Source organism: Zingiber officinale, chromosome 3A, assembly GCF_018446385.1.
Source record: "Zingiber officinale cultivar Zhangliang chromosome 3A, Zo_v1.1, whole genome shotgun sequence".
Taxonomy (NCBI): domain Eukaryota; kingdom Viridiplantae; phylum Streptophyta; class Magnoliopsida; order Zingiberales; family Zingiberaceae; genus Zingiber; species Zingiber officinale.
This window is the reverse complement of record NC_055990.1, coordinates 697,947-748,412: the sequence shown is the minus strand read 5'-3', so window position 1 is coordinate 748,412 and position 50,466 is coordinate 697,947. Positions and strand designations below refer to the sequence as shown.

Genomic DNA, 50,466 nt, shown 5'->3' with positions numbered 1-50,466 from the left:
CCGTTCGGCTATGAACACAGAATGCCTTGGGAATAATTTGTTTCCTGCGATAAAAAGGAGTACAGCTATTTTGAATTTACACAAATAGAGCAAAAGTGCACCTCTCACCCAGCTCTATATGGCTGAAGGTGATTTGCACTCCATGGCCGATCCAGCATCCGACCTGCCGCATCCTTGAGGTAATAAGCGCCTGAACAGAGCTTCTCGACCACTTCAAAGGGTCCTGCCCAGGGAGCTTCCAACTTGCCGACATCTCCGACTGGCTTGACTTTCTTCCAAACTAGGTCGCCTACCTGAAAGGCTCTGGGGATCACGCGCCGGTTGTAGTTCTGTTTCATACGTTGCCGGTACGCCATCAGCCGGACGGACGCTTTAGCTCTTTCCTCTTCGACGAAGTCTAGCTCCATGTTCCTCCGTTCGGCGTTATTTTCATCATAATTTTGTACCCGAACGGACTCCACCCCAACTTCAATCGGGATGACTGCTTCGCCTCCATATACCAAGTGAAATGGGGTGACACCCGTTCCCTCCTTTGGTGTCGTGCGGAGAGCCCATAGGACGCCCGGCAGCTCGTCTACCCAGCTGCCTCCTTCATGGTCGAGCTGAGCCCGTAAAATTCTGAGAATCTCTCGGTTGGTTACTTCGGCTTGACCGTTACTTTGAGGGTATGCCACCGATGTGAAGTGCTGCTCGATGCCATAACTTTCGCACCACTTCCCGAGCAGCTTCCCAGTGAATTGACGTCCGTTGTCGGAGACGAGTCGTCTTAGGATGCCAAAGCGGCAGATGATATTTTGCCATATGAACTTTTTAACCATCTGCTCGGATATTTTTGCAAGTGGCTCAGCTTCTACCCATTTTGAGAAGTAGTCGACCGCCACCAATAAGAACTTCCGCTGCCCGGTAGTCATGGGGAAGGGTCCCACGATGTCCATCCCCCATTGGTCGAACGGGCAGGCCACAGTTGATGCTTTCATCTCATCTGCCGGTCGGTGGGACATGCTGTGATACTTCTGACAGGATAGACAATTTGCAATGGTCCGGGCAGCATCCTTTTGAAGGGTTGGCCAAAAATACCCGGCTAGCAAAATCTTCCTGGTTAACGACCGTCCGCCTGGATGCCCACCGCACGAACCTTGGTACACTTCTCGAAGGATGTACTCGGCATCTTCCCAGCTGACGCATTTTAGGAGCGGACGGGAGAAGGCCTTCTTGTAGAGTTGATCTCCCACGAGGGTGAACCGACTAGCCCTTCTCTTCAATAAATGAGCTTCTTCCCGGTCGGATGGGGTAGCTCCCGAGCGCAAAAACTCCACAATAGTTGTCCTCCAGTCGCTCGGGTATGTGATGTCTTCCATCCGATCGACATGTGCTACTAAAGATACTTGCTCGATCGGCTTCTGAGAGCCGACCGGGGATAACGCGCTTGCCAGCTTGGCCAATTCATCCGCCACTTGATTCTCCGCCCGGGGGATCTTTTGAATAATCACCTCCCTAAAGTTGAGCTTAAGCCTCCACGTAGAGCTTGAGCCTTGTACTATTTATCTCGAAAATCCCCGAGATTTGCTGAGCAGCCAACTGGGAATCTGAATAGAGGACAACCCGGACGGCTCCAACGTGCCGAGCGGCCTGCAATCCAGCAATAAGGGCTTCATATTCTGCTTCGTTGTTGGTCGCTCGGTAATCTAGCCGGACGGACAGCTGCATCCGCTCTCCTTGTGGGGACAGCAAAACTATGCCAATTCCGCTCCCGTGTCTAGTGGACGATCCATCCACGAACACTTTCCACACAGCTTCGGGTTCCGGGTCCTGCACCTCCGTCACAAAATCGGTGATAGCCGAGCGGGGTTGATATTGGATATCAAATTCGCTTAGCTCGGTTGTCCATTTGATGAGCCGTCCGGAAGCTTCTGGATTTAAAAGCACTTGTCCCAACGGGCTATTGGTCTTGACGATAATCGTGTGCGCCAGGAAATAAGGACGAATTCTCCGAGCGGCAAAGATCAGAGCAAAGGCCAACTTCTCGAGTCCGGTGTAGCGGGTTTCAACATCTTTCAAGATATGACTAAGGAAATATACAGGTTGCTCCTCACCTCCCGACCGGACTAACGCTTATCCCACAGCCTGCTTGGTCGAGGATAAATAAATGTGCAACGGTTCGCCGACAGCTGGCTTGGCCAGCACAGGTAGGGAAGTTATTGGAACTTTGCTGCTTTGCGGAGGATTTTGAAGAACGGAAGGCTCCGGTCGGCAGTCTTGGAGATGAAGCGTGATAGCGCTGTAATCCGACCGGTCAGCCTTTGTACTTCCCTTGTGTTTCTGGGCGGTGGCATGTCCTGAAGAGCCTTCACCTTGCTAGGATTAGCTTCAATACCCCGTTCGGTCACAATATAGCCCAAGAAACGCCCTCCTTTGGCGCTGAACAAACACTTATGAGGATTTAGCTTGACCCCATATTTTCTGAGTGTATGGAAGGTTTCTTCCATATCTTTGCATAAAGTGGCCGCTCGGAAGGATTTGATGAGGATGTCATCTACATAGACCTCCAGGTTGTGTCCGATTTGCTCGCGGAAGACCCTATTCATCAATCTTTGATATGTTGCTCCGGCATTCTTCAGCCCGAACGGCATCACCGTATAGCAATACGTCCCGTCCGGTGTAACGAAACTAACTTTTTCCTGATCCTCCGGGGCGAGCGGCACTTGATGATAGCCTTGGTAGGCGTCCAACATACATATAAGCTCGCATCCTACTGTAGAATCTACGAGCTGGTCGATTCGGGGCAAAGGGTAGAAATCCTTCGGGCAAGCTTTGTTCAGATCTCTGAAGTCGATGCACAGCCTCCATTTGTTGTCTGGCTTGGAGACGAGCACCACATTTGCTAACCAGCTTGGGAATTGAACCTCCCGTATGTGGCCGGCCTCTAAGAGTCTTTCTACCTCCGCTCGAATGATAATATTCTGCTCGGCGCTGAAATCTCTTCTCCTTTGTTTTACTGGCCGAGCGTCCGGCCGGACGTGAAGCTTATGTTGGGCTATGCTGGGGGAGACACCGGGCAGCTCATGCGTCGACCAGGCGAAGACGTCATGATTCATCCGGAGGCATTTGACCACTTCTTCTTTTCGTTCGGTCGGCGGCAATAAAGGTTGTAGCCTCCGATCGGCTCGGATGGATCTGAATCTCCTCCTTTTCATCATAAATTAAAGCAGGAGGTTTCTCGTTTATGGCGTGTACCTCGATCCGTGGAGCCTTTCGCGCTGCGCTGGATTCGGCTTGGACCATTTCCACATAGCATTTCCGAGCGGCCAACTGATCTCCTCGTACTTCACCGATCATGTCCTCGACCGGGAATTTGATCTTCTGGTAGAACGTCGACACAACAGCTCGGAATTCGCTTAACGCCGGTCGCCCCAGTATCACGTTGTAGGATGAAGGGGAGTCGACTACCACAAAGTTTGTTGTCCTTGTTCTTCGGAGCGGTTCTTCCCTTAAGGAGATAGCCAGTCTTACCTGTTCGACCGGGAGAACCTCGTTGCCAGTAAACCCGTAGAGGGGGGTTGTCATGGGCAGCAGCTCGGCTTGATCGATTTGTAGTTGATCGAAGGCCTTTCTGAAGATGATGTTGACCTAGCTGCCAGTATCAATGAAGATACGATGGATGGTGTAGTTGGCTATCACCGCTTTGATGATAAGGGCATCATCATGCGGCACTTCAACTCCCTCAAGATCCTTGGGCCCGAAACTGATCTCGGGCCCGCTCGCCTTTTCTTGACTGCAACCCACCTCATGGATTTTGAGTTGCCGGGCGCTTGCCTTTCTTGCCCTGTGTGAATCTCCTCCGGTCGGCCCACCCACAATAATATTGATTTCTCCCCGGGAGGTGTTGTTTCTGTTCTCCTCTTCCCGAGCGGACTGCCTAGGTCGCTCATTTGACCGAGAACGATCTTCATGCCTTGGAGGGAAGCGCTGTTCGGGAGATCTCCTATATGTTCGCCGACCGGACTCTTGATGCCGCTGCCGGCGGTCGGGTGAAGGCGGTCGACACGGGCCACCTCGTCGTACGGGATGGGTGATTGAAGGCAGGCCCCGACAGTCGCGGGTGTTGTGGGAGTCAGTATTATGGAAAGAGCAAAACATTGGGGTCCATACCCTCTTTTTCTTCATCTTTAACCGCTCGGCCGCTACCTCTTGGACCACCGGGGACTTCGCATGATGTGCCCGGGATGCCTCAACTCTTGGTCCTCTTGGTGGCTGATGGGCAGCGGGCTGCTTCCGTTCGGCATGGGTCGGACGTTCGGCATGAGTTCCCTTCCGTCGGGTAGCTTCCGCCTCTTCCACGTTTATATACTCATTCGCCCGGTGTAGCATGTGGTTGTAGTCTCTGGGCGGTTTGCGAATGAGCGCGCGGAAGAAGTCCCCTTCCACGAGGCCTTGCGTGAAGGCGTTTACCATTGTCTCCGAGGTGGCTGTGGGGATGTCCACCGCTACCTGATTAAATCGCTGTATATACGCCCGGAGAGATTCTCTTGGTTCTTGTTTGATGGTGAACAGGCTGACGCTTGTCCTTTGATAACGTCGGCTGCTCGTAAAGTGATGAAGAAATGCCGTTCGGAACTCCTGGAAACTAGTGATAGAGCCGTCCGGCAACCTTCGAAACCACCTATGTGCAGATTCCGATAGAGTGGTGAGAAATACCCGGCACTTTACGCCATCGGAGTACTGATGCAAGGTGGCGATGCTGTCGAACTTCCCCAAATGATCGTCGGGGTCGGTCGTCCCATTGTAAGCTCCGATCGGCGGTGGTGTGTAGTATTTTGGTAACGGATCCCGATGTATGGCTTCAGAGAACTGTCGGTGAACCTGCTCGGGCGGTGCGTTCGCTCGGGGAGCTTTGCCCTTCCTATGATCCCGAACGGGAGGCTCATCAGATGAAGATCCTGTAGGATCGTTTAGATTCGATAGAGGGGGGGGTGAATATCGATTCGAAAAAGACGAGTATAAACGCAGCGGAAAAATAAAATAGACACAGATGTTTTTACTTCGTTCAGAGCCTGTGACGACTCCTACTCGAAGGCCCGTGGTCCTTGACCACTTTCGTTGGGCAATCACTAACAAGTCGAAATATGATTACAGAATAAGTACAGGAAGTGCTAGTGACTATAAAGCAATACCGACAAAGAAGATTAAATAAAAACCGGAGGAGCACTTTTGTCGGAGCGTTGTTGGCATCGCACTGAACGTCGAGCAGCAAGACCAGTAGTAGAAGAGTTCTCAGTTTGATTCATCTGAAGCTCCTGTCTGGGGCTTCTTTTATATGCTGTTCCAGGCGCCTGGATCCCTTCCGGGCGCATAGAATGTGACGTAGCTACACAAACCGAGATGCTCCACGTGGCAACGACTTGGTTGGATAGAATTCGCCTTCCGGGCGCCCGAATCCCCTCCGGGCGCCCGGACCACCTTGTTCCAGAAAACTCCCTTTTCCTGCAAAACAAAGTTAGTCCGAGGCAAATATATATCCAGTAAAACAAATGGTTAGCACAGTTAAAGTTCAACAGATAGATAAAGAGAGTATGACTTAGATTCCGTCTTTCCGAGACCGGAATCTAGTCACGATCTCGACTTAGACATCCGAAATGGATCTAAGCCGGATCGACGCCTAATGTCCCCTTCCCGGGAACGCGTCCTCACAGTCACTCCCCTTCAGTGACTTACCTCACTTACCTGCCAGACGTCCGGTCAGCCCGTCGACCCGTCTGGACTTCTCGCCAAGCGTCCGGTCAGCCCGTCGACCCGCTTGGACTATCCGGTCAGCCCGTCGACCTAGCTGGACTTCTCGCCAAGCGTCCGGTCAGCCCGTCGACCCGCTTGGACTTCTCGCCAGCTATCCGGTCAGCCCGTCGACTTAGCTGGACTTCTTGCACACTTGATCAAAGTGTCAGACAACAACACAACTAACTTAACCTATTTGTCATTCATCAAAACCTGGGTTAAATCGTTAATGCTAACCGCACCAACAATCTCCCCCTTTTTGATGGAATGACAACTTGGTTAAGTTAGTGAAAACATATGCAAGAACCATGCATTTATGTGTGCATTTATGTGGTTTTTAAGTTAGTTTGAATTTTCAGTTAGGTTCAGCTAACTTAACCTAACTTAACCACCTAACCCTCCCCCTTTGGCATTCATCAAAAATAAGCATGGATTAAGTAATTATAGACTTCAGACAAAAAAATGTCAAGTTAATCTGGGGGAGTTTAAGCTTTTGAAAATTTGTTTAAAGCATTTGCTTTTAACTTTTAGAAAGCTAGCTAAGTTTAGATAGTTTCATTTTTAAACATAAGTTTTCAAAAACCAAAATTCCAAAACTAAGTTTGAAAATTTTATTTTTCCAAAAACTGATTTATTTTTCAACACTAAGTTTGTAAACGATTTAATTTAAAACTTAAGTTTTGACAATGATTTAAGTTTGAAAAATCTAACTTTCATAATTTTCAACACTGAGTTGTTGCAAATCAAATTTCAGTTTGCAAATATTGATTTTGAACTTTACTTTTAGTTTTCAAAGGAGTTTGGTAGAACTAATTTTGATAAAGTAAAATAATTAAATCTAATTTTCAAAAATCAAAATTTTAAAGTTCAAAAGTACTAGTTTCAAAACCATGGTTTAAAATACTTGAAAAGTTGAGTTTTCAAAGACTAAGTAAAAAGGATAAAAAGTTTGTGATTTAAAACAAACAATTTTGAGTTGATTTAAAATTTTTTCACAATTTTAAGCAAGTTGATTTTGAAAATTGATTTTTAAACTTTGATTTTCAAAATTAAGGAAAATGATTTTGAGAAGCTTAGTTTGTAAACTTAAGTTTTGAAAATGATTTAATTTAAACAATTTTCAAAACTAAGTTAAATCTAATTTTCAAAATCAATTTTCAATAAAAAGTAAAACTCAATTCTTAAAAACAACTTAGTTTTATAAGAGTTAGTTTTCAAAAGTAGGTTTAAGAAATTTTTAAGAAAACATTTTTCAAACAAAATTTAAAATATTTTATATAAGGGGAAATTTTTAATTAATTCCTCCCCCTGAACCTGACATAAAATTTGAAAATATTTGCTAAAAATATTCAAAGTAGATATATATATATATATATATATATATATATATATATATATATATATATATATATATATATATATATATATATATATATTTAAAATGAGGTAGAATTTTCTAGAGAGATTTTAAAGAGAAGATTAAAAAATAACACTTAAGGAGATAATTAAAAAATAAACCTCCCCCTTAATTTGATACTCCTTTAATTTATTAATCCTCCTTATTTATTACTTCCCCTTAATATAAAATTTTACAACCGTAACATATTTTCGTACCTAAGTGTTTTAGACGATTGTATAATTATCTTTATAAAATTGTTCATTTAAATTTGACTAACCGTAATTAATGTTAGATTAAGTTGAAATAAATTAACCTTTAGTGTAATGTTAAGTAAGATAAGTTGTTATTAATTCAATAATTGATCAATATTAATAATTTATTGATTAAATTTTACTATAATCTAAATTTTGTATTAATTGATGAAGGTATTAGTTGTAATTTAACTTTTCATTTAGTTCCTTTTAAGTTGGATTGACTTAGTTTAAAGTTGGTGGTAATTTGAAGCTAAACTCGTTATTAAACAAGGTTAAGTAAAGTTCAATTTAAGTCAAACTTTAATAAAAATAATTCATATTTTAAAGGTTGATTAAGAAAAATGACTTAGAGTAATTTTAATATTTTTACTAAGGTTAAACCTAGGTTCTAATCAAATCAAGCTTAGTTCTCAAATAAAGTTAAACTTAAATAGTTAAGTTCTACTTATTAATTACATAATTAAGTTTAAAGTTAAAGTTAACGGAATTTAAGTTTTTAAGTTAGGTGTCTAAGTTTTAAATGAATTTAAAAGAATTATAATTATTATTATTTTTAAGGGATTTTTAACAGGATTTTAAAATGATTTTTATACTGACAATTAATATACGTTCAATTCAGTTTTAATTTTAGATTAAAATTAATATCAGTGATTAATTTAGGTTTAAGTTTTAAGTTTAAGTTAAAATTTTAAGTTTTAATTTAAGTTTTAATTTTCAGTTAGGTTAAATTAAGTTGAAAAGTAATGTTTAAATTAAGTTTTAATGAGTTTTAATTTAAGATCTAGTTTTAAGTAAGTTAAAAAAAATGTTTTAAGGTTAAAATGATGTTTAAGATTAAAAATAAGTTTAAGGTCAAAATAATAATTTTTAAAGTGAAAATAGTCTATAGAGATAATTTATTATTACTATTTTTTTTTAGTTAAAAGAATTTTATTATAGTGAAAAAATAAGAAGGATTTTTCAAAATGATACATAATTTTTAAAATAGTTTTAAAATGATTTTTAAAATAGTTTTTAAATGATTTTTAAAAGTTTTTAAAATAATTTTTTAAAGTTTTTAAAATGATTTTTAAAATAGTTTTTAAAATGATTTTTAAAAAGTTTTAAAAGAATTTTTAAAATAATTTTTTAAAGTTTTTTTTTTAAATGATTTTTAAAGGAGTTTTTAAAATAATTTTTAAAATGTTTTAAATAATTTTTAAAAGAATTTTTTAAAATTTTTAAAATGATTTTTAAAGGAGTTTTTAAAATAATTTTAAAAATGTTTTAAAATAATTTTTAAAAGAATTTTTGAAAGTTTTAAAAATGATTTTTAAAGTAGTTTTTAAAATATTTTTTAAAATGTTTTAAAATAATTTTTAAAAGAATTTTTGAAAGTTTTTAAAATGATTTTTAATGTAGTTTTTTTTAAAAGAATTTTTTAAAGTTTTTAAAATGATTTTTAAAAGAGTTTTTAAAATAATTTTAAAAATGTTTTAAAATAATTTTTAAAAATTTTTTTTAAAGTTTTGAAAATGATTTTTAAAAGAGTTTTTTAAAAATAATTTTTAAAATGTTTTAAAATAATTTTTCAAAGAATTTTTCAAAGTTTTTAAAATGTTTTGAAAGAATTTTTTAATGTTTTTAAAATGATTTTTAAAAGAGTTTTTAAAATAATTTTTAAAAGAATTTTTTAAAGTTTTTAAAAGAGTTTTTAAAATAATTTTTAAAATGTTTTAAAAGAACTTTTAAAAGAATTTTTTAATGTTTTTAAAATGATTTTTAAAAGAGTTTTTAAAAGAATTTTTAAAAGAATTTTTTAAAGTTTTTAAAATGATTTTTAAAGAATTTTTAAAATAGTTTTTAAAGAGTTTTTAAAATAATTTTTAAAGAATTTTTAAAGAGTTTAAAATAATTTTTAAATAATTTTTAAAATAGTTTTTAAAGAATTTTTAAAATAATTTTTTAAAGAATTTTTTAAATAGTTTTTAAATAATTTTTAAAGTGTTTAAATTAATTTTTAAAGAATTTTTAAAATAATTTTTAAAGAATTTTTAAAATAATTTTTTAAAGAATTTTTAAGATAGTTTTTAAAGAATTTTTAAATAATTTTTAAAATAGTTTTTAAAGAATTTTTAAAATAATTTTTTAAAGATTTTTTTTTAAAAATAGTTTTTAAAGAATTTTTTAAATAATTTTTAAAGAATTTTTAACATAATTTTTAAGGTTAATTAGTAATTTTTAAAATGAGTTAGTTTTTAATTTAATTTTTAATTAATTCGAAATTTAATGTGAATTTGAAATTCAATTTGAAATTTGAAATTTAATTTTAATTAATTTTAATTTAATTTGTAATTAGAAATTTAATTTTAATTTGAAATTCAATTTGAAATTTGAAATTTGAAATTTAATTTTAATTATTTTTAATTTAATTTGAAAATTAATTTGATCTTTATTCATCTCACCCGATCTAGATTATCAATCAGGGAATGCTATAATTTTGTGAGATGAATTAGATTTAATTACAAAGTTTGGTTTAACTTTTGTTAGATTTAGGTTTAGCTTTAGTCTCAACAAATAGGCATTCTTCGGATAAACTTCTAAGCTTGGTGAGTCACTTGGACGTCATTAGAAGTAGCCAACCTTTCGAGGTTTTTCGAATAGTCCTATCCACGGAGCTTAGTATTAAACCTTGGTCTAACTAGTTAGGATCCATTTAAGGGTAGCTTCGGTCAGTTCCACTTGGCCAAATGCACCAGATCGAAGCCATATTTTCTAGACATGCGATGCCCAAGCTTCCCTAACGTACTATCATCCAAAAACTTCACCAGTACCATGATTCAAGTTAAACTTGGGCTCTTTTTAACTAATCCTAATTGCCCTGCCGGGTTAGTTTGTTTGGGTTACCCTGTCGGGTAAGTTAGTTTTGGATGTGCCAGCTATTCTGGAGCCTCCCCCTAAATCATTGGTCTTTAATTTAAGATTTTTGTATAATTAGAGTTTGTTTTAGTTAAGTTGTAATGTTTAATTTGTAATTTAAATTTAAGTTTTTAATTTTGAATTAATTAAATTGGTCAAATTATCTTTCTTTAAGAGAGTGTATTTAATATTTGAATGTTCTTTCCATTTCAATTTTATTGGGTTAATTGAATTATCTTTCTTTAATAACTTATTTTTAAAGTTTAAGTTTTTATTTATTTTTAAATTTGAATTAACTAAACTGTTTGAATTATATTTTCTTAACGGTTTATCTTTTAGCTTTTTATTAATTGTTAATTTTGAAATTTCTAGATTATTTTTGTTTAATATGTTATCTTTAACATTTAATTTTAAGTTTGTTAAATTCCGTTTTGATTTTATCAAAGTGTTTGATTTTATCCTTATATTTTCTTTGCCTTTTAAATTGATATGGTTAATTGAATTTATTAGATTAGTTTTATCTTTAAAGTTTAATTTCTTATTAATTAAATTATCTTGGTTTTGGATAGCATTTTCTATATTAATATTGTCTAGATTAAATAATTTATTAATTTTATCTAGATCAATATTGACCTTGTCATCTTTTTTGTTTGAATTTTCAAATTTGTTTAGGTTTAAATTCAAATTTTTAGATTTATTAATTATTTTCAGATTTTCTATATTTTCTAAAGTAATTATATTTGTTTTATCAGAAAATATCCTAGAGGTATTTTTGCAAGTATTGTCATGTACACTATTTTCACATATACTTTCAGACATATCCAAATTAACAGGCACATATTTTAAACTACTACTAGCAAGGGTGTTTTGGTAAATATAACTAACCTTGAGCGCAACCCCTAATTCAGCAAGCTTCTCTGTTGGATCTGACTCGAGTCCGGATTCGACTTTAACTTGATCTTCTAGCTCCATCGGCATCTCGTGAAGCTTGATCAACTGGGTCCACAGCTCATATGCATTCTTGTACTTTTCTAATCTGCATAAAATATTGTTAGGTAAAACATTACAAATAATGTTACTTACCTTTTTATTCAGTTCCGAGTTTTGAGAAGGTTTCCTCAAAATTAGCATATAATCGATGTCTACACTTCCTAAGAAGCATTCCATTAATCGCTTCCAGTAGTTGAAGTCTTCATGATCGTAGGGTGGTGGTTCGCAGGGGTTCCGTCCTTCTAGAAGAGTCATAATTTTTTGCACACAGAGAAACAAACAAAAGATCCCAAGACTTGGTCTTGGATTAGCAGTACTGAAAAAAATAATATTTCACTATTTTCGAAAAAACTAATAAAATATTATTAAAATATTAATAAAAAATATTATTTCAAATTTTTGAAAATATAATATCTTGTCAATACTAAGCAATGGTGAAGAGATGGCGATGTATTTTTCAAAAATGGTTTTGGAGGGAAAAAACGAAAGGCGTAAGGTTTTATTTTAAAGACAAACAATATCTAAATTTTCTTTCAAAAAATCCCCCCTTTGCCTGATTGGTGGTTGCACCAAATCAGAGCGGTACCTGCTCTGATACCACTTGTAAGACCGTTTAGATTCGATAGAGGGGGGGGGTGAATATCGATTCGAAAAAGACGAGTATAAACGCAGCGGAAAAATAAAATAGACACAGATGTTTTTACTTCGTTCGGAGCCTGTGACGACTCCTACTCGAAGGCCCGTGGTCCTTGACCACTTTCGTTGGGCAATCACTAACAAGTCGAAATATGATTACAGAATAAGTACAGGAAGTGCTAGTGACTATAAAGCAATACCGACAAAGAAGATTAAATAAAAACCGGAGGAACACTTTTGTCGGAGCGTTGTTGGCGTCGCACTGAACGTCGAGCAGCAAGATCAGCAGTAGAAGAGTTCTCAGTTTGATTCATCTGAAGCTCCTGTCTGGGGCTTCTTTTATATGCTGTTCCAGGCGCCTGGATCCCTTCCGAGCGCCTGGAATGTGACGTAACTGCACAAACCGAGATGCTCCACGTGGCAACGACTTGGTTGGATAGAATTCGCCTTCCGGGCGCCTGGACCTCCGGGCGCCCGGATCCCCTCCGGGCGCCCGGACCACCTTGTTCCAGAAAACTCCCTTTTCCTGCAAAACAAAGTTAGTCCGAGGCAAATATATATCATGTAAAACAAATGGTTAGTACAGTTAAAGTTCAACAGATAGATAAAGAGAGTATGACTTAGATTCCGTCTTTCCGAGACCGGAATCTAGTCACGATCTCGACTTAGACATCCGAAATGGATCTAAGCCGGATCGACGCCTAATGTCCCCTTCCCGGGAACGCGTCCTCACAGTTACTCCCCTCCAGTGACTTACCTCACTTACCTGCTAGACGTCCGGTCAGCCCGTCGACCCGTCTGGACTTCTCGCCAAGCGTCCGGTCAGCCCGTCGACCCGCTTGGACTTCTCGCCAGCTATCCGGTCAGCCCGTCGACCTAGCTGGACTTCTCGCCAGCTATCCGGTCAGCCCGTCGACCTAGCTGGACTTCTCGCCAAGCGTCCGGTCAGCCCGTCGACCCGCTTGGACTTCTCGCCAGCTATCCGGTCAGCCCGTCGACCTAGCTGGACTTCTTGCACACTTGATCAAAGTGTCAGACAACAACACAACTAACTTAACCTATTTGTCATTCATCAAAACCTGGGTTAAATCGTTAGTGCTAACCGCACCAACAGATCCTTGCTCCCCGTGAGCGGGCGCGATTTCTAGGGGAGTACGGAAGAGTGCCGGAGGGAACCCTCCTGTTGAAACATATTCCGGGCGGTCTGCTTGCGCCGCCCGGCCTGCTGATTCGAGGTTGTTTGCTGTTGCGCTCGCTCAGCTTGTGCTTTCTCCTTTTGCTGCGCCACTATCTTGGCTGCCCTCGCCTCGACTATAGCGTCCAACTCTTCTTGTGAGAGTACCACGGTATGTAGTCTTCTAGCCTCGTCCATTGCCTCTGCTCGGATGCAGGTGCGTTCCCACAGACGGCGCCAAATTGATCCTGTCCGAACCAGGAGTCAACGGACGCTGGGGATGTGGCGCTCCCTGCTGGATCCTCGAGTGCTCCAGTGAACTTGCAACAAAACCGAGCCGGGAGGGGTGTCCCGGCGACGACCCTCCGACGCTCAAGTCAGGCGAGGAATAACAAAGAGGTGGCTTCAGAGATTCAGACCACCGTACCTCCGGTGGAGAAATGGAGACCTTATATAGACCTCTCGAAGGAGCCTGGGCGCGCCAATCAAAGCAATCACCTGCTTTCGACCATGCCCAGGTATGGGTCTGTCAGAAGGGCATCCATAAGGCCATGCTGCTACTGTATCGACCTCTCCGTGATGTGACGGCAAGACCCTCTATCGTGAAATCTTGTGTACGACATAATCATCAGACATGCCTTTGCTGACATCCCATATCCTGAGCAGAACGAATAGGCCGCTCGGCTAACCTTTGTATCCTCGCCCTTATCCTGGCCGAACGGACCACCCGCTCGGCCATTCAGTCCTCTCGGCTTGGCGTTGGAAACCCAAGCCTATGGCTAGGTTATCTCTGGCTCTGCTCGGACCTGCTCAACTGCTTGACGCGGCCATTCCATCCGTCCTCAGGCTGGGACCCTTAGGAAGTGGGTCCCCCATTCTTACCGCCGGATCACCAAGTAATTCGGGTAAAATTTTACTATTTAGTTAAATATCTCGACTTTTAATAATTAATTGTATTAAAATCTAAAATAAAATTATGTTAATATTTTTATTAAAATCAATTTTAAGAATTTTTTAAATTTAATTTTTATATAAAAATATTAACGAAAAATTTCTATAAATATTTTAGCTATTGTGTATTTTTACCGAAGTCTAATTTATAAGGTGGGATATTAATTTATCCGTATTATTATATTATATTACACATTAATGCGTCTGTGCGGTTAATTATTTTTAAAATTTTGATAATAATATTAAAAATATAATTTCAGAATCCGAAAAATCCGCGCTCCTTAACGCGTTCGATAACTCATATAAAACCATGGTTAAGTCGGGCACAATCCGAGTCGAATGAATTCGTAGCTAGGGTTTGGGTAACGGGACGAGCGGTGCCTCGCCTCCTTTTGTGTTCAGATATTTTCCTCCGTACCAAAAGATTTCTTCCTCTTCGCCTTTCTTTTTCTCAAATCGATCATGGAGGTCGAGATAGTGAAGGAATTTCCCCACTCCCGCATAGCAGATGTCCGTCCTCGGAAGCGTGCTAGGTCACGGTGGGACGCCGACCCGCTAACCGACGCCAAGGTGCTTTGCTGATCTTGTTTCGTGTTCCTGTTGCTTGATTTACCGGTTTACTCCTGCTGACCACCGAATTTCGTTGGGTTTCCCCCTTTTGTGTGTGATTTTATAATTTTTCTTTCGTGCAAGGGCGGTGTTTTGCTTTGCTGATCTTGTTTCGTGTTCCTGTTGCTTGATTTGCCGGTTTACTCCTTCTGCTGACCACCGAATTTCGTTGGGTTTCCCCCTTTTGCGTGTGATTTTATAATTTTTCTTTCGTGCATGGGCGGTGTTTTTAATACCCTATCCCGTTTAGTATCAAAATCTTTTTGTACATAGTTTGCCCTACCAGAGAAGAGAAAAAAGAGAGTAGTTTTAAGGCAAAATTGTTTATTTGGATGGCATAACAATAAATCCATGGTTATCTGTAGGCTCAAATCGGTATATTATGTGGGCAAGAAGTTAACATAAAGAGCATCAAGTCTTCTGAGACTACTTCTAATGATACCCGTCCTTCCCAATATGCAAAAGATTTTGTCCGACAGCTTTCCCCTCCTTGGAGAGGAGATGATAAAGATGGGCATTACAAGTTTGAACTCGGAGAAAATTTAACTTCTCGATGTAAATTCACTTGACCATTTGTGTGCATTTTGAATTTGTAAATTTCCTGCGACACAATTGCCTCTTTCTATTGGGAGTTTAATACTACCATATTATAGTTTCTCTGCTAATTTTTTTCCTTCAATATTTGCAGATAAGATCCACAGTAAAATGGGTGAAGGTAAGTTCTTAAAGTAATTATGAATGTTTGTACAGATTTCCTTATCTTGACACTCCTAAAGATTCATTATAACTTACCTTAACATTCATTTCCCATGTACGTTGATACCAGGGGCCTTTGGACAGGTTCTAGAATGCTGGGATCATGAAAGAAATGAAATGGTAGCCATAAAAATTGTCCGCAGTAACAGAAAGTATAGAAAAGACGCTATGATAGAAATTGAGATTCTGCAGCTGCTTGGAAAGCATGATGCTAATACAAGTCGGTAAGTCATTTTTGCCTATTTTTAACTGTAGCTGTCAACTCGCTAGTTTTAAATAATACATACACGAGTTGATGTGTTCTTGCAGTTGTGTGCAAGTACGGAACTGGTTTGACTATCGTAACCATATCTGTATTGTAAGTATATATGCTGTGATAATTTCTCTACCTTCCCAATTACATTGGGAATTGAAATTATCTTTGGATTAAAAAATAATAATAATTTTAACAGGTGTTTGAGAAGCTTGGCCCAAGTTTATATGATTTTCTACGCAAAAACAGTTTTCGCTCATTTCCAATTGATCTAGTTCGTGAGTTTGCAAGGCAACTATTGGAATGTGTAGCATGTGCGTAGGCAGTACTTCCATATCTTTTATTTATCACATTCATATGCTTATATTTAAGACCATCACAGTAGCTTACCTTCTAACAGCACTCAGGGGCACGAGAGGAGTTGATCTTGTATATAATGTATTCACTTCTTTCTATTGTGTGCAGTTATGCATGACATGCGTCTTATTCACACTGATCTAAAGCCTGAGAATATACTTCTTGTTTCCCCAGAGTACATCAAAGTACCTGATTCCAATGTATTATTTTGTATCCATCTTAAAGCGTTTACTTTGTCTTTGATAAACAAAACTAACCTTACCATACATTTTTTTAGTCGGTTCATATTTATCTTCTATTTTTGATCAAGTATTACCATCATCCTGCTATTTCAACGCTAACTACCAACCATTTGCTTAGGTCTCATCCAATAAAGGATCTCACTTCAAGATGTTACCAAAATCAAGTGCGATCAAGGTTATTGATTTTGGAAGTACAACTTATGATTTCATAGACAATAACTATGTGGTCTCTACGAGGCATTATCGGGCTCCAGAAGTTATCTTAGGTTAGTTTTATTTGATAATAAATAAAATATTGTGTTTCAGTGTTAAATGTCTCACAAAAATTGATGATCACCTTAGGACTTGGTTGGAGCTATCCTTGTGACATATGGAGCATTGGCTGTATTCTTGTTGAACTTTGCTCAGTATGTTTTTATCCCTAAAACTAATCATTCGGTGTCGTTTGTCCTATACTTTGAGAATTTAGTACTGAATAAATTGTTACAGGGAAAGATGCTCTTTCAGACTCATGAGAACTTGGAGCACTTGGCCATGATGGAAAGAGTGCTTGAACCTTTACCGTCAAACATGTTAAGATTAGCTGAGTATGTGTTATTTTATATAATTTGGCAGATTTTCCCTATCCAAATCGTTTTTTGGTTCAAATAGATGTGCTAATCTGTTCATCTTTGATTAAATTCTCTAGCCGAGATGCTGAGAAGTATATTAGGAGAGGCCATTTAAACTGGCCTGAAAGTGCAACATCAAGAGAAAGTTTCAAAGCAGTGTTGAAACTTCCAAGGCTTCAGGTATTTCCTAAAATAAAAAAAAAAAAATCAAAATTGGGATAAGGAGAATGCCATCACTATTTTAAAGATTTAATTGCTGTGGCGAGAATTGTCAGATTTATTGTTACTGATTTGTTGTTCTTTCTGGGATCTGTTTAACTATATTATTAGTATGTCTGCGGTTGTTTCCTACTGTAAAACAAACTGTTGATAATTGTATCCGTATTGCCTTGCAGACTTTGGTAATGGAGCACACTGATCATTCTTCTGCGGATTTCTTAGATCTGTTGCAAGGTCTTTTGAGATATGACCCTGGAGATAGATTGGGAGCTCGCGAGGCTCTTGCACACTGTTTTTTCACAAGAAGTTGAAACTAAAGGTCCAGTAACGTTGCTTACATTAAAATCTCGTTCACAAAACTCAAGGCCATGCAACTTTGAAGCAAAAGCCTTCCTGACAAAGGCTTCTGAGATATGACCCTGGAGATAGATTGGGAGCTGGTGAGGCTCTTGCACACTGTTTTTTCACAAGAAGTTGAAACTAAAGGTCATGCAAGCTCTTTGAAGCAAAAGTCTTCCAGACAAAGACATCTGAGATGTGATCCTGGAGATAGATTGGGAGCTCGTGAGGATCTTGCACACTGTTTTATCACAAGAACTTGAAACTAAAGGCCCAGTAGCATTAAGGCCATGCAAATTCGTTAAAGCGAACTAGCCTCAGTTTGGCGTGTACACCGAGCTCAGTGTTGTCGTAGTGTAGTTTCCTGTTCTGCAAAATTTGTGTATATCAGCATCTCATTTTTTCTTGAGCTCTTTGTTCTAATGGCTTGATGCGCCTGTATACTAATGGCGGCTAACCTGTACCAAACTTGCTGATATTTTCCTTGTTTTAACATCTTGGATTTTAAATCTGATCTTAAGTGATCGTTGCCTGTTTAAAAACTTTTATTGGCTACTGATGCTCGTCGGTCTATGGAGTTCACTTTAAGCTGGAATTGATGCATGAAAGAGATACTCGGTATCCTACGCCTACATTCGTTACGCAAATGTTGCGTCGATGGCACGCAAGAACCCTAGTAATATGCCTGAGCTATTAATCTAGCCCGGCCCCCTCTATCTAGGACTTACTAGAAAAAAATTTCTTTATTTGTCCACAAGGTGCGGGGCCCGAGGTTTCTTTATTTGTTTGTGCTCGGAACTTTCCAGAGCCACACATGACACAACTCCGTCCACGGGCCCAATTCCTATTTTTATTTAACTCGCCTCCGACTTCGTTTTCTCGCCCATAGATATCCCTCTTCTTCCCCGATCTCGTGCTCTTCCTTCCTCCCCTCTTCGATTCCTCGCCCGCAGAAGTAGATTCGGCTCGTGCTCTTCCTTCCTCGACCGGAGAAGATGACTCATATCCTTTCGATCGATTGATATATGTTGATTTAATGAATTTATTTCATGTTCTAGATCCATCAAATTTAGGGCGTTCGAGTTGATGTTTTGATTTTTTTTCTCCTTTATTTAGGGTTGTATGCTGGATAATCAAAGAACCGTAACTCTTCGTTGTCGTGTCGCCTTGAACTTTTAGGTGATTTTTTTTTTAGTTTTTCATATTGCTTTTCTTAATTCGGACGCACGGGGAAACCAGAGGGAAACCGATCGGCAGAGGGCTCAAGCCCGTAAGCAGCAGGGGAAACAGAAAGACGATGATCTGACACCTGAACAGCGCCGGGAAAGGTATTTCTTATGTCGATCTAATTGATTTTACTATTTTTGTTGATGATTTTCGATTTCTTGAATAGCATTAAATCTTGGATTAGTCAGTTTGCTAAGATCCTAATATTCATCTATTTTAATAATGTGCAGGGATGCGAAAGCCCTCCAAGAGAAGGCAGCTAAGAAGGCCGCACAAGCAGCAGCAGGAGGAGGTGCCTCTGACTCGAAAAACAAAGGGAACTCAAAGAAATAGAGGTGGGAAAGTTCGATGAGGGTGGTTTTTCTGTTACAAGGATACCTTTAGTTGAATATCGTGATGTGATTTTCCTTTTTCTCCGATGCTGCTTGTCTCACGGTGTCTAAATTTATGAATGATCTGGTTCCTCGTAACTGTAATTGGATCTTTATGTTGGTCAAAATTATCCACTTACTATATCAAGGGACTCTTAGTCCGAGCGAGCAATCTTTTGTCATACTTCTTTGATCATGCATGTCTTTTCACAATTTGGATTGCTTTTACTTCTCTAGAAATTTTTCCTCAAACTGAACCGGCCATGTTCTTGTATTCAACAAGTTGAAAATACTATTCTATGTATGTCTAATGCTTGACGATGTTTTCACTTGCCTTGGTATGTTTTTAGACAAATGCAAGAGAATAAAAAAGGAGCAATCTGTTCAATATCGATATTAGGATAGGGATTACGTAAAAGGAAAATGTCACTTTTATGTTTCATTGTCATTCTTTAATTATGTTCTTTATCCATCTCTGTTTTATTACACCTCGTGACAATTATGAAGATGTAACTTTACTTTGATATTTGTTTTGGCGTTTTGTCGTGTCTATATTTTGTGCCTTGTGTTATCATGGCCTGTTCCTTTAATGCTGCACATGTATGTTGACATCAAAAGTGTTAGACATGTCTGTTGTTTATACTTTATAACTTTTTTTTTTATTAGGAGCTTAGAACTAAAACTAGGGAAGAGGAGGTTCCAGGTCAAGCATGTAATTGCTGTAATAGATTTGATACCTGTCTAGTTGTTATCTGAATTCAAGATAGTATTAGATGATCACGTAGCCCTTGATGCATTGCTAAGTCTATATGCTGTAAAATCTAATGTTATAATGTTTTTACTGAATGTATAGCTGAAACATAAGCATGTAACAAATCTAGGAACAAAGTTTATAACTTACAACAGTTGTTGTATTCGTTATGCTACTGTTGTTTCTTTTTTGCATTGGAATTCCAGTGCAGCTTGCTTGTGCATTTCTCCTGTCAACAGCTCAACATATAGATCATCTGATCCTTCATCGAAAGGTAACATCAATAAACAACCTAGTGTTTTTCTACCAAACTTCCTTGTAGAACAGCACAAGGGACGCCAAAGTCCACGCCCATTGTTGGAGAATCCAGCAACTGAAAAAACTAGTGTGGAGGATCATTAAACAGTCGTGAAAGCCTGTGTTAAAGTGGGAAATGAAATAGTAGACAGTCCAAGTTTAACCATCTTTGTTCCAAGCCAATTGAATTCCTTCGCTATCTGGAACTAGAAGCACCAGTTTTGCTTCTGATCTCCCTGTTGCAGTCTATTGGCTGCAAAAAAGTGAGGGTTTGGAAGAAATGAATGCACGGTTAAACTCCATTTGTATTTAGGTAAATATGTATCATCGTCTACTACTGACCGAATATATTTGATCGACAATTGCGATAAAGTAGAACTTCCAGTACAAAGTATAATGAGAGGGAGAAAGGAAGTAAAAGAGCAGATCTTGACTTGATAATTCCTGCAGCAAAGAGATTGAAGTGGCTGGAGGAGGGATCCAAAATGATCGCATGATCCAAACCTGTCGATCGAAGGAAAAGCAGACATGGCATGCGGGATCAATGCGATCCCTTTGGATGCTCCCTTCAGCCACATGCAGCTTGTTCATTTCTCTCTAGCTCTCTTCATCTACCTCTCCCTCATACACATGGCATGTATGATGTATATATAGAACCAAAAGAAACAATGGCATGTATAGAGTATAAATTTCTCCATTGATAAAAGTAAATTTGACGCCTAGTGCCATCACATGAACCATGTCAGAACACAATTTTCGTTTTTTACATTTCAATCATTCCTCATTGATTAGATTCTCCCCTAGCTTGATGTTGTCCAACCAAACTTAATATAACATCATATCCTTAGTTCTTGTTAATGCATTTTTCATCAAGCATTGTGGTCCAATACCTATTTTCAAGTAGCCGTTATTAATTTACAATCAGTTAGTGACCATTTACCACCAAACTTATCACATGCTCAGTGCGTTAGTTCTTCCTTCTGGGTGAAGCATACAGAAATGTACAAACACAAGTTTCTCCATGTACTGAAGTTGGCTGCATGGGAAGGAAAAAAAACACTGCATTGCCAAATTGAGTGGGAGCATGGCGTGGTTGTGGAGTTGGCTGCCGGGGCTGTTCTGCATGGAGCGTTCATGGCAGCTTCATTTGCCCCAACAGAGGTCTCATGCCAAACACCCTGGCTCCACTCCACTTTTACCGCATGGAGTGCTTAGGCTCTCTGAGCAACCACACACTCTCATGGTGAGTGAAGATCCTTGCGAGAGCTTCACTCACCAATAATCCAGCACTAATGGTCGTTCATCATGCTGTTTCTTAAAAAGAAAAAAGAGGAGGACAATAATTTGAAGTAAATATAATCTAACACTCATGGCTTATACATGACGAGGTGAACTTTACCCTAGTTAATGAATTGTTAGACACAATAGCTAGTCCAATAAAATCTTTAGAACACACATTAGTTCATCCGCATATTCGTAAAAATTTATCTTTAGAACAAACATTAGTCCAATATAATCAACTTTCAGTTAAGGAAGACCCTAAGTCACCAGTGGTGAAACTAATAATGCTCTCATCAAAGTTTATCATAGATTCATAAAATTTAAATATGATAATTGAGAATGCAAAATCTAAGGAAAAACATATTCATTCGTAACTTTATGAAATGGATCCTAGGAGGTACTTAGTGAATCTGGTTACACCTTACTTAAACTTATATTTTATATAGATCAGGGGAGGTCAATAATTGAAGGAGAATAGTTGATTCACCGCTAGTAAATCAATGTTATTATATGGGACTAACACATTTATAGTTTTTAGAATCCATAAGTATAATATGGATGTGATCGATACGCATTGAGTTGAATCCAATCTGTGGCCAATTGTATGATGCGCGTTCAGCAGCGCGATGCGGACGGTGGCCGGACTTCTCAATTGCCTCTGTCACGTGATTTGCGTTGCCTTACTGACTGTTGGTGTCGTGGCGAGCGAAACCCCCGTCTGCGACCGAGGCCCTTGAAACGCACCTCTTCGGTTCTCCTCCTGCGCAAGCCTCGCGCTACACGTTGCTCGGCCAACCAATTCTCGCCACATCCGCCATTTTGCGCTCTATTGACGCTCCGAAGGGATTCGTTCGATCCTACCCCTACAGGTAATGCCTGAACCCATTAATTAGTTGACATGTGTTTCTTTTTTTTTTCTTTTTAAAACCCTTAATTAAACTCAAACCCAACCATGGTTGAGTTTTTTCGGATGGTAATTACCTGGGAAGTTGGACCGTCGAGCTCTCGGCAGCCATTTTTTACAGTAAGAAAGGGGTTCTCCTTCCAGCTCTTCACCGACGAACGGCCTGTTCTCTCGCCACAGACCTTCCAGCTCTTCACCGACGAACGCAACTCTCCGAAAAACGACTTAGTTCCGTCGCCGCTGCCGTTCGAGCTCTCGGCAGCCATTTTTTACGGTAAGAAAGGAGTTCTCATTTGAAAGAGAAACACTTTATTTTTTTATCTGGTCATTTTTGTTGACATTCCATATTTGATCGTTCTCTCGTCACAGAGCTTCCACCCGCTGCTGGCAGATTCTAGTGGTTTTGAGATTTCGAACAATTTTCACATCGAAGATAACATTCACGGTGAAAAATGAATGATAATAATTCATTGTCACTTAAAGAGCTGGAGCTGGAGGGTGAAAAATGAATGATAATAATTCTTTAATGGAGGGTTAAAGAATTGAGAATGTTTGTTAGAGTAAGAACAACGTTTGGGGGTTATCATGCTTGATATTCTCGCTGGAACCATCATCTTCTTTTATACTTTCCATCAAGCCAGGTTATGCACTTTAAATGATACATTTAAGTAAAATAAATATATATAACCTCCTCCAATCCAACATTTGCAATCACCTATAGATTTCAAACAAACTAAATCGCACTAAACAATCTAGCATTACATTTTCTAACTAACACTAATCATTGCCACGCAAATCTCATCTCTTTAACTTTCGTTTTATCTCATCCATTTTCAACTTTACTAGATTTTCTTTACGAGATTCAACTGTTGCACATGAGCTTTCCTTGGACTAGTCTTGAACGAAGTTGTTGGACGTCGCTTCTCACATTCTCCTAAAAAGCTCTATCGCTTCTGTCCAAGTCGCGAACTTTTGATATAAAGCTCTTATTGCTTTCCTAGCCGCTTATAGATTTGTTTCTAAAAATGCATAAACACAAAGCCAAACAGAATCATTGTGGATAAAAAAAACTTACAAGAACACCAAAGAGATTAACGTAGTGATGACATAATATAAGTAACATTTTTATCAAATATTTACACAAGCAAAACATGAATCTTAAGGTTTAGATCTACAATAGCTATGAAAATTGACCGCCGGGAATGCCAAAAAAAATGATCGGCCAAAAACCATGAGGTGTATTTCTTTCAAATGACCCAGTTAAAAAATGGTTGTCGAGAATCTTGAACGGCAGCGGCGACGGAACTTCTTGACGGTAGTCCCCCTCCAGCTCTTCAAGTGACAATGAATTATTATCATTCATTTTTCACCGTGAATGTTATCTTCGATGTGAAAATTGTTCGAAATCTCAAAACCACTAGAATCTGGCAGCAGCGGGTTGAAGCTATGTGACGAGAGAACGATCAAATATGGAATGTCAACAAAAATGACCAGATAAAAAAATAAAGTGTTTCTCTTTCAAATGAGAACTCCTTTCTTACCGTAAAAAATGGCTGCCGAGAGCTCGAACGGTAGCGGCGGCGGAACTAAGTCATTTTTCGGAGAGTTGCGTTCGTCGGTGAAGAGCTGGAAGGTCTGTGGTGAGAGAACAGGCCGTTCGTCGGTGAAGAGCTGGAAGGAGAACCCCTTTCTTACTGTAAAATATGGCTGCCGAGAGCTCGACGGTCCAACTTCCCAGGTAATTACCATCCGAAAAAACTCAACCATGGTTCGGTTTGAGTTTAATTAAGGGTTTTAAAAAGAAAAAAAAAAAGAAACACGTGTCAACTAATTAATGGGTTCAGGCATTACCTGTAGGGGTAGGATCGAACGAACCCTCCGAAGGGCGCTGCGCTGCTCCGTGGCCGCTCAGCCGATCCGCCCTAACTAAGCCCCATTTTAGCTGCCCTCGCTTCCGCTACGTTTTAGATCTCGATCTCCTCGATTTGGAGGGCTTGCTCCTCTCTCTCTCTCTCTCTCTCTCTCTCTCTCTATCCGCCATTGAAGTTCCAGGAGCGTCCATGGAGTCGGCTTCTCCTTTCGCCTCGGGGCCGCCCAGGCAGCGGCCTGCGATGGTGTCGAACCCTACAAGCGTCGTCCAGACGCCCCTGATCGGCCGATCGATGGCCCCCTCCTCATCCGTGCCGCTTCCATCTCCATTTGGGTCGGCTCTCCCCGGCTTCTCTCGCCCGGCCGCTACCCCTTTGGCATCCCGGCCCCCTCCACCAGGGGCCATACCGCAGGGCCCGATCGCTGGCAACGGCCCTCGAATTCCGGGGTTCACTGCGCCTCGGACCCTCCCTCCGCCTTCGGTACAGCCGGCTCCGCCTTCGGCCGCCTCGTCATCGATCAGGCCGCCCACTCCGTATGCCTCCGCTACTCAAGATTCAGGCCTCCAGTCGTATCCTGGGAGCCCGCCTTCTGGGGCTTCCGTGGCAACTCTCCCGATGCCGTTTGTAGGCCCACCAGCATCTCAGCAGTTTGGAAGGCCGCCTACCTCCCAGCCACTCTTTTCCGGACCTCCCAGATCTCAGCCGCCTTTTGCTGGAGCACAGTACTTACAGCGTCCTATGGCTGGATCGACGAACTCACAACTTCCCCTTGCCGGACCGCCCACCTCGCAGTCGCCCTTTTTGGGGCCCCCCACTTCACAACCGCCTTTCACGGGACCGCCTACTTCGCAGCCTCCCAGACCGAACACCCCACAGCCACCCTTCGCCGGGCTGCCCACCCCTCAGCAATTCGGTGGACCATCCACGCAGACACTTACTGGGCCGCCAATTTCACAGTTTGTTGGCCCACCAACCTCGCAGCCGTATGCAGGCAGGTCATCTTCTCCGTCGCAGATGGCCACTCCATCTTCACAGCCATTTTCTATGCCTCCAACCGTGGGCACTTCATTTGGTTCTCCAGTTTGGCCCTCGCAGCCAGGACAGGTTAGTGATTTTTTTTTTACTTCGAGTAAGAAACTTTCTCCAATTTTAGATGTTTGAATTTCTTGCGTCTATAAAAAAAGGTCTCATCTATTATACAACCTACTTGATTGAAGCCGTGTCCTGCTGCTTAGTTTTTGAGTTTGTTTTGTAAATTACTTTAGCTACGCAGTTAAAGTTATGATTGACTTCTTTGAATTTGGTATTAGATGGTTCCTTCCCTGCCTGGTAATGTGCAAGCACCTCCTAGGATGTTTGGCATGCCTCCAGGCATGCCAGGTCAGCCAATCCCGCCAGTCCTACCTGCTATGGGCCACTCAGCTCTTGCAGGTCCTCAGGTCTCCACACAGTCAAAGATAGATCCGAACCAAATTCCAAGACCTTTGCCTAATTCATCAATCACAATTTTTGAGACTCGTCAGGGAAATCAGGCAAATGTACCGCCGGTATGTATTCAAAGGTGTGATATTTGCATGCTAGGATTGTGCATCTTCCTAATGCCTATTCTGTTCATCTATGGTGTTTAAGTGATGTGCATTCTCTACATTCAGTACAACCATGATAGTTTTTCTGACACTGTTATTTTTTAAGTCTGCAACCAGCATTTTTGTTGTCAAGGATAATGGTAATTGCAGCCCTCGTTTGATGAGGTGCACACTGAATCAGGTATACTTTTTGTTAATTTTTATTTAGTGATAATGATTTTTTGTTTAAATAAAATTTTTCATGGCAGATACCATGCACCGGGGACCTTCTATCTACCTCTAGTATGCCTTTTGCCTTGATGGTGCAGCCTTTGGCACTTCCACATCCATCTGATGATCCTATCCCAGTAATGCTTCTTTTTTCAACTATTATTATTATTTGTAATTACCAAATTAACCAGATAATGGTTGGGACTGACAATTCCAAAATTTCTTGTTTATTGTTGTTGTATCAGTACTTAAATAGAGCAATATTTTTAGGAACAATACTTTTTTTTTTAATCAAGGAACTTGCTTTTTGCTCATAAAATTGGCTTTTAAAATTGTAGGAATTAACAAAAAAATAATACTAAGGAATGGGTGATAGGGTGGAACAATGGAAGTGAAATATATTCTCTTTTGAGTTATTTATTTAACTTGTTGTGCATTCCCCATGGCTGTGCATCATATTGATACAGAAATCACAAATGTTGTAACATATTGAAGAGCTCAAAATAGAATCTGAAACTCATATTAATTTACTCAGATATTTTATTCACGATCTTGAAGAGTAGGCCAACTTTATTTAGGGAGCTCCACCAATCTGTGCTGTTGAATATGATAACAATAATAAGCTGTTTTAGTCCCCACATAGAGTTTAAACATTTCTTACACTGGGTGTTCAGGTCAAATCATAACCTCAATATTGTCTATTGATATTGGTGGTTTATCAATCTGTGCTTTTGAATCTGAGAAAGAATTTGACTATTGCAGATTGTGCTATGAAGTTGAGAAACAATCTAGAATAGTTGGGATGTTGAGACTTGGCTTCTTGTTGTTTTGATTGTTGGTTAATATTCAAATTGATACTGTGTTAAAATTACTGGTTATTTCATAATTGGTTCCAATTTTTTCTTCTAAGTTTCAAATTACTGTAATAAAGTTCAAAATTTGTACAATATGATCAATACAGTTGTCCTAATAAGTCATGGTTATTTTTTAATGTTTATGTTTATTCAGTTCATTTTTTGCATGAAAACAATATTTTTCTACATCTCAGTGTGAAATGGACTCACATACTATACTTCCTATCTAAACAAGTATCTGGGAGTTCCTAGCAATCATGACTGATATCATATTCTCACTATCAATCGATTAACAATACATGTGAAATTGTATATGCTTTCTTGAATCTTGAGTCTTGACATACAAACTAATATCAAGTTGGCCTCCTCATATTTTTGGCAGTTTTGAAATCCTTTTCATCATGTCTTCCAATGTTAATTTCCCTCGATTATGTTAATGCCTTATTCTGCCATAGTTCTAATTCATCTTAATGGAATTCACATCTTTTTTTTTATTTTTTATTTTATTTTGCATTTTTGAGAAAATTTCATTTTTTGGGAAGTGCAGGTTGTTGACTTTGGTGAAAGTGGACCTGTTCGGTGTTCTAGATGCAAAAGTTATATAAATGCTTTCATGAGGTTCATTGATCATGGTCGAACATTTGTTTGCAATTTATGTGGTGAGTATTTAGCACTTAGTTTTGTATCACAGGTATAGCATTTAAAATCTTTAGATTCTTTTATCTGTTTTCTTCACTGTTTTAGATACTGACACAGACTGACAAGTCTGAATGGCGTTAACTAGAGCATTCTGTTTAGAATTATGAAGAAAACCAGAGTTTTAAAATGGGTCAAACATAGTAAAACCTGCCAGAACCAGCCAAAATCATAATCCAGTTTTCAGAAATATTTGTAAAATTCTTTTTATAGCCACAAGAGAAAGAATCACTCAATGAGAAAAATAACAGTGAATTAATAGGTCCATAACAAATCAAAACCTTAATCTCAGATCAAAATGTTATAAAATACCAGATCAAAACATCCAATAGTAGATTTTAAGAAATAATAAAACAAAATTTGATTCATTGAAATCTGTATTTATAATCTCTCAACATTGAAGATATGGAATGTCTTGTTTCTCTATAACATTGAAGAGAGAGACAGATACATTCTGGTACCTAGATTGAGAGGAAGAACATTTTGTAAATCCCGTCTTACTAAAGAGAGACAGGGAGAGGGATTTAGAGATACAGGATGGTGAATTTAAAAAAGAGAGGGGCGCAATATCAATTAAGAGAGAGAATTTTTTTGTATATCTTGTCTTATGAAAGAGAGAGAAAGATAAAAGGGACAGATAAAAAAAAAGACAGCTCGTGCACGAAGCTCTCGTCAATGCGGGGTTTTGGGAAGGGTCTATTGTACGCTTTCTTACCTGCTTTGCAAGAGATTGTTTCCAAAACTTGAACCCATGACCTCTAGGTCACATGATAACAACTTTACTATTGTGCTAAAGCTCCCCTTCACATAGAGAGGTGAGATAATGAATCTAAAATAGAGGTAGGGAGACATGATAAGAGAGAATGGGGGAAGGAGATAGGGAGATATTATTTTAGATGTTGGCTGAGAAAGGGACAAGAATGCTACAAATTCTGCCTGATAATCTTCAATAACAATAATACAAATGCTAAGTGAGTATCAGTGGAATTTATGCTACCTTTGTTTCAACTACAAATTCAATAGTCAATTAGTTCAACCTGTCTGATTTTTAAAATATTGGTTTCCTCTCTAGCCTTTTTGTGGTGGAGATTTTTCTGTGAACTATTATACCTTTTTGTATTTATTTTTAGTTATTAATTTTTTGGTTATGAACATTTTGTAGGTTTTACCAATGAGACTCCGCGTGACTACTTGTGTAATCTTGGGCCGGATGGTAGGCGTCGTGATGCTGACGAAAGGCTTGAACTTTGCAAAGGAACAGTTGAATTTGTTGCTACAAGGGAATACATGGTTTGTTAATTTTCGGCTAATTTATTTCGTGTTGATCTTGAAATAATGCTAACAAATAGTAATGACATTATTGATTCTCATAGTGTAAAGAAATGAATTCCTCTTTTACTAGTTCTATTTTTTTACTTCTTCGTTAGGAACCTTTAGTGAGTCTAAGACTAATAGCTCGAGATGTGAGAAGATCCCTTCTAATGCATGTATCTAGGGAGAATTGGTTTAATCAATTCCTTGACATAATGGTATTTCTTGAGGATGAGATGTGAAAACAAGGACGGATTTGGAGACTATTGATTGGTTGTGCTTATGTGATTGCTCAAGTGTGTTCAAATTATGCCATGTTTGATGCATGGTTTGAAATCTCGTATCATGCCAGGTGAAATGATTGAAACTTATTATTCATATAAATTATCAAAACTCAATGTCATTCGACACAAATAATGTTTTCTTCCTCTACTTCATTTGCTTACTCCTTCAGCCTCCAATCTGTCATCTGTACCATGTATCGGAATATTGACATGAAACAATATTGGCTCTAGATTTTGAACCTTGATTTGATGGTCTTTGGAATTGCAAGTTTATAGTCAACATTACAAAATCATTGGTATTTAAGATAATTAGTTGGTGCTTAGGGTTGTACTAGTGTTTCCTTCACTAAAGAGTAGTATCATTCCAAGACAATTGGATCTCTGATAATACAGCCATGACCCACTGCTTCGAATGATGCAACAAAATCTTTAGTGAAAATGTAACTTAGGAGGAGGTCTAACAAGCCAACAGAGTCATTAAGATGGTAAATCACTAAAAAACACTAGTATTGTCCATCTGATTGTGGGTAGGATGTTGAGCCTAAAGGAAAATTACTAAATAAACTTGTTGATCACGACCAATATCATTAAGATTTGTTTATTATTTATTTATTTTATAGTTCCTTGTTCTACTCCCTTTTTCTACATTTTTTTCCCATTTCCTTTATTGTTCTCTTCCATTTTAGTTGACCACAAAATATGCCTCTTTAGTTTCGATTTTATAACTCTCCTTTTCTCCGAAACTGTCTTTATTTTGTCATCACTCCTTTTTTTTCATACTTGTAGTGTGATATCATTTGCATGGGCAGTTTGTTATGTATGCTCCATATTTGTGGCAGTGCTTGACCATTAGAAATTTGTTTTTGTCTTTCCTTAATGCGCATGTGCATGCAAGTTCCACTTTCTACTCCTGTGTTTTTTGTGATCTTTAACAACATGTGAAGCCACTGTCTAATTGTGCAACTAAAAAACACCAATTAAACAATGAGAAAAGATGTTGTGAGTTGTGACAAACATTTGGCTCTGATGCTGCTGTAATATTTTAGCTCCTTTACTTTGTTCTATTTTCTATCCATGTATTTGTCATGTTTGAACAAGGAGTTAACATGTAAATCAAAATATGGTTTGGCGATTGGTATACCCTCTCTTTTTTTCTTTTCATATAGGAAATTTACTGGTGCAAAATGAGGAATGTCTATATAACACATATTACATTGAGAAAAATCATGTTATCAAAAAGTAGTTATTTGAGTATCTAAAAGGTTCTCTTGTTTCAGGTTCGTGATCCGATGCCTGCTGTCTTCTTTTTTCTCATTGATGTTTCACTGAATGCTATTCAAACTGGTGCAACTGCTGCAGCTTGCAGTGCAATCAGTCAGTCTCTGGCAGATCTTCCTGTAATTCCTGATTCTTTTGGCTATTTCTTTTATATACCTTACATTTTATCCCCACCAATAACTGCCTTAGGCTTGGTCATTTCTGTATATTGGTTTGTTGTTCCATTGGGAAAGACATATACTTGCTTGGTAAGTTATCAGGTCTTAGTGTTGGTATTTTGCCTCTGTTTAACTTACACATTTATACAACATGATATCCATCTTGAAGTAGAAGACTACATTATCAAATGAGTTTTGCATTCATTTTCTTATCTTAGAAAAGCAATACAGTTAGATAACATCTGAACTAAAACATTTTAAAGGAAAAGGAAGGAATATGATCTGCATATACTAGAAATTAGCTTCTACATGGTATATACACAATTTCGTAGGTATTAATAGAAAGAAAGTTTAGATTTTTCCTTTTTTTTGAACTTCTGAATATCCTCATTTTGTCGAGGTTCCCCACATTATAGTTGGATTGACCATCTGTATAAATGAGTCATCCGGGAGAATTTTTTGATCACATCCAGTCGGATGCAATCCGCTCAATCATCTTCCCACACAGAAAGCAGTCAGCATACATTGAGATCTGTAGGGACTGATCCACTGAGAATAGTTTATTTGGTAACCTTGGTGATCAAATTTGGTTGTTGATCCAGAAATATATCATTGTGAGCTCAGAGGTAATAGTTTGACTTCTTGCTGATTGAGGAGATAGCAGATAGGTAACACTGTTGCACTTAGCTTTCTCACCAAGAAGGTGCTATTTGGAGTTTCACATGGTTGTCTTTCAGCTTTACTAATTGTTATTCGAACCACTGACTGGAAAAATGAATCTATTTGGTGGTGCAGAGTTCTCTTTTGGCTTTATTAATTAGAATTTTGAACCAACAGTTAAAATAGTCTTTGTAAGCAATCATATAATTGACATTTATTTTACTCTGATAGATATAATTAAGAGAAATTTTTACCATTGATATTTAATAATTGTAGAAATGGACTTTACCAATGACAGTGGAGTTTAATACACTTGCTTTTTCTTAAACTGAAATAGGTAAATAGGTCTTCCTGTGTTCTGTTGTCTCTGGCTATCTTCAAGTACCTGTATCCTATATAGTCACAATGGTGCGGCCGTAGAATATAAAATTCACCTTGAGTGCTTCACCTTGGACAAGAACCTCTCAGTGGATTTATTTTTTTATCTGTGTTGGATGCATCTTCATGTTACTTATAGAAAATCTAAGCTGTAATTTGGAGTCACTTTGATATGCTTTTAATCTGACTTCATCTTACTATTTTATTAAAAATCTCCCCCCTTTACTAACTAACTTTGGTGAAGCCTAAAATGCATTTACGTTAATGTCCTTTTTTCTATTTACACTAAAAATAATTCCAAGGTTTATTAGTAATTTCACAAGCGAAACATATGATGTAGAGTTCAAGACTCGGCTGCGACATATTATTATGAATTTTTCTTTGGTTGTTTTATATAAAAAATATAGTTCTATTTAGTCCCACATCTTAGAATTGACAATACTATGATGAAAGAAGCTTCTATAAATATTTTAGGCTGGCGATGTTAAAAAATATACTTTTCTTAGTTTTTTTTACTAAGACAAGTATAATATTAAAATAAAATATTTTTTTTACATAGGGAAGCCCGTTACAGTAGTTACTATTGTATGGGTCTGACGAATCTTACCCAAATAATTAATTTTTGGTTTATAAGGGTGATACTAGAAAATCCAAACAATTCAGATTTTCAAATACCCAAATAATTTATATATTATTATATTACACACGCAACGCGTGTGCACGATCACACTAGTATAAATTAAGTTTTTAGGGTCATTAGAAGTGAGTCAATGTTTTCTACATGATTCTGTGATTCCCATTCATAATGTTTGAAGGCCGATTAGCTTCTCAAGCACACTTGATTCTTTGCAGGATGGTCCAAGGACAATGGTTGGTATTGCAACTTTTGATTGCAGCATTCACTTTTATAATCTTAGACGAGCCTCACAGCAGGTATATGGTCAAGAGCACTCTGTTTATTCAAACACTTGTTCGGTCTGGTGCAAGCATTTTTTTTTTTTTTTCTTAAGCTAATTGAATAACCTCTTAAATCTTACTAGTTGCACTCAAATATCCAACACATGTTTTTCAGAGGACATATTGACAATACGAGAAATCACAAAATGTATAATTAGCCTTTTCTATTATAAAGCACATTAAGTTGGCAAAAATCATGATTGCTTCCCTAGTCAAATTTTTGCTAAAAGGCTTGACATTGCTTTTCTTTGCCAATCAGGTGCATAAATGTTGATTTAGTATGATTAACTAGGCCCACACGAGAGATTGCATGACTTATCAATTCAAAGCCATAAGTTCCTGTTCCTGGAATATCTGGGCAAGGGCTATTGCCCTTATGTGTGTAGTCCAACAAGTTAATTAGGAAGAAGCCATGAAGCAGCATGATAATAGGGGTTGGATTAGCAATTGCAGGTGATGTCTCTAGGCCACACACCTATGATTTTCAAATTCCAATATTAACTAAATTAGAATTTGACTCATTTGAGTATCCTTATGATTTAGTATCTGTTCAGGGACCCTACTCTAATCCCATGTCGGTTACCTAGATTTTGTATGTAAACCCATCCCAAACATTATGAATGAGTACAATAAACCTCATAAAACTAATCAAGTGGGTATCAAAATTCTGACATGAACCAATTGGCTTAGTTCAAAGCAACTGACTTCTACATTGTTAATGCAAAGCCTAAGAGATTGACTCTCTCCGAGGAGACTGTCAAACCTTGTAGTCAGTTTTAGCTTGTTTTCTATTTATTCCCCTTTCAGGAAATGGAAACCAAGGGATTGGACTAAATGTTACCTGGTGGTTGTGGACATGTCCAAATTCTTGGTCCAGAAACTGTGGTGGAGAACAAGAGAAGTCTGTAATTAGGGGAGAATCTGCTATCATGTGGCTGAGAAACAGAAAGACACAGATGTTCAATCACCATTGGTCCTGATGTGCAGATACCAAGGGAGTCAGGGACATTTGCAAAAAATTTACAGGACCTAGTTACTAGTTGATGTGGGATTTAGGGGATTGGAAGGGGAGGAACAGTCATTGAAGGGAGGAGAGAAAGCTAACATTGGAAAAAATGAGATTGGAGAGAGTCAGTTGTTAGTGGAATAAGCAAAGCTAAGTGACAGGAGTTAGCCGTTTGTGAAAATGAAGGGTGAATTGTCCAGGAGGACTTGGAAAGCTGAAATGCCCAATCTGTTAGAAGGGAGTTGAATTACATGTATGCACAATTTGGCTCAGTAAAATGAATTATGGTCTTGATGTAGACACATGACCCAGTATCTTTAGACAGTGGCACCTAGATGAGTGGAATGGACCATGATACAATAGATCCCCCTTTTTTTGGATTGTATCTGTATAATACTAGGTAATGAAGGTGGTTTGAAATGCAATAGAGAAGAAGAATTTATAAAAGGAGAAGCAACTTGAGAAGAGAAGAAACATCCAGGCCAAAACCTACGACTAGGAGGGAAAAGAATGATGATAATAACAGCCTGGGATATTTTTCTCATCTTCTCCCTCTATTATTCTATTTTCCTTCTCGAGTTGAAATTAAATGGCACTTTTTACCTGGCTAAAGCATACTAAAAATTCAAAAAAAAAACTATACTAGACTCAATTGATTCAATTCCAATTATCTTATGATTTGAAGTGATTATTCTAAGTGGACCTAGATTCAGCTTGAACAGTGGCTAAAATATGCTGTTTTATTGGACTCTTTTAGTGCAACTACTGCATCTATTTCAATTTGAATATGTAATTTTGAGTTTTTTCTTTCCGAATTATTAGTTGATTGTTTCACTAACATACTCCTGAATGTTGAATGCATACTGGGACTTTTTGATACAATCTCATCCACAAAATAAATTTGAAACCATGTTTATTGCCACAAGTGTATTGTTTAGAATTTCATGGCCATGTTTTGTTTTTCAGTACTTCTAAGCATGTAGCTGAAATATTGAAGAAATTTGTGTTAAAATCTTTCTATTAGAATCTTGAAATCTCACAAGACTGCTATTTATTGTTGTCATGATTTTGGTATCATGTTCTGACAATGGATTGATTTATCATAGTTTTCTACAGCTTGTAAAAGTTTTGTTTCAATTTTTATTGCATTATCACCATTTTTTACTCAACCATGTGGGCTCTCCCTAATTGAAAAATACTTTGTGCGTTCTAACCTTTAATACTGTTGCTCTTGTTAATTGCAGCCTTTAATGCTCATTGTCCCTGATATTCATGATGTTTATACACCCCTCCATACTGATGTAGTTGTTCCTCTTACTGAGGTTAGCCAAGCTTCCAATTTTTGTGTACCTTTATGAATGATTTTATTTTTCTTTGATCGTGGTGCCGTGATCATCCTGAAAATTCAGTGCCGCCAAAGTGTGGAACAGTTGCTAGAAAGCATCCCAAGCCTGTTTGAAAATAATAAGGTTTCTGATTCTGCATTTGGTGCTGCTATCAAGGTAAAATTAAACTCAATTTATAGCCCTTCTGCCTTTTCTTTTTATTAGGTGGCAGGACTTTTAGGATACCACTTCTAAGTAAGTTTATGGCGGCTTCAACTATCCTGCTAGTTAAACAATAGTATTGAATAACTGGCCTTTTTATTTAATTGAACTTGATGTTTGAGAGTATTGTTTTGTTAGGCTGGATTCTTGGCGCTTAAACCTACTGGAGGAAAGCTTCTTGTTTTTCAGTCAGGTAAGCTGGAAAATCTATTTCATTAAATTCATGTTTATATTGACTATTGACAGCATTTTTACAATTATCATTCTAAATTTGAATTGGACCAAATGCCCTAATAAATTATTAAACTGTTATATTTTTCTACATACATGATGGCATTCATCCTGCATTATGTTCCAGGTTATCCACTTTTTACCACATAATAGTCCACATTTCTGAATGTTATAATTAATAGCATATCTTAAATTTTTTACTATGTCTGGAAACAACTCCCAATTCTCCCGTGTAGTACTTGATCAAAGGACTAGAATAGGAGGTTTTATGCACAGTGAGTCAGCAAAAAGTTTTCAAACACTTCCAATAGATTTTGGGTTGTTTTAGTTTCATGTATATATTTTATCATTGTGTTCAAGCGTTGTGTTTTTTTTATCATCAGATGTTAGAAATCTAGTTTACAGAATAGTTGAGATTCATGGCCTCCTGTAGTTGTACGCCAGAAATTTTTTCCTGATGGAATTGTGGTTTCTGGTCTTCATTAGCACCACCACTATCAGGCTGTTCTAAAGTCCTAATTATTTTGAGTTCACTTTTGAATTTGATTCCTCGATTGAACACTATTCAAAGACTATGTCTCTGCTGACATCCAATCCTTGGATTAAAATTTCGGCAGTGCCCATCAACATGCAGATGAAACATCCAATCCTTGATAGGCATAACGACTTCTATGCAACACCCAAGTTGGATGACTCCTCATGAGTACACTCACGTTGCACACAGAGACAACGTTGATCTTGGGGAATTGCTGAAACCTCTATAAGGTCCCGAAATGCTAACAACTTAAGTAGTGGTCCCCAATGATGGTGAATGCTTTGCTAGTGGACTGCAACAACGACATAATTTCTGGTCTTGAATGCATCTATGAGGTCCCAAACATGCAATATTTCTGACTCTTTCCTCCTTTTTTATTGCTTGCTTGGCACATCCACTGGCATCAACCCGACATTTATCAATCCAGTTGGGGATGAGAAATAACGGCTTGGCTCGAGATTTCAGAACTTGATTCAATGTTTTTTTTTTAAAAATCTCTTTAACTAATATGTTTGTTTGTTTGGCTCTACTCTTTGCATCTTCCAGTCTTATCAACTATTTGAACTATCAAATCTATTAGTTGCCTTTAAAAATGCCCATATGATTTATTTTCTCATTTACATTATGGTTTCTGGTGATTAATACATATTCATTTTTTATATTGTTATGAGAGAATTGCCAAGGATGGGACTATTATCTGGTCAGATCATTTTGTTTCTCTAAGATTACCACTAAAACTTATTTTTTTAGTATTGATTTTTTGGTGCTTTTTGAAGCATGAAACTATGGTGCTTGCCAGGCGATATGAGATTGGTAATAAGTTGAGTTAAACTAGCTTGCCTTCATGATAATTGATGGAGCAATTTCCTTACAGTACATCTTCTAGTGCTAATTAATGAATTAAATTAAATGGTCATTCCCAAGATAGCTTGTGGAATTATGAATTTTTGGTGAATGTGTCCTACAGATTAAGAAAAATGTAATCAGCCATAATTGGTTTTATTGTCAGAGAAGTCTATACGCTTTGCCACTTTCATGTATTCTGCCAGATAATGATTGGAGATGATCTTTTAAGTACTCTACATGGTTATACTTCCTTGCTCTAGCATGGTTGCGAGCTGGGTTGATGGTATTTTCATATAGGGAGCAAGTAGGAAAGAATGAAAAGTAAGGAATGAGGTTTAGGCCTAAACCTTTTGCTGCTATAATATGGTCCGAGTATAAGTCCTCTGGAAGTGTGACAGACTATCTGACATGTGATACTTTAAATTCAACATATAAGATAACGCAATGGGTCATATCACCTTTCGTAGTGTGATTTGATGCCTGGCGTTTATACAAATTGAAACAAATAAGCCTTGAATTGGCTTTGATCATGTTGGTTTGAGTTGTGGACTAGTGTAAACCTACTGGTATGGTACAAACTTGTTTGGATCCTTAGATGCCTGTCAATACATGCTAATCCATCTTTAGTAAGTGTGATCAGAAGAAGGATCGATAAAGCTTGTAATAGTCAGTTTACTGTATTCTGTATCTATGAATTCTTGTTTCTCCTTTTCTTTTCCTGGTATGCGATGCTTGCAAAATGACCATGTTCTCCACCTACATTTTGTAGTCTTGCCATCAGTTGGTATTGGATCTCTTTCTTCCAGAGAAGCTGAAGGAAGAACTAATGCTTCTGCTGGTGATAAGGTAAAATGTGATATATGTTCTTTCTTTTGTTGTATTTTTCAGTTAGCTTATAGTTATTTGTTTATTTTGATTACCAACTTTTTGTGACTTGTCGGGAATTATGGTTGGCTGCTGTCTGAACCTGGATTCATTTTTATCCTTATATATAAATTCTCTATGTAGTTTTGGTAAATTGCTAATAATGAAATAAGTAAGCTATAAATTCTCTATTTATAAATTTCAAGTTTTGGTTGACGCTACCATACATATTATTCCGATTGATGTCAATGTGTCACCTGTGCCAATATAATTTTGATGGCACCAACTAAAACTGGGCTATATCAATAGGTTCTATCTTAACCCAATAAAGATTCTCTTCCCATATCTCAGCTTTCAATCCAGTCTACTAGCATATGGAGGAGATGCAACAGTAAAGTGTGAGAGGGTTAGTAAAAGGACATGCTTTGATTTCAAATGGAAACAATAGTTATCTTCCTATAACTCATGCTTTGATTTCATAAAAGGGAAGAAGGGAAATGGTGATGCACCAATGATACTTAGCAGCAGTAAAAGGAGTGATGTCAATGCTGAAGAGTTTGAGATGCATCTATTTTGTAATTATAGTGCTCCAGTTTCAATTGCGTTAAAGTTCAACTCTCAGTGATTATCTATGTACATTGCTAAGACTAACCCCAATGTTGGATGTCTAGATGCAATCATTCAATGCATGACTCTTATTCTGGTAGAAGAAAGATGCAATCATTACTCATATTACATTTTTGTAACTTGTCGTTCTTGAATCTTAATGGACTTTATAATTGTCATAGACTTATATTCGGAGGTAAACAAGCTAAGTGGAAACTAATATATCATAAAAAGGTTATTTGAGTTGATCATGGAATGCATTAAAGTGTGCCAGATGTTGACATGACATAATTCCAAAACCATACCATTTAGATCGGATATCAAAACTCCAATGCAAAAAGATATTTTAAAGCTTGATGTACGTTGCTTTTGATGTATACATTACCTCTGGCCTAAGCCTTTTCCCACTAGGTGGGGTCGGCTATATGAATCCTTTTACGCCATTGAACTCTATCTCCTATTATATCATCATCTATATTTAAATAAATTTTATCTTATTTTATTGTTGCTAACCAAGTCTTTTTTGATCTTCCTCTTCTTTGACCTCCTTTACTGACCAAAGAAAAAAAAACACACTAACGTTAACTCACTTTGAGAATGAAAAAGGTCATCAACTGATGAGTTTAGGTGGCAAGAAGTTACTATTTAAAGTTAATATGACTTATGCTTATTATCTATTAGATTGCAGTATGTCTATTCTAATTTCCTTCTATTGGATGGCAGGAGGCACATAAGTTGCTCCAACCAGCAGACAAGACACTGAAAACAATGGCCATTGAATTTGCTGAGTACCAGGCAAGATACTTTATCTTACATCGCTCCTTTGGGGTTGAATTATTACTAACGAAGCTTTACCCTATAGGTTTGTGTTGATATATTTATCACCGCACAGACTTTTGTGGACATTGCTTCCATTTCTGTTGTTCCTGGAACCACAGGAGGACAGGTGATTTTTTTGAACTCCTTTGAACTGGGTGCAGAGTATAATACTTTTTTGGAATGCTAATATTGCAGTCTGCAATGCTGTGCTTAGATTTCTTTAGTTACTATCTTGTTACTAAGACATGTTACTATATGTAGTTCATAAAATGCACTGCGTTCACCAACATACAGTCATGTTACTGGATCTAGTGATAGGTTATTGTTCTGACAAGGTGTTGAAGTTATTATAATCAAGGATTTAATTACCATGATGTGTTAGTTAGCATAGCTGAAGAATCTTATCTGCTTCCAATCAATACTGACATAGAATTGACACGATGAAACTTCCAGAAGAGGGCAAGCATGAGCTATCTGCTGGAGTCCGACTGTTAGGAGTAAGGATTGAAATCTTGTGCCACTTTTGGTTGGCATAGGTGAAACTTACCATCCTGCTCGCCAACTTACCAATACTTTTTAGTATGAACATTCTGTAGTTACAACAATTCATGCTGACTGATATCTCATGGTATCACAATGTACTGAGCAAGTAAAAAAGATGGAAATTATTAAAATGACTTTTATAGGGTGATTTAACAAACTCTTATGGTGCGTTTGGTTGGGGTTATCCTTGATAACCTTGGTTATCCATACAAGGTTATCAACGAAAATCCTGTTTGGTTTAGGTAATCGATGATTCTCGAATAATGTTCCATGCCTGACACGTCAGCAAAAGGAGCATCCAATCCGGAATCGGAAAACCTCGAAAAATTGAGGTTTTTCTTGATTCCGGGGTTAATGTAATTTTTTTATCCAAAATATCCTTGAATAAGAAAAAAATGTGATAAAAAAGAAAAATGTAAAGAAAAAATAAAAAACTAAAATATTTTTTTTAAAAAAATGTAAAAAAATAGAAAAAACATAAAAAATAAAAAAAGGGAATAAAAAATAGAAACTTTTTTAAAAAACGTAAAAAATAATAAAAAATGTAAAAAAATATATAAAAAAAATAGAAAAAACATTAAAAAAATAAAAAATAGAAAAAATGTAAAAAAATAAAAAAACGTAAAAAAATAAAAAAAACTTTAAAAAATACACATAAAAATAAAGGAAAATGTGAAAAATAAAAAAAGCGTAGAGTTTAAAAAATAATAATAATAATATATGGTTAGTTTTGTGACTAAGGGTAATATAGTAAAATATTAAACTAGTTTATTCATTAAAACTTTCAAACAAACAAGTTTTTGTTGCATTACCTAGGTTGAACCGAACAACATTTGGTTATGTTTTATTCCCCATAACATTGGTTATGTGATTACCAAGTAATCACATAACTAAGGTTATACATGATAACTTGAACCAAACACACCCTTAGTGTTATGTATTTGTTGGTTGTTTTAGGATTGAACTTCATATCTTTGATTAGGGTCTATAAGCACCAGTTTTCCTTTCCTATAATATTTTAAATATGAAATCACGTCAAATTGCTGACAATGTGGTTACTGCCCATTGTTTTGCTCCTAATGTTCTAGGGGTTGATATTTAAGCTTTTGCGTAGTTTGTTATTTATTAAACAATGTTTAAGGTGCCAAATCTGGATGAGTTAGTTCATATCCCCAATCCTATTGTTAAAGTTTTGGTTGCTACTCATACAGACAGAGTAATTGTTGGTACTGATAATGTATGAGTAGTCTGCAACAGCAGCACAGCCTAATGGTTCATCTAACCAGGTTTTTTTACGCTTGATAGAAAATTAATTATGTTTGGGCTAGATAGAGATGTCCCAATGGAACAATAAAATGCATAGAGATTGATTAACATTTGGCTCATATCATCGTTGACGAAAGGAGAGCCTATTTACTAATAATTCGTCTTGAATCTCTACTGATAAAAGAGAATATAGAGCAGTTTAAGAATTATATAGAAGTCAACCTGTTATGCTCGCAATTCAACTTGTTCACTTTCCTCTCAGCTGAAACTGCAACACACACTTGTAATTGTACACTCATGAAAACTACAGTAAGTGCTGTGAATCAACCCTACTGAGCTTCTTGTACGCTGCACAGTAGAAGGAATAAGTCTCACTATTGTTGACAACTTCTTGCGTGCCGATTGACCATTGGCACATCAATTTTATGCATGAATTTTTAACATTGTGTTCTTTTCAAATGAATCATCTTTGTCATTCATCATGACCACATAAGCCAATTGTAACAGTCTTCTGAGAGTTAAGACAATTGAGAGCGCCAGATGTGGATTGAACATGGATACTTCAACCCACCCCAACTAATCATTTAGACCTCACCCCACCCCCAACTAATCATTTAGGCCTCACTATAAACATATGGGTTATTGTTGATGGATAATGGGCTTCCATGGTTCCAGGCAACAATAGAAATCATTGGGATTATTGTTGTTGGACAACAGGCAGCCATAGTTTTAGGTGACAATAGAGGTCAATAAACTTGCTATCATCTGGCCATCGGTATGTGGGACGTGTGAGACAAACTGTTTCCATTTGACTGGTATGAGTACCACAGTCAATCAAACACACTTTATTCTGTTTATCAATGTCTCCATACTATAATAGTATCATCTAGCTATCAATATATGAGAATAAGATATTGACAAACAAACTGTGCCCTGGACTTGTAAATTCAATTTTCATATTTGATGCTGCAGGTATATTATTATTATCCATTTTCCGCTCTCTCTGATCCTGGGAAACTCTACAATGATCTTAGATGGAACTTAAGTAGACCCCAAGGTTTTGAGGCAGTGATGCGTGTTAGATGCAGCCAGGTAAAGCTATCTGGCATGAAACTTTTTGGTGATTGAAATGCTTGCTATCGTAAGTTCTCATGTTAGGAATTAATCTTTTATTTTACATTTTTCTAGGGCCTTCAAGTTCAGGAATATGCTGGAAGCTTTTGCAAGCGTATTCCCACTGATATTGATCTTCCTGCGGTAAGTTCTCTGAAATACCATAACTGACATAGTTAGTTAACTATGCAATTCCAAAAAGCCTCGTGGGAAGCTTCCTTATGCAGTGATCTGATAACATGGATACTTTTTTCTTTTTCAATTATAAAATTACCAAGATAAGAACTAGAAATCCATAATCCTAAATAAAAATCTAGAATTTTTCACCAAATAGTATTTGCTAATTTTCATTAATGAACTAATTGAAAATTTGCAATTTTATCAAGGATTGACTTTTATGGCTTCAACCAATCAAAATATGTACAAAACCTGAGTGCATGTCGTCTCCCATGACTTTTCACTTGTCCATTGTTGTTATGGTGTCTATTACTTTGCAGCCCATGTTTTCTCATATTGATGGAGCACCACGCCTTACGCTTCAGTGACACACTATCCCATCTAGCCTCATCCTGCAACTCCATTGTCAACATGGCTGCCACAATGCTTCTGTGTCAATGCCCATAACCTTTCCCTCCCACCTACTTTAGGTTCCACCTTACCCTCTGCTGTCTAGCAACAGTCACCCTCATCTACCTTACCCAAGTCAGTCAACCTTGGTGCCATTGCTTTCTGCTACTACAAAACCCGATTGGATTAGGTTGGGTTGTCAATCAGTGTTCTGGATCATGATATAGCTCAATTCTGGAATAACTCTGATCCCATGTGAATCTGAATCACTCAAAGCTAATATGGCATAGCATATGACTCAGCTTTCTGGAAATTACATTATTTAACTCTACCTACACAACCACTTGAAATGGAAGGTGATATCTGCTCTTATCCAACATCAAGATATCTACTTACCTTCTAGACCTTTAGAGTTATTTTAATGACATATATCAATTATTTGTTCATCTCTACACAAACCTGATCTGAAGATGTCTGTGTCACAGATAGACTGCGAGAAAACAATAATGGTCACCTTCAAACATGATGATAAATTCCAGGAGAATTCAGAATGTGCCTTTCAGGTATGCAGCAGTCCATGCATCCGGAAGATACTTTAATAGGGGGTCTTTTCTCTTATTTCCAAACCTAAGTGTGCCTTGTCCATGTACATGATTTTGTCGATTGTAACTTTTTCTTATGCTTCTTTATGCAGTGTGCACTTCTTTACACTACTGTGTATGGGGAAAGAAGAATTAGGGTTATAAACCTGTCCCTTCCTTGCACTAGCATGCTTACTAATCTTTTCCGCACAGCTGACTTGGATACTCAGTTTGCTTGTATTCTCAAGCAAGGTGAAATACTTTTATTTGTTTTTATATTTGTCTTCTTTTGATTCTTCTGTAACTTGCTATGCTTCGATCTACTGTTCGTAACTTAAATAAGTATGTTTTTGTTTGTTTAGACAAGTATTACAGGTCTGTTCCATTTGTTTGTTAAGAAAATTTGCAGTATGTTTGAAAAAATCTGACAATTGAAGTATTTTTGATGCCTGGAATTTGTAGCTGCAAGCAGCATCCCAGTGAACTCTCTTTCTCAAGTTCGTGAACAAATCACAAACCTATGCATCAACATCCTACATGCCTACCGTAAGTTTTGCGCGACAGTATCATCTTCAGGCCAGCTAATTCTTCCTGAAGCTCTTAAGCTATTGCCTCTATATACTCTAGGTATGACCATATTTAAAGAACACATTTTTTGCATTGATGTATCTATTGTTAGCTGTGATGGTGTCTACATATTGCTAGGTTATGGAATTTCACTGTTGGGATTATTTGATGTGTAAGCTAATATATTAATGCCATGAAATGTACTGTTACATTGATGACTAGCTAGGATATTTTTATTGCTTAGTTCACCATTGTTCAATATGAATAGAAGTGTTGGATTTTGCATGGCGATATTGCTACAATAACAAACTATGTCTGAACTATTTGAGGTTGACTAAATAGACCATTATCATGCTGCTAGACTCTATATAAAATCATAATCGCCCTAAAGTAATTTACATTATGTTAAATGGAATTTTGTTTTTTCTCTGTGTCACTTTTAGTTTCTACTCTGATGAATTCAACTTGTAATCTGATAGTTTAACCTTCTTTTCTTCAAAGGGTAAGTCTGTTTGTCAAAAGAAATAAAGTGTATTGAAAAAATCAGTATTGGTCATATCGAATTGGTAGCATCACTGGAATCGAAATAGTTAAGATTAAATCAAAGAAGAGAAATTAAAAATGTATTGTGTTTAATGAAATGCATTATTGAAATAACATATTTTAAATAATAAGAACAGTTAATAAAATTAGATTATTAACAACAAATGCCATTATAATCTCAATTATATCACATTATTGTTATTTCTGGTTTGATGATATCTGTTTTTTTTATAATATACTAAAATAATTAATAATGTCATCTTTATTAATATAAAGTTGTTAAGAAATATTGGATTATTAATATGCAGGTAGAGGATTTTAAGGATACTATTGATAAAGAGAGGTACTATGGCACAACAGACGAACAAATTCGCCTTCGTCATCCGCCCTCGATCGACGCCTCTGTTGCCGGAAGCGTCGCAAGACGCTTTCGACGGAGGTGGAGGCGTCGCGCGACACTACCACCATGGAGGAGTCGCGCGACGCTTCTGGCACCGGTAGAAGCTTCCCGCGACGCTTCCGCCGGCGCCGAAAGCATCGCGCGACTCCTTCACTGGCGCTGGAAGTGTCGCGTGAGGCCTTCACCGGCACCGGAAGCGTCGCGCGATGCCTCCGCCGGCACCTGAAGCGTCGTGTGACACCTCTGCCGTCGGTGGAAGTGTTGCGCGAGCGTTGCTCGCGGGATCGCGGTGTACGTGTACCGTTGCAAAAGAAAAAAGATTTAATTAATTAAATAATTTCCAATTGGAGTGTGATATTTTGAATAGACTTTTATAAACCCTAATTAAATTATCCCTATAAAATATATAAAAATATATTTAAAATTCAAAAAATTTAAAATTTTTTAAATTATTAATTGATATTATAAAAAATTCTTTTTTACTGTTTTAAATTTATCTATTTTTTTAAAAAAATTCTAATAAATCATATTTATATTCTGATAGTTTATTATTATTATTATTATTATTTTTTATTGCTGTTTAATTGATATTTTATTTTTTTACTATTTTAAATATATAAGATTTAATAATTAATTAAATGAATAAACAATAAATTTATATGATTATGATTTATCAATTTTAATTCGATTAATTAATATATCTTTAAAGAAAACTATATTTAATTATTTTTTCTAACCATATTAAGTTTTTCAAACTTATATAAAATCAATATACAACTTATTTTTAAACACAATAATCTTATTTATCTAATAATTACTATATATAAATAAAAAAATACAGAAATTGTATCGGCACGATACGATACTGAAACTGAATCGTTCCAGCTTGGGACCGAAACCTCGGCACGAGTTGAAATTTTAAACCTTGGGTACTATGCTATATTCTCTCTTCATTGATACTAACTATATATATATATATATAATATTAGGGTCTTGATTAAATACTTCAATGATGAATAATGTATATAAGTAGATTGGAGTATTTAGGGGATATAACCCTTAATTTTTCCCTTCTGTCTTCATGGTAAGGGAGCCTTCAAATTGGCACCAGCCTTCCTTCGCTTTCGCCACTCGGATTCACTGGGTAACCCTTGCACCACCTCACATCCCTCATCTCATGATTTCTCTGCACCCTTGTTACCACATTGTAGCCAACTAATCTTGCCAATTTTCCAGGTTCACAAATAGATCATGCCGGATCATGGCTCTAGAAACACCAATGTTTGAGTGCATGCCATTACCAAATCAACTGCCATCTGCTGCATTGCTAGTGTTCTCCATTGATAGTTCTTGATAGTTGTCACCATTAGAACCACTAGAGTCATCCTACACTTATGGTCTCCTTTTCTTCCTATTTCTTGGGTTTTTTCTGGTGATGGATTTGATCTTCAATAGCTGCTTCATCTTCTTGAGCAGTGGAGCTGTTTTGATCCTTCCTATAGTCTGTTGTTCTAAAAAGACAATCAACACAAGAACAAGACTCGGCGAGAATGTGAAATAAATGCTTTGGACCTATTTATGTGAAGATGTTTCAGTGAAAAAAGAATTACAATATCAGCTTTCTTGACGACCACATGCTCAGTCTACTCCTTTGAATCTTTCCAGGTCCATTTATATTAGTACAAAAAAAATAGAATGAATAATGTTTCTTGGGCTATAATTGTTTTTGGTTAATGATTTGTGGTTGAAACATCTCACTATCTGAGTTACTTAGATTCCCAAGTTTATTAGAGCTTATTAATGCTCTGTTGCTTCCTCTTTGTCAGTCTAATCCCAGCCTTATGAGCATCCTTTGTGCTTGTTTTCATTCTACTAAGCTTGGGCACAGACTAAAGATCTATAAACTGATATCTATTGAGCATATGATATTATGATGTGATTGTCTCTTTATGTCCTGGCAGTTTAATATGGAGATTGCCACATATAATGATTATATCCACACTGTAGTTGATCTCCAAGATATTTTTCTGATAATTCGAGATGTAAGGATCAACTAGTTCCTCACCATTGTGTTTCTTTCATCGAGAAAAGTCAAGTCATTCTTGAATAGTCATCATAAAGGTAACAAAATTTTTAAAACCTTTGAAAGACCATAATGGAATGACTCATTTTCTCGTTGCTCATGTCAACATTCTCCCTATAAAACTTAAATTGTGTAAATCATTTTCAAACAAAAGAAGTATACAACTTAATTAACTCTAAAGATAGGAAATTAAATCTATCAACAGATATCAAATGTAGTATGTATTAGCAATCTAATTATTTATTAACTCAATATCATAATTAATCACAATAAAAAATTATTTCTGTAATTAATAATTCAATTCACTAAGTACTGACACTGTAGTGGCATGACACAATAGGTATTGAAACCATATTGTTCCAGCCAGAGGATGAAGTTTTGGGCGGCTTAAAGTTTTCACTAAGTGAGATGTTTTTGAGGACTCTTACCTTTTGTAAATAGGTTATTAATAGGTTCTGTTAGACTTTTTAGGTCTTCCAATTTAGCTCTTATGAATCTAAGCCCCTCTTACATTCTGATAGAATCTTATACATCATCTACAATTTTCTCATATCTCTTATAATTGTGATGGCACTGTCTATCATCATGGCAATTTAGATATAGAAAATAAAATTGCATGATATTCTGGAAAAACAAAATAGACAAATACACCTTTTAGGACCAAGGAATGTGAATTTTGTTGGACTAGGATATACACACACACATACTTTAAAGGTAAAATAAAATTGTTTTTTTTTAATGGCCACTGTGCATATTCCCTTATGATTTTTTTTATAGAAAAATTAAAGACATCCCGATGCACGAAGCTCCCACTAATGTGGGGTCCCGGGGAAGAGTTTATTGTATGCCTTACCCTGCTTTGCAAGAGGCTGTTTTCGATTTTAGAAAAATTAACTAAATGCAAAAAAATTCATTATGCTTTGAGATATTACTATCTTTTACCTCATCATGGTTTTATGTCATTAAAAGTTTCATGTTCGATTGTCTTTTTTCTACACACATTACTATTATTTACTTGTGAACTACTAATCTTTGTTTTTGGTCCATGCCATTCAGCTTTAGTTAAAAGCATTGGTTTGCGAAATGATGGCCGGTTTGATGATCGTTCTTACTGGGCTAGCCATGTTATGTCACTTTCCATTTCATTAGCTGTTCCTTTAGTATATCCTAGAATGATATCTATTCACGATCTTACTGCTAAGGTATTTTTGATTAATTGTTGATTTTAGGTTGAACTCTAGACTGAACTGGTACTTTCAGTGCTTGTTTGAACTTGAAAATATCCCAATGCTACAGGAAAATGATGGTTCCCTTTCATCTTCCAATATTCCTCTTTCAAGTGAGCACATTAATGATGATGGAATATATCTTCTGGAAAATGGTGAAGATTGCTTAATCTATGTTGGAAACATGGTCAACCCAGACACGCTTCAGAAATTGTTTGGAGTTACTTCTGTGGATGGACTTCCAACTCAGGTCACATGCTTTGTTACTTTTATCTCTGTTTGTCTATCTGTGAAGCTTCATAGGCACGATCAGTTACATTTTTTTGTTTTTGTTTGTTTGTAGTAATTTACAATGGTAAAAGTTGTACCCATTGGAATGAATTCATGGGCATTAATGTACAAAAAGGTATTTGTAGGGTTTCACACTGGTGCAGTAAAAGATAAGATCGTTAGAATGACTTGTGTCCGGCTAGAGGAGGCAAATAGATGATACACATAAATCACAAACAATTCAAAGTATTAGTGGCTCGAGGGTGCTCGTGTCTATTTGGTTGTCCATGTCAAGTATAAAGACGCAACTGAGAGGTTGTCCATGTCAAGTATAAAGACGCAACTGAGATAACATAGGAATAAATACAATGTTAACACATAATGTTTAATGTGGTTCAAAGACCTGCTCCTAATCCACAATTTATGACGCGTCTGGTGCGTCACTTCTAAAAGTTCACTATGAACTGCCAATTTTTAAAAGGTAATGGAGCAAACCTCTTGTAATCCCAACCTCAAATGATTATAGTGATCATTGCTCTCAAATATAAAAAATGTATAGCTAAGAAAAGATAAGACTACTAAGAGCTTGAGTTGAGTATTAATAAATTGGTGCATGGACCATATTTATGAACCTAAACTGCAAGTAGATATGAAGATCTATTATTCTTTATCTTATCCAATAGAATTTTGATTTGCCTGAAGTGTATTTTTGATGTCAATGCAGCTTGTATTGCAGCAATTCGATAATGATTTGTCAGAGAAGCTAAGTGATGTCATGAATGAGATAAGGCAGCAGAGATGTTCATACTTGCGGTATGCAGATTATTTTCTTGTTTTATTAGTAGCTAATCTTTTTTATTATTATTATTATTATTTTTTACAACAATACTGAAGATTCAGAATTCTCTGCAGTTTGCGGCTATGCAAAAAGGGTGATCCCTCAGGTTGGTTCAAATTCAAAGTCATTTTGAGTAGAACTATGCTCTTCCTTTTAAATTGTTTGGGCCATATTTTCTCAGAACTCACGAAGCATGTGGTTTTTTATAGGCATGCATTTTATGTCGTATATGATCGAGGACAAAACGGCTGGAGGTCTCTCTTATGTTGAGTTCCTTGTACATGTCCACCGGCAAATTCAAACCAAAATGGCTTGATCCACAGATGTATGCTAGTGTAACAGATTTTGTTCTTTATTCTCTCTTTGATTTTTGTGGAGCTTGCTATGACCAGAGTGGATGAGATAAGGAAAGCAGCAGGCACTTTCTTGCACGTTTTAGGTGCAGCTGTTGCCGACTATCCCTTCATAAATCAAATAGCGATTACTGGTGTTTTCTGCAACTTCCACAATTACAAGTACTGGAAAGTAGACAATTGCAGATGTTTCCCGAGTAAATTATATCTGGCTGGACCTTGTTTTTTGAAAATTTTCCTTTACAAGATGTGGACAATGGTGGTGTACGATATTGGCGCAGAAGGTGGTGCTTAGTTATAAAAAGCGTTTTATTGCTACTCATGTTTCATTAGATGGTTCCAATTTTTAGTTCAAATTTATGTATCTATAGTAGAAGTCATATTGATTGCATGTTTACAATATTGTTAAACATGGTTATTGATGAATTGTGGAATGCCGTCTAGACCGTTATAGTTGCATTGGCCCATGGTTATTTCCTTTTCCTCACTGGCCTCGTAATTTTGTAGCGTCTCTCATTTACTGTGTGACCCAATACTCCCTAGAGACCCCAAAACAATGAATTGTTCGTGGACAGATAAGAGTGACGTCTACTACTGTTTTTATCGTTGCCCATGAATTTGTTATATAGGACGAGTTTAGCACGAACACCCTGGAGAATCATCGACACGAAGTGTATATAATTAGGCCACATTAATTAATTCTATTTTTATTCTATTCAATTTTTTTAAGCACATTTTTAATTTTTGATAATCCAAGTATTTAGTTATTCAATTAATCTTGAAGGTGGTGGTCTCGTTGTATGGAAGTTTTTTGCTAACTATCAGGTAAATAATAGTTTAGGGTTACAAGTTTTTTTAAACTTTTAAATATAATATGTCATGAGTGAGATTTAATTTCTTGTTATCTAATAAGCCCGTTCTATCTCTTACTGACGTACAATAGCCTCGAGGGGAGGGGCATATTTTCAATGAACAATGTGAGTGGAGAGGATAAAGTGTGTTCGTCAATAGGCTCGAGGGGAGGAACATATTTTCAATGAACAATGTGAGTGGAGAGGATAAAGTGTGTTCGTCAATAGGCTCGAGGGGAGGAACATATTTTCAATGAACAATGTGAGTGGAGAGGATAAA

General features: G+C 37.1%; 3 protein-coding genes across 6 annotated transcripts; 2 read left to right on the top strand and 1 right to left on the bottom strand.

The window, feature by feature from the left end:
* The first annotated feature begins 14,387 nt into the window (after nt 1-14,387).
* Nucleotides 14,388-17,966, top strand: LOC122050933 (serine/threonine-protein kinase AFC2-like). 2 transcript variants are annotated; one of them, XM_042611810.1, is made up of 12 exons: nt 14,388-14,641; nt 15,046-15,235; nt 15,369-15,395; nt 15,507-15,660; nt 15,746-15,794; nt 15,889-16,003; nt 16,155-16,246; nt 16,407-16,554; nt 16,631-16,695; nt 16,778-16,875; nt 16,977-17,079; nt 17,295-17,966. In XM_042611810.1, the coding sequence occupies exons 1-12, from the start codon at nt 14,534-14,536 to the stop codon at nt 17,427-17,429; spliced, it is 1,284 nt and encodes a 427-aa protein (XP_042467744.1). In that variant the 5' UTR covers nt 14,388-14,533; the 3' UTR covers nt 17,430-17,966. The 2 variants fall into 2 exon arrangements, with proteins under 2 accessions (XP_042467744.1, XP_042467745.1); XM_042611811.1 differs by lacking the exon at nt 15,046-15,235 and having other exon boundaries at nt 14,424-14,641.
* Nucleotides 17,967-23,345: 5,379 nt separating this feature from the next.
* On the bottom strand, nt 23,346-24,175 carry LOC122050932. Its single transcript, XM_042611809.1, has 2 exons — nt 23,830-24,175; nt 23,346-23,732 (listed from the first exon to the last, which is right to left on the bottom strand). The coding sequence occupies exons 1-2, from the start codon at nt 24,053-24,055 to the stop codon at nt 23,644-23,646; spliced, it is 315 nt and encodes a 104-aa protein (XP_042467743.1). The 5' UTR covers nt 24,056-24,175; the 3' UTR covers nt 23,346-23,643.
* A 42-nt stretch (nt 24,176-24,217) lies between these two features.
* LOC122050931 (protein transport protein Sec24-like CEF) lies at nt 24,218-49,794 on the top strand. Of its 3 annotated transcripts, none has more exons than XM_042611805.1 (24): nt 24,218-25,263; nt 25,470-25,720; nt 25,863-25,926; nt 25,994-26,092; nt 27,357-27,468; nt 28,668-28,795; nt 30,378-30,497; nt 32,427-32,507; nt 34,782-34,859; nt 34,947-35,039; nt 35,223-35,277; nt 37,466-37,542; nt 38,890-38,961; nt 39,029-39,112; nt 41,767-41,886; nt 41,983-42,051; nt 42,960-43,037; nt 43,169-43,307; nt 43,518-43,682; nt 47,705-47,850; nt 47,945-48,124; nt 48,869-48,957; nt 49,057-49,088; nt 49,192-49,794. In XM_042611805.1, the coding sequence occupies exons 1-24, from the start codon at nt 24,349-24,351 to the stop codon at nt 49,296-49,298; spliced, it is 3,354 nt and encodes a 1,117-aa protein (XP_042467739.1). In that variant the 5' UTR covers nt 24,218-24,348; the 3' UTR covers nt 49,299-49,794. The 3 variants fall into 3 exon arrangements, with proteins under 3 accessions (XP_042467739.1, XP_042467740.1, XP_042467741.1); XM_042611806.1 differs by having other exon boundaries at nt 24,219-25,263; nt 25,470-25,706; nt 25,852-25,926; XM_042611807.1 differs by lacking the exon at nt 24,218-25,263 and having other exon boundaries at nt 25,563-25,706.
* Nucleotides 49,795-50,466: the final 672 nt, after the last annotated feature.

Bases quoted from the DNA above. Each gene is read 5' to 3' on its own strand.
- LOC122050933 (XM_042611810.1), top strand. From the start codon at position 14,534: ATGGAGGTCGAGATAGTGAAGGAATTTCCCCACTCCCGCATAGCAGAT. The intron at 16,555-16,630 runs GTTAGTTTTATT...TGATCACCTTAG, and splicing joins GGCTCCAGAAGTTATCTTAG to GACTTGGTTGGAGCTATCCT. The intron at 17,080-17,294 runs GTATTTCCTAAA...ATTGCCTTGCAG, and splicing joins TGAAACTTCCAAGGCTTCAG to ACTTTGGTAATGGAGCACAC.
- LOC122050932 (XM_042611809.1), bottom strand. From the start codon at position 24,055: ATGGTTGAGTTTTTTCGGATGGTAATTACCTGGGAAGTTGGACCGTCG. The intron at 23,733-23,829 runs GTAAGAAAGGAG...CTCGTCACATAG, and splicing joins CTCGGCAGCCATTTTTTACG to CTTCAACCCGCTGCTGCCAG.
- LOC122050931 (XM_042611805.1), top strand. From the start codon at position 24,349: ATGGAGTCGGCTTCTCCTTTCGCCTCGGGGCCGCCCAGGCAGCGGCCT. The intron at 39,113-41,766 runs GTGATTTTTTTG...TTGATGCTGCAG, and splicing joins CTGGAACCACAGGAGGACAG to GTATATTATTATTATCCATT. The intron at 48,125-48,868 runs GTCACATGCTTT...ATGTCAATGCAG, and splicing joins TGGATGGACTTCCAACTCAG to CTTGTATTGCAGCAATTCGA.